A 72,089-nucleotide genomic window follows, 5' to 3' on the forward strand; every position below is an offset into this window, starting at 1 on the left:
AGAACTCAGGCTGGAAAAGCTGCCTCCCGACCCAGGGCTGTGTGCTGATACTTACTGTCTTACCTTGAGGAACATTGGCCAAGACTCTGCCTGGCAATTATTTAAATGTTTAGTAGGCTGGATTCAGCCTGCCCTACGCAGCTTTCTAGTTCACAAAAAGCTTTTGGACATGCCCACTCATTCAGATCTGACCCACTTAATTAAAAATTGACGTATGCTCCTATTTCAGTTTAAATGAAGCTACTTCAGGTGGCTGAACGCTGCTCCTGACTGACGGCCCTTTAACCAGAATGAGCCTGCTGTGAACTGCAGGGAGAGCGCTCACTGGCTTTAATCACCTTGGGTATCTGATTAGAAATCTCACCCTGCAGCAGGCTGATGCAATTGTGTGCAGATGAGCACTAGGAAAACCATCGTCACAGTGTGGAAGATGGATCCTAGTGGCCCCACCGCTCCCCTGCCCACTCCCAAGCCCCCGGGATGCCCGGTAGAGCCCTCCCGAGCCTCACCTTAGCAGTAAAAGAGGCCAGCAAGGAAGGAAGAGATGGAAACTACCTCGGCTTCTTTCACTTCAGCATCTGGGGAGTTGTGTTTCCATGGTGCTGTGAATATATTAGGTTAGTACAAAACAGTGTGATTCATAAAGATCAGGGCCAGATTGCCAGTGCTGTAACACACCGTAGCTCTGCTGAAGGCAAGCAAAGGGCAGGTGTGACATGCCAGGGGAGCTGGAGGGGACTCCTGGCCACCAGGTCAGTATGGCCAGCTCAGGCCCTGCCGTGAGAAGGCTCATCCTTATGGCTATTTCTTTTGTGCAAAAGAAAAGGAGGTGTTTTTTTTTGTTTGTTTCACCACTGCATTACCCAGTTCCACTAAGATGTTGTAGGGAGAATCCCTGGTCCTTGTCCAGTCCCCCTCTTCTCCACAACAGGGGGAACTTTTCCTCCACAAATACGTACCACAATCTCCCGTGGCTTCACATGGTGGCATTGCATCAGGCAAGCCAAGCACACAAGGAGTGCTCAAGTGCTCAACGTATTGACATAGATAAGTGGAGATTGGTGGAGTCGGATGTAGGAAAGCAAAGGCCAACCTGTTCTCTCGGGCTGCCCTTGCTGCCACCTGCACAAACACGGCAGAGCCCCAGGCTGCACCAGTGCTGAAAACCGGGCGGAGGGAAGCTGCTTCACATGATGCTGGCACGGGCTGCGGCAAGCTGCCCATCAGCACAGCCCAGGGCAGCGTGTCCACCGGCTGAGCCCCCACAGTGTCCTGATCCAGAACAGGCAGCACCAACCTCAGCTCCCTGCACACCCCTGCCCTCCCTGCCGGTCAGCTTCCCAGGGAAGGCTCCTGGTTTCAGACACCCTTGACTTGGTCTGCTCTGCCGGTCTGGTGGGATGGCGGGTTACAGCCCAGCTGTCCAAGTGAGGTTGGGCACACCTTGTGTCAAACAGCTAAGGTGGTATTTGGGTGAGGGCTGGGGTTCACTTGTGAAGTCTTTCACACCTGAGTTCCCCTTTTCACCAAGAAAATTAAGTGTGACAAAATCCAGACTGGAAACTCATGTTTCGAACACCACAGTTTGGAATTTTTTTTTGGTACGGATATATGGTGCCAAGTTAACACTTACAAAATTGATTTGCCTGATTTCTAGAGCGAGGCAGATTCATAGCTGCGATGAGATGGTATCAAAATCACACGTATGAAGGTTTCGGTACATCCAGAACAGAAGAACTGAAACCGTTTGTGCTTAAAATACGTTACATGTGTGCCTCGCTGCAAAACAGTTACTTAAAAGATGCTAAAGCAGTATTTGATGAACTGGGAAGTCAGAAAACCTGACTGCCAGTCTTGTTGCCCATGACCCATTTCCCCGGCTGCTCAGTGGGGCAGACAGACCCATTTCCCTCCCTCAGCGGGTGATGGGAGGTATAGCTTGTCCTTCAATGGTGCCCCATGCCATGCCTTGCACATGGACTGGACATTGCCTCACTTCAGTCTTCCTCCTAATGTCTGCTGCTGAGTTAATTCATCAAAGCTGGAGGTTAAATTTCTCCTCAGCTTTTGTCCTCATTGAATTCTTTGAATGTTTAGTACAAGCGCATCTTTACGTCACCCTGACTGAGGTTGGGTATTTCCTCCCAGGTGCTCCCGTTGCTGGTGATGGAAGTGAGCCAGGGAGGACAGGGAGTGGGAAAGGTCCCTGCAGAGCTGGGAGGACACCAGGGAGGATAGTATGCTGAAAAGAAGAAAAATCAGCAAAGACTGAGGGAGAGTGCAAGGGAAACAGGGTAAACTTAGGTTGAGATGACGTGGAGAAGGTGTTTGGCTGGGGATGATTTTATATGGTGCTTTCAGAAGGATGAGAAGACAACTTGGATTCAGACAGAGAAAGGCCAGTGGGGACAGACAGCTTGCCCAGTTCATTCAGAAATACAAAGGGAAGCGAGGACATACCTAGAGGGACAGGAGTAGGTAATAACAATTAATAGTAATTTCAGAGTGGACCGCTCAGACTTCAGCACCAGACGACGGCAACCACTTGCGATCTGTGCAGCAGGAGCTACCTGGTAAGAATCACAACTTCAAGAAATTGTATTTAAAAGCAAACTTTTTTGCCTCCTGCTTCCTTCTCACTCCCATGAAGCATGGGAAGTAGAAGCATGTTGCTGCTGGGACAATTGCCCACCGATATATATGCTTTATAATTCTCTTTATTAAAATCTTTCTTTTTAAGAAACACAAATTGAAACACTTTGCAATCAGTTACACAGATCAGTTAATATTGGTGACAGTTCCTACATAATTAAACAAGTACTAACAAATTCCAACTGTTTACAAGCCAAAACTTAAATTAACAAGATTATATAAGCTCAATAAATAGTACATCTGGTCCAGTTCAAGTATAATTCAACAAATCACAGCCTTAATCCTTAGAGAATAGAAAAACCCTGAATATAACCAGCCTAACACTAATTTAGTGTTAAAGCCTTTATGAAACTTTGTCTAATCTTATGGGGCAAATGTTTAATTTTTTGTTAACTTTTTACTTCAAAGAAGGTAAGTTGCAGATTGACATTAAAGACTCTTTGAGATCAATACAGATTTCACAAAGATGAAAAACACTGTCCCTATTCAAAAAGTGCAATCTTTGGTTGAGATGTGTTGAAATAGTTTGTATATATTAAGGAAGCTCCTTTTTAAATATCAGTATTTGTTTGGCTAGACCTGAGCCTGCTTTGTGCTATATATATATATGTATTAATAAACAGCGTGGATTATAGTGATGATTAATTATGCCAACTAAAAAAAAGTCAAGATTTAAAATATAATAAACCAAAAGAAACAACACATTTTTACATAAGCTGAGAAAGGTGAGCAGCTGCCTACAGTGGCCTTCTTCCTCAGCAGAATAGGTAGTAGAGAAGTTGAGGAGTTGAGGAGTGCCTGTCAGCATTGCATGATGGCCTGTTGGAGAGGGAAGGAGATTATCTCTGAGTTCTCAAAGTACATCAGGCCGAAAACTGATCATAGGGATCGTTAGGAGCTAGTTGAGATTTGACACTGCTTTTAAGTGCTTTCAAATGTCGAGCTTTACGGGGAGAAAGGACCTTCTCAGAAGGGGAATTGCCCGTTTGGCCATACCCAGGGTTTTGCAGATTGCTGTTGTGTTAGGACAGAGCCCAAAGAGACGGGGTGTCCAAACCACCTCTACAAATGTCTGGGTCTGATCACGTCTGTGGGACCGGGCGCTGCACCTGCATCACTCACCTGAGTCATCTACCTCCAAACGAGGAAACTACATAGGGCAGAGATGCCATCTGGAGCCTCCTCCTTCCTCAGTGGCAAGCAAGGGCCTGTACTCATGACCCAAACAAGGTATCTGGAACCAGGACAGTTCCTGGTGAGCCTCGGTCAAGAATCCAGTTTTTGGAGCCCTGGATGGAAACCAAAACTTAAGCGATCGGGGACTGAAGGATACCAAAGCCCACTCTCTCAAGAAGGGATTTTGCGTGTCTAGTGCAGCTGGTCAGGAAAAAGGAGGAGGTTAAATATGCAAGCTGTGTATAATGGAGTGAATGTGGTTCAGAATCAGAGGACGGGGAAAGCAGTTTGAATCATCTCCTGTAAATCCAAAAATAAGCCCCTGGGTAAGCACTCATTTTAATTATTCTTCTGCTGCCAGTCAAAATCTCATGGTTACCTACTGCTTTCCCTGCCTGCCTGTATCCACCTGTTGTCTGTTTTCAGAAAGTCTGATTTAAAGCTCTTTGGCCTGGGAAAGTCTTTGTTGTGGATTTGTGCTGTGCCTATAATAAAGGCAGTGGACCTGTAGCTTCTACTGCAATACAAATAAAGAATAATAACAGTGATACTTTTCTCATTTGAGGTTACCTGGGGATAAAGTTGCTGGAGGCACATGACTTTGATATACAGTCAGCTATGTCTCACATCCAATTAAGCCTAACCACATGGTCTAACAAGCTCCCATTAGGCCGGTGAGAGCCTCAGTTTGATAGTAGGGTTAGCTTCAAAGATTTGATGCTTGTGTTTGTAGTGATTTCCTTCCCTTGTGCTCAGATTGTGCTGAAGGGCATGAAGGGAACTTCATATTCAGATGATACATGACCATCTTGAGAGCTGTGCTTTAGAAGACAATTGCACAATCTTTATTGCCATTTTCGTAATCTTACAGCTTGTAATACAAGCTCTCGCCCTAACAGCCCTCTGCTCAAATTTCACTGCAATGTGGAAAACAAACAGTCAAAGAAAAAAAACCCAACCCTTGAAGGAAAAATACCTGGTTTGCAATATTATTATTTTTTTCCATAGGGAAAACCAAAAAAAAAGCTGTTTTAAATGACAGATGGACCCAAGTCTTAACATACTTCAAGTCTGGACAAAGGAGGATTTAGGCTGTAATGTTTTTCATTTCCCCTTGTCTTTTGGATAGGCCACGTCTGAATCTAGGATGCAAAGAATCCCTCAACTTGCAAGAAGCAGGAATTCCAAATATGAAATCTGAACCCACCTCTGGTAAAAACGAGTGGAAAGCACAGGCCATGAAATGGAACAGGGCTTCAGGCAAAAACACCAGGCACCTCTGAGACACACTGCCTGGCTATGGGGTACTTCAGAGAACAGGCATCGCTGCTGGCACAAGAAATAATGGAACAAATGCTTTGGTGGAAGCAGTTTTGGCAATTTAGCCACTTCGCAATATTTTGCGACATCCATGTCATTCTTAGGGACGGCTAGAACCTTCTGGGAAACTACTTCCTCTGCACAACACCTAAACAGGACATCCAGCACCAGTGAATTTTACATAACCTACCATGACGAATATTAGTCAGGCAAAGAATGGAAATACGTCTGCAAATCCCCATCTGCCTGGATTGCGTGGGTCATTTTATAAAAGCATAACTCCGGGATCAATTCTGGCAAAGGTTTGCGTACGTATTCACTTTACTACACAAAGCCCTATTGAAATGAACCAGAAACTTGTACAGTGCATTTCAAAGGGACTTTGCAAAATACTAAGCAACAACTGTGCAGAAACAATAGTTCATAATAATGCCAGAGCTGCTGGTGCATCCTGTGTTCTCAGTGCAGCACTCTGTGAGCCATCAGTTGTTGTATTCGCCTTAAAAAAATTCAGGGAAATAAAATACAAAAACAATATTAAAAGTCTGGCATATTTCCATGAAAACCAGGAAAATTCAATGTTGCCAAGCTGAGAAAAAGCAAGCTTGAAAGAAAACAAAAAGACCCCAAAAGCAAGGATCTTGAATAAAATGTCTAAAAGAGACATGGTCCGAACATGTGGCACTTTAAAAAGCCTCTCATGAGAGTTTCAAGTCTGTAAGACTCAAAGTTGGCACCCTTTAGAATTATCAAAAAGAAGAGTTTCAAACAACGGTACCTGGAGTACATCCTGACCACACCATGGGAAATGCTGCAAACCAAAGCAGGTTAGCTGTCAGCACGTGTATTCGAAATGCTCTCGCTGTGCTGGGTTCAGGCTGTAAGGTCCCTGGGACAGACTGTGGCTCCCTCTGCATTCATACAACACAGTCAGTGTACAGTCAGTGCTTAACAACACAAACATTTTATCACTTCACCAAGCTCTAAGACACATGGAGGTGGATGCTGATGGGGTTTATATTATGCCATCTACTGACTAGTTTTAGCACAATGGCTTTAGATGTCCTATGCAAATCCTACTTCTCACTGGGGCAATGAGTGAAATGGCTGAAGATATTTTAAGCAACATTTAAGCCTATTTATAGTCACATCTCCTTTCCTTCCAGCGTCCACTGGAGGATGCTGAGTGCTTCTAAATACTCCGCCTGACCTGATGTGTTACATCAGAATTAAAACTTTAAGAATCCCTGAGAATTCTGATTTAATCAAGGAAACCACTCCCAGCACGCAGAGTGTGAGAAAGAATTGCTCCACTTCTTACAGATATGCCAGCATTGCTTCACCGTGGGAAACAGTTTCAGGCATTTTGGTTTTTAATGGCACTCTGGGCATAGATGCATGGAACATGCTCTTTATTTCCCCTCCTCTGTGCAGTGCAAATTGACAGTTATATCATAGAAATAATAATAATAAAAAAGTATCAGCATTCACTCATTATAGCTCTTCCAGTTCATCTGCATCATAGTTTTTTCTTCGCAAAGTGAGGAACAATGCCACTGTCATCCTGAGGCAGATGGCTACCTTCTTCCTTCACTTTCAGGCTCTCTTCTGCAAGCTGGGATAGATACTTCTGCAATCACATCAAAAACAAAGCACCGTTACCAAAACTGAAAATATTCAACGTGGGATGCTTTATACCTTTTCATAGCTCTCACGCTCTCCCAGCATCTCAGAAGGGAAGAAAACACATAGAAGCCCCATTTTGATGAAAATTCAAGCCAGGAAATACAGCTGTGTCAGGCAAATTACCTTGAAACATGGAAAGCCTCAAAAGTTCAGTGATTGACTCCGTGCCACAAGGGGAACTGGTAACAGAACCCGGAGGATCATGACTCCCCATCGGTCTGTGTAACTAGACCTCACCTTTTCTCCTTGCAAACTCTCTACTCCCGTATGCTATAGAGCAGGAACTGACTCCATTGAGTCAACTGAATTATGCTAGTATGAGACTGGTGTGTCAGAAAATAGATGCAGTTTCTGATTCACAATTTAAAGCATATATATTACCTTTTCAGCATGTCCAGTTCAGAGATACACCTTTTGCACAAGAACATTTGTTTTAAGGGAATAATCAAACTCAGTAATAATTAACACAATTTAGCAGTCTGGCTAGAGTACTTAAATATATTGTGTTTCTCTACGATAAAGCTTTTCAGTGCTTTAAAGTACTCAGTGTGATTTAATAATACAGGCATGGCCAGTGAGGCTTTCAGCCTTTTGGCAGTGCTCTGAGTTGGCAGAGCTGCACACAAAATGGATGATGAACTGGTGTGGGTCTGAAAATGGTGCTCAAAGTGTTTATTCAAGGTCAACAGACCTAGAAATGGATGGAAAGAAGCTTCTTCAGCAGTGGCTAATGGAGAGACACACGAGAAATTCCCACATAATAATGCAGAGATGTTCTTATTAACGACTTATACACACACCACATGCAAGAATAACTGACCTGCACATTATTAGGATCATAAAACTCTTTTCTAGATGATTATTCATTCTGGTTTGTTTTGAAAAGACCATCTCACATCACTGCAAAATTTTATCTACTTGCAGGATTCCCCCAGAGTACAGTTTACTCTATGGCATCCATGGGAAAGAGATGAAATGAGAAATGGACGTAAAAAAACTAAGGGCTGTGTTAGGTCTGACAGGTTGTGTCACATAAATACAAGTTTTAAATGTAAAAGGTACATCTGAAAGGGACTCAGTAATGGTAATGAAGGGGCATACCTTTGACATAATGATGACTGCACCCTTGTTACTCTGAATATAGCGACTTGGCTGTGGAAATTACACAACTCTCAGTCTTGATCCCTGGGTACAAAATTCCATGTGGCAGAAAGCCAGAGTAAATGTTAGAATAGTATACAGAGATATAGGGTCCATAAAGGCTGGGATAAGTGATCTGCACAGCATAAACTGTAATAAACCACTAACGCTTGTCATTGCATCATAACCCATGCTTTCTTTTTGTTTTTTAAGGATTACCCACCAAAATAAGACTGAGGTTTATCCACCACCTTTAGCTGATGTTGTCAGCTGTCATGAGTACCGCAAACACCAGTTTTTACCAGTTTTGAAGTTCATAGACCAGGCACTCAGATTAATTTACAGCAAAATAACAATCAAGGAAAAAATTTTTTTTCATTTAAATACAACTTTTCATGAATACTGCATAAAGCCAGTGGGAAACAGGGTAAAATGCTGCACTGAGTTGCCAAGGTAGCTTACATCAGATGAATCTGACCGCTTTTTGTGGTAGTGGTGGGGAGGGATGGCCAAATGATGGATTTTTTGGACATAGAAAATGCAGTGATCTGTAAATATAAATATCACCTGGGAAAATAATTTATTAAGCTGAAGAGAATGGAAAATTACAAAAAGTCTGCAAGGTTGACAAAGAAACACTTAAATTTTTTTCAGTGATTTCTGTTCTTCAAGGGGCAGCATACCCAGATGAAATTGACTATTTTACTTCAAGACAAAACCCTCATCACCTGAGCAAGGCTTTTGGAAGAAAACTGGTAAACAAAATGTTTAGGTTTGTGTTCAAATCCAAACACTGAACATATATTTTGGATGTGGCTCCAAGGAGATCTTGTGAAAGACAACAAGTAGCAAATCAAGTATAAAATATTCCATGAGATCATTTGGGACAACGTCGCTGTCATTGGACAATGGTATTTGTCATGTAGGCAAGAGACAGAAAGACAGTCTGCAGCAGCAGTCCCATAGCTTCACATACAGTAAAAATTAGAGTCCATAGTTCTTATGTTGGCAGATACACTTATTAAATTGTGTCATCATAGGAGAAGACTGACACTGAGTGCATAAATAAGCATTATTGCAACTGAAAGGGTTCTAGTAATACAGAACAATTATTTAATATTTGTTGAGTTTCCACTTGAGTGGGCAAAAGTTGGATGAGACGTTTACTTCCTCCATTCAGTAAGATAAGAGGTACAGCTCGACAGAACAGTCTGTTTTCATTACCATATTTGACAGATTTAATTTTAACACCTTTTGTGGTCTTTGTTCTTTCATCTCAAGTCAGTGTTAGGTATCTACCACAGTGCTCATGGGAAATGTCTTAATGGAGAGAAAAAGAGGTTTTTCTTAACACTGACTCAGTTTTAGTTGGACCTTTTTTTCTATAACTTTAACAAAATAACTTAGAAAATGAAAAAAAAAAAAAGCCCTCTTCTTCTCCTGGGACCAGTTGTCAGGGGCAGGGGCTGGAGTTGCAATCTTTGCTTTAGCACGAGTTTCTCTGGGACAGCCTTGCATGGGATACACAGCCTGCACTGAGTGGTGCCACCTCTGGTTGGCGAATCCCTCTGGATTTTTTTGTATGAAGCAAAAAAAGGCATGCAAACTGGGCACCTGTTTTTCAAGCTTACACCTGGAGGATCCATTATTAGCAAGCATTGCAGCACTGCAGGCACAGGCTCTGAAAGCCAGAGGCCTTTCTGTGATTACAGCCACGTAACTTCAGGAAAGTCAAGAAGAAAATTCTCCCAGAGAAATGATCTGTCTCTTGAGTGTCGCTAGAAAAGTCAATGCCTACTAGCCACCTAGAGAAAGATAGCTATTACTTGAAGAGAAGCAGAGCTCCAGCATTTCCTATGGGCAGAGGGAAGGAACAGAGAAAGGAGGAGCAGCTTTGCTTTGCTCTTTCATGACTTTTGCTAAGAGTATGTGAATGCCAACAGAAGCGTCTTCTGCAGTGTACACACCCTGCACGCAGCCAGGGACTCAAGGAGATGAGAAGCAAGGCTACCTCAGCCCTCAGCACAGAGCAGTTAATGCTCACGCTGCCATGACTGATACTATCAACTGTGAATCTGAAAAGCAATAAAGGTAGGGTCTTTTGATTGAACTGCAAGCCCCATGGTCTCTCTGTGCTGTTATCAAATGCCGATATGCTCATGGTTTATTCTTGTGGAAACCATACAAGTAATTACATGCTTCTGCATATCCTTATAGAAATTATTCAGTAGTGGTGTTCTGCGTAGCACAGGGAGGTGATTTCAAAGGGTCACAGGAAATGCCTTGGAGAGCCTGTGCGTCACAAAGTACTGCGTGCTGAAACATGCTGCAGAAATTCACACCAATGCAAAAATAAATCTGGCAACATTATTGAACAACTGGCACGTTTAATGCTCTTGAAATTAAGAAATAAGAAAGGCTGCTGCTGGGCTCATTCCCAGTGACAGAAACGTCTGGAACCCTCAGGAACAGAGAATTAAAGATCTGAGTTGCATGCTGTGCTAGTGACGAGGACCAAATGATAAGAAGATCAAATTATCACCCAGCCCCATTTTATTTATGATCCAGAAGTTGATTTCAAGGATCTGGGAATGCGAAATTAGTGTGCTAACATTTGGAACTACTGAAATGTTTTGCTTATCTAAATTTCACTTCATCTCAATTCTGTCCACAGAATAAAACCTAATTTTTGCAGCATCGTCTGTCTTACAATCCACCCCATAAGCCAGTTGTTAGCTCATTTCAAGTGTGTCTTTACCTGAAGATTTTTGTAGTGAACAGTACTTCTGCAGTGACTTGTCTTTGCTGTCTCTTCATTTGTGTAGAAGAGTCCACAGAGCTTGCAGTAAAACCCAGTTCTAGGCACCACAAATTCCACACCTATTGAGAAATTCTGAATTACGTTAAAATGTCAGTTGAAAACCTTCACCTCCACAATAAACTTGTTTTCAAAGAAAAACGTTGCTGTTTAGTTAAATGACATAGATACGAAGGCTGAATCCTGGATTCACGTCTCCGATTTCTCTAATTTTGCAATACTGAGCTCCAGTTTTAAATCCTGTGTATTGCAAATACACTTTCCACTTCTCTTTTAGATATTATACATATTTAAAAATGTACCTTCTCATGCATAATATTGACAGGAAGGTTCACTGTGTAACCTCAAGGGCTAGAATAGCAGTAGTACTTATTAGCAGTAAATTCATGCTTAAGTTACACAGATTGCTCTTTAGGATGTACTTCTTCCAGGTGTTTTACTCATGATCAGTGTTTACATAGTAAAACTAATACTTTGCTTATATGGAAAGTACAATCAATACTTCTGTGACAAAGACTTTTAAATTACTAAGTATTTTTCATATATATTTCATATATAGTCCAAGGGAACTAATTTCATCTCATCAGAAACAGTAACAGCTATCTTTTGCCATTCATCTGGAATGAAATTAGCAATGATCTATAATCAAAAGCCCATTTCTTTCAACAGCTACCCTTCTGTCATATACCCTGTTCCTTCACTCTCCTCACATCTGTTCTGAAAAATAAATATAGCAAATAGCCTTAAAGTGACATCTTGTTGTAAGCTCTAGGTATTGCAGTGGGCGGCATCACAGGCCGAGAGCGGCCTGAGTGTCTGAACTTACCCAGAGGAATGCTGAGTTCAGTGAAAACGTCCTCTTGTTCCCATCCTGGCGGAGAGTGCCTTCTTTTAGACTCTACCTCCGGGTATTCCAGAGATCTCATTTCCAGGTACCTAGAATTTGCTTAACAAATGAATAAATGTATTGAATATAAACAGTTTCTTAGTTTAAAGAGACATTTGTAAACTTCTTTGGAACACCTTCTGGGTGGATCTATAAATAAAATAAAATCTGGAAAAAATGCTTTTTTATTCAAACCAGAGGCCTACTCAGTGCCACTCCAACAGCTATACCACGCTGTGCAGTCACCTCTATTTCTCCCAGTAGGCCATTTTTCTATTTCTAATTTCATGTTCATTATGTTTTTTCTTTTAAAATTTTAATCTCTAAATAGATCTATAACATTATACATGCCTGTGGCACAAGCATGGTCCGTCTGCAGCTCCATAGCCACATATGGTATTGCCTGACCAGTGATGGAGCTGGGCTAACACAGAGGCTGCTGAGAAAAGGGGGGCCAGCAGGACCTGCTGAGAGCAAATCCCCCAAATGCCTAAGGAACTGTGTGGGCAGAGCAAACCTTCCTCCGGTAGGACCCCTGCAGCACCATTGTCATCTTCCCGGAGCCACTCTTCTCCCACCCTCAGCTCTCCAAGGGATGGTTTCTGCTTTATGGCTCTTGGCCACTTGAAGATTTTCATTCCTGGCCAGTAGGGATGGGATTAATGGACATAGGCAGGAGATTCAAGGTATGGAAAACAGTGGATTGATTTGCTGAGGCAGAGAAAGCAAGTCAAAAGAACAGATGCTCTCCCTTTCCAACATGTGAATTGCTTTTATTTAAAAAAAGAGAAATTTGTTATCACAGAACAACAGAATTACAGATAAACCGGTCTGATTCCTATTCTTCAGTTCTTACATCAAAGAACTGGTTCCCTTATCCTGACAAAATTTCTATTGCATTGCAAATTTCACCTAGATAAGGGATATATTTCTCATAAAACAAATATATTTTTGCCCAAACCAAACCCTTCCTGCCTTTCAAGCCTGTAGTTCAAAGATCTGCAATTTCTGGCTATGAGAACAAAATTTTCTTCATTGTTTTAAATATGTTTATTACATGATTTAAAAGAAAATAATATGAAATCCTGACTGGTTAGCTTTCAAATTAACTTTAGGCCCATCCCAGGTTTCCAAATCTGCAGCAGAGATCCTAGAAAACCCACAAGCTTCAGTTAGCCCTTCTTAAGACACCCAGGGCCTTCGTGGCAACTTAAGTCCCACTTAAGTTGATTTCTGGGCTTCTGAGCTGGCACCTGCATTTACAGAGAGCCTAGAGCCTTGCACTGCAGATCCCAGACGTCAAGTCCACAGCAGAAACCTGGGAAGCACAAGTTCCCCTGGAGCTTCCAGGCTCCCTGCTGGCAAGTTGGAAGCTGAGGTGCTGAAAACACCAAAGTAACTATGCTCTCGGGATACCCAACTCTTTCGTCAGCTGGCTGCCTGTGAAGTGGGCAGCCCAGGGGAGCCAACCGTGCCATCCCCAGTCCCAGGGAGTTTGCATGGCAGTGTTATCTCCAAATATGCAAAGCCTGGGAAGGCGTCTCTTCATGCCAAACAGGTAAGTATTGAAAACTGAGCGAATTTGAAATCTGTCCTGGAGGAAGAAGTTAGTTCAAAATCAGACATTCACATTAAATGTTCCAGCATTTTCTGGTGGAAAATTGCACCCTCAAAAATCTTCCAGCAACTTCTGTTCACAAACCCTTCTCCATCACACAGGCTCCAGTAGCAACAAAAAAAGAGCATTCCTGGCCAACATGTTCTATATTGTTTTCCACTTCCCCTCATTATACACAGCCTATTCGCTCAAGTTTCATTTGAAAGTGCGACGAGGAACTGAACTCACTTTCAGACACACAGGAACTTTTTTTTCCTGACAGCTAAAATATTAATAGGCAGCTATGATTACATTTATTGGCATTATCTCACAGGATGTCCTACCAGTTATATTAAAGGCAGCATGCAGTAGATAACAGGAGATGATAAGGCAAGTCCTGACAAAAGACACATATTTGAGTGAGCAGGGACTGCGAAGTAACAATCTACGGATGATTTCCATGTTACTAACGCTTCCATACAGTGCGTAAGAATACCCACCTTGTCCAGGAGCCAGCCAGACATTACAGACACTTTTCTGTTGACCTTCAGAGACTGTCACTCATTTCATTGACAATTCAAAATAAATTTAGCAGGGCACTGAAAGAGTTCAGCTAGACTCATGTGAACCTTGACATGACAATTATAGCAGCTTATGCCTTTCAGAAAGCTTGCAAGTTGCTTATCATATTTCCTTTACACTATTCAGCTAAGAGCCTCTAATGGTTTAGCTTGGCGAAAGGCACTGGGGTTCTTTTACTGAGCTGCTCCAAGGACAAGTCTTGATACTATTAGCAACATTTATTCTTGTTAGCAATAAATTTCAGTCTACTGTCACAGAAAGCATGCAAGGCTCTCTACGGGCTGAAAAGAAAAAAAAACACAGTAGTTACCCTTGGCCTCTGGACACTCTTGGCTTCCGTGTCTTGTTTCTTCACTAGTGTTTTTAACAAGCATTTCCATAACTTCTCTGCTCTCAGCTCCTTGTGATCCCATCTGTTTGTAATCATCTATAAATGTATCAGGGAGGTGGAGAGTCTCTTCTTTCAGATGAACAGAAGGTATATGGTGATCTTCAGGCTCCAAACGAGCGTCAGAGCTCTTATCAATTTTTCTTTCCTTCTGCTGGGGATCAGACTCCTTAGCGGATTGGTCTTCTTGCAATTCCTCTGGCTTCTGCTCAGGGTCCAGATTTAGGCTTGATGCTTCAGTTACAGCATCATCATTATCATCATCCTCATCATCATCCTGACAGCAGCTAGAAGCTACGCTGCCCTTTGCTGATCTGAAGTTTGTTTCTAAAGCTTTATGGGCAAATTTGTCTTCACTTCTGGTTAAGTGGCTGTGATCGTTTTTCAGTTCTAACATGGCTGACATACAGGGACACATTTCTGAAGCAGTTTTATTTTTTTGATCAACTGGTACTATTTCTTCAAGCTCAGTTATATCAGGCTCCATAATTAAATCATCTTCTCCCACTTCATCTACTGTCACTAATTCCTCCATGTTAGCAGGATACCAGGTCTCACCTTCTATCTCACTTCCACTCTCCCAGTCTCGGTCCTGTCACAAAGATGTAAAACATTTGAGAGATCAGTTGATTATAGATCACCACTGTTCAAAAGTAGGCTTTGAACATCAGTAACCAGGAAGAACTGGTTCAAAGATCTGGCCATGCCTAACCCTTCTTGTATTTTAGTTTCAAAGAACGATATGCCCTGGTATTGTGATTTTAAACCTCATGCACAAGGACAAGCAATCTCTTTTTAATTATCACAGAAAATTTACTTTGTGGAGATCCTGTAACTGCCTTGGGGGTTACAGTCTCTCCAGTCTCTTTCTTCTTACTTTTTTGTAATCAGTAGACAAGGCACAACCTGTTATACTTTATTATGCAGCTGATGCTACTATGCGATCCCCAAGGAAATGAACATCTCCCCTTCCTCCATCTCCATCCCAGGGCAGCGAGAAATAGGCAGCACCATGAGAACATACTGAACCCCAGTCTAGCCACTGTGGCTTTCACTTTGCTCGACTAGGTCCTTTAAATTCCTACAGTGACTGAGAAAACGTGGCTACCTTCTGTAGTCATTTCCTTCCGCCAGCAAGAGCCCTCTGCTGGGGACTGTGTTGGCAGAGATTGGCCTAGACCTTAAGAAAAATCAGTTTTACAGTTATACTCCAAGGTACGTAATCTGAAATACCTCAAACATGCAGTTAGGATTTATAGGACTCAGACACTAATATGGGACTTCAGGAGTATTAGAATTATAAGGTATATGTTACTTTTAAGACACACTCGCAGCTTAGATTTCAACTCCCAGACTCGTCGTGTACACATAATCTATTAATAATCTGTATTCTCCTCCTGTTTGGCCATTCCCATACTTCCCCTCCTAGAATCCTAAAACAGCACGAAAACTCTGGGAGTTGACACTGTTCTTGCCAGGAGATCAGTTTTCTACAGCAACAGATATCAATAGCTTCCATATCTGACCATCAACCCATGACCCTAGAGATATGAAGCTGGAGGAATTCCAAGGACATTGCTCTACCCGACTGCGATGCTGCAGTAGGGGTGCTGTAAAGACATTATTTAATTAAAACCAGAAACAATCAGAAGAGGCTACTATCTATAGTCCATCTAAGGCCAATGTTCTGAAAAGTTTCCATCATTAGTCCCCTCCTTCACCACTAACTGACTGCAACTCCTATTTTTGGGCACGGTTCACAAAGTTACACAGTTCACTTGGGCATACGTTACTTACAGTTGCCAGTGCCAAGGTCTATGCATGTGAAGCAATGTACATGGGCAAAGAGCAACTAAAAAAAGAGTTCTGAAGACTTCAGGAAAAGTTATCCCTTAATGCAGAGGTCAAGATAAGGCAAGTTAATTTAGACAACCCCCTTTACACGTCTTTCCGTGGGGGTTTAATATTTCAGTTGGGAGAACGTGCTACCGAACCTGGGGTTTCACTCATTTTGTTGTGGAAGCTGCACCAACAATGTGACACTAACCTTCTCTTTTCTTGTGTTTTCCAGAATCTCTCCAGATTCTTTTCCTTGTTTATTAGCTGAAGGTGAGCTCTTCTCTGGAACTTGCTCCTCTTTTCCAAGCTAAAATAAATACAACATATACACGTATGGCAACACACAGTGGTGCTCTATTATGTTTCTATTCTGGGTTTAGGGAAGCAAAGTCACCACAAGGTCACATTCCTTATTTCTAAAGTTTATGCAAGTCAACTGGGCTGTGGGAAAAGACCCAAGAATTGGATTCTATTAGCAAAGCTACACAAATAAGAATTAAGGAAAAGAATTTGAAACAAAATTAGAGAGATGTAATTTACATCATAGAATTGGCTAGAAGACAGGTGGGGGAGAATGTGAATTCGTTAAAATTTCCAGCCTCCACTCCTCTGTTCTCTACCCACATCTGTTATGTTGGCTCAGACATGGTAAGGAGAGCAGCAGTGTTAAAACGCTGCAAAAGACCTCAACTGTTTTATTTATTGATGCAGGATCAGTTGAGAACACAACTGCTTGCACAGTTCATACTTTGGAAGAACAAAACCACATTACTACCTGGACCTTGGTAAAAGGGGGTGAAGCAAAAGCGTGAGCTCAAGACGTTCAAACCTATTTCTTCCTTTTAAGATAAATTATTAGCAGTAGTCCCTGGAAAGGTATGCCTTTAACAAAGCAACTTTAAAATAACTTGAAAAACATGCAGAGGAGTGTGCAACGCTGGTGATTTAGGATGCTGTCTGACATTTCACTCTGACATCTCCTCCCAAGGAACCATCCATCACAGTGAAATACCAGCCAAAGGAGAAAGATGACAAAAGGTGGTACAGACAGACATATCTATGGCATGAGGTAGTGGTGCTGCCTGTTACAGAGACTAGCTGAGTTACAAGATCTAGAGATTTCCACCAGCCTTGCCCCCACATAAGAACGAATGCCAAGGTCAACTAAAAACAACCGAAGATGGCCCTGGCAGCACAAAGTCACAAGCTAGAGATGGACCCCTGCTCAGCAAAGCAGCTCTGCAGCCTCCTGTGCCAGCATCCCCGGGGGTGGATGGCAGCAGTGTATCACCAAGGGGGGACTGGGGGAGGCACGGTGGCCAAGAGCCAGTAACAAGATCCTCGTAGGGTGGGGATATGAGCATGGCCTATACTGGGACTGGCTGAATGAGGCATCTTGAGCTGTTACCTCTCCACTTTTTCCCAGTGGAGAATCAAACCCACAATGCCAATTTACCGATCGGGACTATTTCTCCAGAGTTCACATAGTTTTACAGGTGAGCCAATTCAGTGTTTCTGCCATGGGAAGAGATTCCTGACAGCACATTAGAGGGAGTGGTGTGAATTATCCCTGCCACAGCTGAGGGCAGGGGCATATGATTAATAGAAATCAATTGCTCTCATGATTTGACCAAAAAGAAAATGTTCTTCATATAAAGTTCACCCCTCATTTTAGCAATATAACAACCAGTTCCCTGTATTCTCCTACAAATATTGCACATCCCTGTAAAATACTACTTAGTTCCCAGATAACTCAATCCACATCACAGGTAGTGGAAGGAGGTGATGGATGCAGAGACCGCAGCTATGGAGTATTCTGCACAGACTTAGAAGAAAGAGCAGCAGAGCAATTGCCTTTGCACACACAACCTGCATGCAAACATCGGCCTGTCACTTGGTTATGTTGGGAGTTGTCTGTCCCCTTTCCCTCAGTGATCACCCAGAAGTTCCATGCTTGACACAAAAAGACACTGTCCATGTACTCGACACCGCAACAATGTAATAGATCTGCAATATCTGGGCAAAGACACAGACACAATGACCTCCCAAGATTTCTTCCAGGACTATATGCCCCGATTTTATCATGGCAAAACATTGCATGTCACCAGCACCAAACCCACAACAACTGATCTAAAATATTTGAGAAAATATATTACTTCAGTATTTACCACCTTCTTACATACAGTTTGAGATCTCTATTTACCTCATTCTCGGGAGGTTTCGTTTCCTTCACATCACTGCCTTCAGCAGCAGCATCTTCCTCTTGGTCTTTTTCAGCTTTCTTCACTTTATTCTTCTCACTTTGTTTTTGTCTGGAGCCCTCAGATGCTTTGCTGTGCTTCTGTTCAGCTGTCTCCTCCCTGGCAGTGTCCTCACTGTAAGAATGCCGGCGTTCCCTTGACTTTGCCTCTTCCTTTCTCTTAGATCTCCCAGGTAAATCCTGCAGCTGCCTCTGAAACTTGTCAGATTTTGACTTAGAGGTTTTTCGGTAATAATCATCTTCCCTGCTCTTGTAGCCAGGTAAAGGATGAAGGGAGCCAGGGGAACCACTCCTTAAATATTTTTCTCTGTGCCCTCTGCCTCCTTCAATCCGTTCATCCAAATCAAACTTGTCCAGCTGTCGGGAATAATGTTTTCTCTCATGTACCCATGTGTCAGTCCTGTCCCTCTTCTCATCCCCATTCTCTCGCCATTCTCTACTGTCTCTTTCCTCTTCCCGTCGAGAATACGGGGATTGATCCCACGACTCTCTCCCATTTCCCCATTCGGTCCTACCAGTCCCCATCGGGCTGTGGGGTGAACTGCAGGAAGTAAAGCTGGGAGTGTGGGATCGGGGCGACAGGGAGCGGCTTATGGGGCTGCGAGAGCGGGGCCTCTCCGTGCCATACCTGCTGCAGAGAGAAAAGGCAGCTGTAACTGGCTGACCCACTGTGGTCTACCATGTTCTTGTACACTGGAAACACATGGGGACTACCCTGGTGCCTGCGAACTGAGGCCCCAGGCCTTTCACAGACACGCACTGCACAGCTGCAAACGTAGTGAACAGGAGAAAAGGCAGTGTCATATCCACAGAGCTTAACTAAATCCCCACAGATCTGTCAAGAATATATTCATTCATTTAGCATTAAAAGCTTGTAATACGTTAATACCTTTACAATGACACTAATGTCTGTACCCTTAATACTCACTCATCTAGGGTATCTGAGACAAAAGTGACAAAGGTCACCTGTTTAAAAAAGATGTTTTAGGACTATGATTCCTCTTCATTTCTGCTGGAAGGTCAGAGCAGAAGCCAGGCAGATCAGAAATGTACCCAAATACATTGTAATGTGAACTGGCTCCTTCCCTCTAGGTCTCGCAGCACTCCCAGCCTTTGCACTTTTCACTCAAGGGGGAGGAGAGGGGAACGGCTTCATTTGTGTGTTCTTCACATGCCAGGTATATTTTCTGAGTCATCATCATCAGTAGGAAAGACTTAATTTTTTTTCATAACACACACAGTTTTAAACTGATCTTGTTATATAGGCCCTGCACCTACTATTGAACCCACTTACATTTTTACAGCTATTTCAAGTGAAATCCAAATTAAGAAAGCAAATGAGGTAAGAGGGAAGCACACGGACAATGCTTTTTCTGCCTGTAGGGTTACAGACTTATCGAGGTCCCAATTCCAAACTATGGCAAAACTTTACCTGTCCGCTTCACGCAGCAGGTCCCTCTCCCTCTGCGAGTGGATGTCCTGGATGATGGCAGCCACATTCTTACCTGGTTTCTAAATAAGACAAAGACACTGTTTAGCATGCTGCAGTACTCCCCAAGCTAGTATAGGTGATTTGTCCTTCAAGAAACAGCATCCATGCATCATTTAATTATACTACTACTGAGAAATATTTGGTTTCAGTGTTGTGGTTACAGTCTTTTCTGCAGCTGGTATCTCAATAACACAATCAAAGCAGTAAAATGATGCAAATGGAAAATTTGCTCCATTACGTTGTAGCACTGTCTCCGTGTATTTGGCTGCTGTAACAGGCTTTGAAAACTAGCTTGTCCTTCCCTGATACACATCCACTACAGAGTATTTTCTAGGAACTGGATATAAGAGGAAACAAACCAGATATTTTTTCTAATATCTCAATTAAATATGTACAGCACTCTATCTCTGGCCCTCTAGGAATGAACTGCCTTCTATTCATCTCAGAGCTTAGCTCATTCTTGAGTATAGCTCTAAGAGACTATGTTTAGACACAAGAGCTTCTGAAAAGCTAAGTGCAAGAAAGATGCATACAGGAAGTGCTGATTACTTGAGATTCAAGATCATTTACAAAAGATGCACTACTCCAGGCTGGAGTGCACACAATTTGTCAAACGCTTGGAGCATGCACAGCTGAGCAGCATAATCATGCAGGAACTCAGAGCAGTGTGTAGTGGTAAATAGCTCATGCTATTCATGTTGCGCTTTTATTTGTTTGTTTGTTTGTTTTTAACAAAGAGAAAGGGCTTTGGCTCATGCAGAGAAAAATAATTCCATGACCTGAAAAACTGCCACTGGAAAGGCTGAAAATCTTCCTGAAGTCTAGGCAAACTCCCACACTCCCCTGGGTAATTCCTGTTCTGCCTCTATGTTAAGATGCACAGTCTCCGCCACCTTACATCCGAACCCCTCACCATACTACACTAAGAAAGACTGCCCTGGTTTATGGACTTTTGGCAACTCCCTTAAGTCTCGTTAAACTATTATACATGTACAGGAGAGAAAGAAACTTTTCCAAAGGTCAAACCAAACCATCTGAGTTACTTGTTTTTCCTCAAGGCTTGTAAAAGGCCCATTAACCTCTTAACTTGGAATATTCCAGAGTTATTTTATAAAATAATTTTGTGCTGTGTTAGATAATACAGTATGAAGCTTTTCAGCTTGGCATTGCCAGTTCCAGTCCAAATTGCCACGAAAAAAATTACTCTTTTAGCATTATACATAGCAGTACATAAGCTTCCATAAATATCCACACAAGAACACTGATTTTTGGACATCACTCAGGTGTTCACATGAGAAGTGTCACACACTGTAGAGAAAGTCCAAAGACTATTGCTTTTTTCTGACTCTATGTGAAAAATAAAAAAAAATCTTGCTTTTTAATTTAGGTCATTCACAAAAAAAGAAAGAAAGAAAAAGAAATCAGTGTGATGATTAGCCCTGCTATCACTGCTTGGTATAGAGGTTGCACTATGGCTCAAGAATACATGCAGTGAAAAGCATTGCTTCAGGCTTAATGCCTGACTAAAAGGATAGGACCGTCTTATTTTTGCTGACGTGTTGTATCTTACACATGCCTGTGTTTTAGACATTTGTTAGATCAAGCAATGTGGGGAGCCTGCTCAGAAAGGGATTTTTGAAATAATGGTATGAGAGGGCCAAAGAAAACAGGATCTTTTCCAAGAGCTAAAATTTAGAACAAGAACAAGCAGCTAACTATGAAAGATGGTTAACATACATTCATTAATTTATCTTTCTTAATATTAAAGCATGAGTTAGAAATCAGTCATCAGCAAAGATTTTTAGATGTATTCTGCAGGACATACCATGGAAACTCAGGAAATCTGATCAGGAATGACTGTCTTACCTTCAGCTGTAATTCCTTGTATCTTTTAGACATCCTAATAAGTAACTTGTCATCATTTATCATAGCAGGTTTTTCTTTGTAGTACTGCACCATGGCTTGTGCTGCTTCACTGTAAGCCATTTCCAGAAAGGCCTAGCACAAATGGGGAGAGCTTTAAAATCTACTACATAATTAAAAATACAAAGTATAAAAGAGAAAAGGCAGCACAATAATTTTTGTTTGGGTTCTTCTCATGCAAAAAGTCTTGCTAGTTCAGAACTGGGTAGCTTTCTAGCCCTGGAGATGAAATAGTAATACTCAGCCCATTGCTCAGCCTCCTTTGAACTGCAAATAATGGTTTCAACACAGCTATTAAAGCTGATATGCAACTTTAGAAGCCAGTTTATTTAAAAAATAAATGACTGGAATCTAATCTTTCTTGATATATGAAAATATCACCTTTCCCTCGCTTCCTCACTGGTGCTTCTACACCATGATCAGCTGCTGACAGGATGCAGAACTGCAGTGCCGCAGCATGCACTGCTCCAGGGATTGTCAGCTGTGTCTTGCAGAATTGCAAGAGATCCAGAGAAAAGCAGAACATCAGAGCACACGCAGGCAGAACAAAGCCAAAAAAGAATTTAAAGAACCTGAATGATGTTAACTAGCACTTTTATTTAAATGAAACTTGCATTTGATATGACTGCAGTTTAACTGGTCAAGGAATATACTCACAGCTGTGTAATGACTGCATTTTGAAACATTGCATCTCAAACATTGCTCACTGGCATGCATTCCACATCCATCTGCAATGTCTGCTGCAGGTATGTGAGAGAAGACTTTCTAGTCTTCCCAGCCCACCATCACTGGTAGACTTAAGCTACCTAAGGTAGACTTAATCTACCTTGAAGAAAAAGCTCTACTACAATACGGTGCAGATTAAAAGGGAGTGAGTGTGGCGTCAGTGCCCCCTGTAAGGACACAGCCTTCCTTTAGCATGAGTGCGCCAGATCACCCAGTGCAGCCATGGCCTGGGGGCTCTGCCACCAGCCTGTGACTGTAATTACACCACTGTGGGATCTGTAACACACTGTAACAACAGTTCAGCAAGAGGTGTAGGACAGCCGAACCAGGCTAGAGTGCAAGTCATTCTTCAATGCCCTGTTCAGTTCTACGAGTATGGGTAAGAAAGCAAGAAAACCCTCCCAAACAAAACAACAGAAGTCTGAAAGTAACCCTAACAAATGGCTGAGAGGTGGCAGCCAAGTTATTCACTTTTTTTTTAAATTATTATTATTGGTTTTAAAAATAAAATTTTACAACACTTCTTCATTGATATTTCAGGGTTTTTTTAACAAGAACTATGAGGCAGTGGTCATGTTTATGCCATCACCTCATTCTGCAAACACCAATTATTTTTTTTTTTTACTTTAAGAGCAAGCTTCATATATTTAAATTTCTATTACAAAAAAGAGATTTTCCGCAAACATTCTATCTTCACGCCACTATGTCTTTATGCCAATAGATGTTGATACCAGTGACCCCAAATGCACAGTACCTGATTAGTGGATTTCATGAGGATATAGTTTGTGACTTTCCCAAATGGGAGGCCCAGGTTAATGACATCATTCTCTGTGCAGCTTCCCTCGGGGAGGTTGCAGATGTGAACAACTCGTCCCAGTGTAGATTTCCTCTGGGGAAACTGGGGAAAAAAACAACTCAAAACAATGTTTTTATCTTAGATATTCCATCCACTAGATAAGACCTTACATTTCTGCAAAAAATGAAATGTTTTGTTCTGTGTACCTGTTATTCTTCTTTAAAACCTTGTATTTTAACATCCTGGTTTAGAAATATAAATGGGAAGGGAAATGTTTAACTGCAGCGCAGCTTGCAACGGAGTCTCCGTCCCTGGACATTACAAAGTGCAGATAGGATTTCTAGAAGAGATGCTCTCGCTCAAACAGGGTTAACAATATTGCTGCAAAAGCTAACTCGCCACCTCAAACATTATGGACTCCAGGGCTTCAGCTGCCTGGCACATCACAGCAGAGGGCTGGGCTGCCACGGGCACAGGCCACTGTGCTGTACTCAGCACCAGCGAGAGTTTGGAGGCCCCTCGGTGTTTAGAGATGGAGGGTGCCCCTGCTATGGGGAGGTCTCGGTACCCCCTGACAAGCTCCCTGCAGGGCTGGTACCCATCTGGCACGCCAGCATGACCCCTACGGCTCCTCTGCCAGGTGAAACAGCCTTCCCCACCCCATCTGCATCTGTCTGTCCCACTGGGGGCTCTGTGCCTTCCCCATGCATGAAGTTGTCATACACATTTGCTGAGTAAATGGCCCTTAGCAGATAATTTGCAAGCAATGCACAAAAAATTAGTATTTTCAAGTATTCCATAAATGGCCACTTATGTGGTGCTGGTGGTGCCTGGAAATTGAAACAGATGCTCACTGCAGTCCCTGCTGAATTTATGGACATTAGAAATCAGTTTAGGTGACTACAGAGGTGTTCAGGACAGCAGGGGCTGAATTTAAATCCCCCTTCTGCCCTGGTGGAACAGACTGGGCTGGGGGTAAAAGTGACCTCATTTAACTTGTGAAAGGACACAGAGCTGTACCTCAGGTTGGAAAAACTACTTTCCCCTCTCACTGCAACAACACGCAGTAGGAGGGACTTTTCCCTGGAGGCATGGTGACCACTGGACATGCAGAGAGGCAGGAATACTGAATTGGGCTGGCACAGGCACACAGCGCCAGTGCAGTAATTGCTTCCCAAGGGTGGTAGTCTATTTTGGAGTGCTGGGGCAGTTCCCAAAGAGACGCCCATCTCCCTGACATGGAAAGCAAGCTCCACACTCCTTGTGCAAAGAGGCATCAGGGTATACTCGGAGAGAAACATAATTTACCCCAGCTAATGACAGGCAAAACATCACTCACACAGGATTAAGTCTTCCCAGACTACTTCCCTGTTTATGACCTCTGCTGTTAGGATTTTACAGAAGAAGTAACTCTACCTTCAGTTAAAATTGTGCCATTCAAGGGAAGATGCAAATCACGTAATCTTGTGGGATCAAGTTCACCAGAGCCATCACAAATGTTTGGCTTGTCAGCAAGTTCACAAGTTACAGAGCTAATGTTATCTTATTTACACCTTCATCCCATTACCTTCCCTCCAGGCTTCACCACTTAACCATTGGTGTATTTTTGCTGCAGCAAGACTTTGTGTTATACAGTGGTCTACTATTTAGCTTGCATCTTACAGAGCCTGCCCAGGTGTATAAGGTAAGTCAAAGAAGTGCCAAAGTTCAGAAGTAAGATATTTTCCTTTGCAGCAAAATAACAAAGACCTGATCCTGAAAAAAAGATGAAGCAACTCTACTCCACTTGAATAGAAAAGGAAGCGATGGCTGCGTGCATCTGGCAAGGCAGCATGTAGCACACAACAGAAAAATACAACTACAGCTAGCAGGGGAAAAGGAAACCTTCCTGACAGCAAATGCAGTACCAGTGTAGGAACACCCCGGGTCACCCAGCACTATCTCTTTGTTTTGTTAGATCTGTTAAGAGATGGTATGTTAAGAGTCTATGTGACTAGAAAGACTTTGCTGTTCCACACGTAGGCTCCAGAGCCCGTGTTCAGACACACGCTCAGCAGTACATTAAATCAAATGACTGTAAGATGTTACCATGTCCCCACAATTGGCAATAGCTTAAATTAAAATGCTACGCCATAAATCTGCTGTAATTCACGATTACGAAGTGGTCCCATACTCATACCAGAAGTCAATGGGCTGCACCCAGCAATAATCTTGTCAGCTGATTGAAGTTAAATTGAATCCATTCATTAAATAGAGCTGTAAATCACAGCCAGAAAAGGAATATACACCTTCCATACCCACAGTCTGGAAGTTAGAGGAGCTGTTGTTTGTCAAGTGCTGAATGTAATTTTCATTAAGACTCTGAGTTAACTTTCTTTGCAACCGATGTCTACAGGGATTTACCAATGCAGTTGGACGACTACTACAAAAACAATTTGATACACAGTAGTGAAATGCACCTCATACCATTCGCCATGTTATTTCACCAATCCAATTGGGTTATTTTTTATTGCAGCTTTTTTTTTTTTTCTTGCTTTTCAAATTCCTTATCCTTTCCTTGAGCTTCACATGAATCTTTTCTAAAGATAATAAGAAACCGACAGTCCCATCCCTCCAGTGCTAATGGCTCTCCATGCCTGAGTGAAGACTTGTAGCACTGCATTTGCCTTTTGAAGAGGGACAGAGTTATTTGCAGATGGACAGCACAGAGCAAGCTCTTCCAGAAATCTGAACACTTTGTTTATGATTACATGCAGGGTCAAGTATAATCTCCCACTGCTCAGTTAAATGGCAGCAGCTTAGCTGAAAGTGAATACTACTGTGCAAAGGTGTAATAAATTATAAGCCACCTGGGTTGTGGATGAATGACAGCTGGCAAACTCAATCTTAACATCTCTAATATAGCTCCCTGTCCACCCGATGAGCTTCTGAAGAAAAAGGGGATTTACAGTGCCCAGGAAAATAAAAGTTATTGTTTCTTTTATCTCTCATAGTACCGCAGGTCATTCAGAAGGAGGACTTCTGCAGGCAGCTTAAATGATAAATAGTGACAGATTCTAAGGAGAAATGATACTGGCATTAGCAGTAATTTCATTTGTTGCGAGGTTGACAGACATGATGAAAAGGAACATTCCTCTGCACCCGCTGCTACTCCACCTCTGACCTTGGAGGCAGCCGTCATGAGCAGCTCTGCTCTTTACTCCCTGCCACACGCAGTGTCTGCAACAGGCAGAAGCTTAAACCCCTTCAAGTAACCTCTGTCACAGCAAAACTACACAGTAGAAAATTGGTTGGATTAAACAAATCTGGGTGATGTTTCGGTAAGCAATGCCTGATGCGAACTTGAGTGGCAAGGGGACGCAACTCAGCCTGGCTTTCCAGAGTGTTTGAGACCACATCAGGATATATACATAAAAGCTAACAAGGTGAAAACTTGAACCCCTGGATTACTGCTGCTATTCCGTGAACGCCCTAACATGAGTCCTTGATGTCTCCAGCTTTAATTGTAGCTTTCCGATATATGTTGAGCTTCACTTTAACCATAACAACTTTGTATTTCCATTATATATATGGAAATGTTTGTCTTTTTTTCCCCCTTGTTTCCCCCCCCCCCCCCCCCTAAAATCTTTCTGCTGTGTCAGTATAAGAACCACTTTTAACGTTATACTTTTTTTTCTGGCATTTGTTGATTATTGGGCTAGGAATTCAAGTGCGTATTAGAGCAATATAACTAGGGACCTGTATTAAACGCAGGGTGGGGGGCTAACAAACCTAAACCATGGAAGGCTGTACACCAAAGCAAACTTGCTGAAAGGTTACCAGTGGCAGCAGATGATATAAACAGTACACTAAAATAAACTAAGAAAAAGTTAGTCCAGTCTAATGAATTGATCACGGACTCCCAACTGAGTAAAAGTTAGCAAAGCTGCAGCCACTATCTTTGCCACTATTGCTACCTGGGAGAAGGACTCCAGCATGGGAGAGGCAGAGAGCAATTGCTACAAATAAATAACTGGAGAGATGGCAGGCTGCTTGCAGGGATTGATACTCAGGGTAAGTAAAAACTAATCCACGTCTTCATTCCAAACCGCAGCTGACCTTCCTGGGTCGAAAAGACTCAGAAAATGGGGGAAAAAAGTCAACGAGAGACATACAAAACCATTTACCACCCAACCCCCCATCTCTCTAACAAGCAAACAACTTTTACCATTGGAAAATAAAAACTAAAATCAAGTTCTGATTTGGCCAAAATCAAAAGCATAAAAGAGCTGCAGGGAAATTGAAGTACCAGACTGAATATTCAGATTATTGTCTAAAAGGAAGCCTTCACGGTTTTAATTCCAGTAAGCAGAAGTGGCTTCTACAAGAATCTCGACATGGAGATCAATTTGATTAGGTACTCACTCTTACCCCTGATGATGGAGAAGAAAATGTAGGACCTGGCTGGCCAAAGGATCTTGCTGATGTAGCGATAAAAGATGAGCCGACATTTGGTGGATAATCTAAATAATGGATTACACACATTTCATTAAAATCTCGACTCATATTAATTGTATTAGTGTGCTCAGTAAGCAATGCCCCATTTACATAATAATGAATTTCATAGTATCTACACCAAATTATACACTGTTTTGTTCTACTGTGAAAACAAGTCATTCTTTGAAAGAAAAATAAATTCATACTTTGAAAGGCACAATATTGGCTTTTAGCCTTTCTGTGCACAACTTTTAAAAAGTTTTCCTTGGAAACTAGTATCACATTTCATTTAAGATGCTCGCTTTTCCCCAGAGACGGACTTCCCTTTCAATTAAAAAAAATTGGTTTTCACTATTGCGTATACAACCATTCACCTTCGATACTAGACGGATTGAAAACTGCTGCATTATTTGGTGATAAATGCAATGTTCCATCTGCTGAGCTTAACACACACCGGATACCAGTGCTGGAAAAGAAAGACAAGAACTTCAGGAGCATGCATAATGTGCCATAAATATTAAAGCATAATTATTATACAGTAAATTCCTGGTGTAAAGACACTGAAGTAAGGGATGCTCTGTTAGAAATTCAGTTGGAAGAGTGTTTCTAAAATAATACTTACTTATCTGAAAAAGCCATACATTTTTGGATGTGAAGACTTCCTTTAACGTGCTGATCCCAGTCCTACGTTGAAACAAAGAGATGATGAGCATAGGGAAAATCCTGAGACAGATTTACAAGAGATTGCTTCTCCATTCAGTTTACCTTATTCTAAAACCAATACTGAGATGCTGAAGATCAAACTGCGATGCTGGAGCCAAGTGCACCTTCATCCAATGCATTTACTGATTGGTTACTTGTGGGTTAAATTATCAGTTACCTTACCAAAGGAGAGCTTCTCTGTATTAGTTTTTAAAACCAATATATTTCTATTAATTTAGTTACTTTGCTCTAGCTGAAGAGATCATCCTGCAAGGCACTGAGCACCCTCAACTCCTGCAATGTCCATGAAGAAGGTGCTCAGCACACAGGCAGCCAGGACAGTGCTTATTCATTTCAACAGATCAGCAAAATTTGACAAAGTACAGTTAGCTATTCACAGGTCTATGATCCAAATGAGGCAGTGTATTAAACAACAACAAAGATATCAACCAAAACTCACCGTAACGACATTTCCCCCACCTTTTAAAAAGTTCAATATAAAAAAGAAATGCATGCCTGGGACAGGGGCTACTTCAAACCAGCCCTGTAGGTGCAGTAACCCCAGCAAACCCTTTTGCAAGCAACTGCTCAAAGAGCAAAAGGGAAACACGAAAGAGCAAATATATTCAAATATCCCAAAGCCCCTGGGTGTGTAAGTATCAGGTACTATTTAATTTGCTGGCCATCTTCCTTCCTATATAAATGCTGTTGTAACATTTTTGTCGGGCCACCATCAGCGTGAAAACACATGCCCTTGTGGTTAGGTGCTGGTCCTGCGATACGATGGAAAAGGTGGTGAGGACTTGTTGAGCAAGGCTCACCAGGAGGCCAGAACAACCCAGGCAGAGCCCACAAACGGCTGTGGGGCTCAGAGAGCCACGTAAATTACGTGGCCTTCTCCAGACCTGACCTATATAACGTGACATAGCACACAGGTTCTCTGGGCAACCGGGAAGCTGCTTCTCAAGGGTGAGGTTGAATTTGGAGCTCCCTTGGCAGTATGAACAGAGAACCGGGAGTGTGGTCTGCACCACACGTGCTGAGCAGCTTCTTGCTTCCAGGCCAAAGTCACTGGGGCCCCTGAGTCCTAAATTTTCCTTAGAGCTACTAGAAGGATGAAGAGATCCGAACAGAAGAATTATTAAGATCATTTTATCAAAATGGTCTGTTTTGTTTAAGCAAGCTGCTTCCACAAGGCCGTTAGGGGGAAGCCTTTGGGATCAGAAATGCGAAGAGAAAGGGAGAGGAGGATGAAACCGCAGACGTGTGGTTACACCGCTTGAGAAGCGGGGGATCAGCTTCCAGCTCCTCCTCCCCTCACTTTGGGCCCATGAGATGAGCCACAACCCCACCCCGGACCCTGTGTTTCTCACGCTGTATACTGCCGCTTTTCACAGTGAGATGCGGAACAAAACCAGATCTTGAAAACCCAGTAACTGCCACAAAACAGATGTACAACGCCCTAAGAAAAACTATGGCCCTTTGTCTCTGCTTCTTTCGGGGCAACTCCGCAGCGATGGACGCTGGTGGCAAGGGGTGGCAGGAGCCGGCGGCCCGATCAACCACCAGGCAGTCCTTTCAAGGGTCCAAACCGAGCCCCAGGGGTGCCTCAAAACCACTCACCTTCAGATCGAAGATCTTCTTGTCGCACAGGGCGCAGACGTGGGGGAAGTGGAGGGGGGCCACGCCGCGGAGGTCGCCCAGCTGGTGTGGTGGCAGGGAGCGGGCGGGCAGGTCAGGCGCGCCGCCACTCCGCTCCTCCTTCTGCCTCATGCGAGGGCTGCCGAAGCTCTGCTTGCTGTGGTTGAGGCGGCCGAAGGCGGGGGGAGCGGCCGCGCTGAACTTTGTGTCAGGTGTCGGCTCTTCAGGGTTGTAGAGCTCGTTTCTTATTTCATACTGCTGCTGACTCGCTGACGGCCACAGGCTGTCGCCGGGCACAAGGTCAGGCTTGTTTTGGCTGGGGAAATTAGGGATATTTTCCCAACTGTTGCTTGTACCGCTGCCATGCAGGACGGGGACGGGATCTCCTTTCGGATGGGAGCCGGCATTCGGGTCGCTGGGGAAGGCCCGCGCCGCCCCGTGCTGGGCCGCCACCGCTGCCCCGTAGGCCTCCTTGGGGAAGGCGGCCGCTGCCTCGTGCTGCAGCTGGCTGGGAGCCCCGAAGTGACCCTCGAAGCACGGCCCCGCCGCCGAGGAGGCAGCGTGGGCCCCACTGGCAAGGAAGCTGTGCTGGCTGGGCTGGTCCCCCTCCGAGGCATATGCCTGAGGGGCGGCGTTGGCGGCGTTTTGCTTGTTGTACTCATAAAACCCCCCTGTGGCAGCGGCGGAAGTGGAGGCACCTGCCTTGTTGAGACCCACCACCATGGGTTGTTGGCTGGAGGTGGGAGCCATGACACCTCCAAAGGGACTCATGACGATGGCGTTGGGGGTCTGGGCCTGGACGGGCCCCAGGCTGCCCCCCGGCGTGGCTAAGGTGGGGCTCTGGGCGGGAAAGGCAATGCCGCCAGACGGGAACCTCGCGCCCGTGATGCCGGGCCCCTGTGTCGGCCCTGCAGTGTGACCCTGCGGGGCGTTCATCATGGTGGGGTGCCTGAGCTGGTTGAAGAGTGGCTGGGACATGGCCACTTTGGAGAGGACCTGGTTGAGGACAGTGGCAGCGGCCGGGTTGTTGGTGACGGCGGTCTGAGCCAACTTCAGCCTGTGGAGCGTGAGCTGTGCCTGGAGCTGCGCCAGCTGCAGGCTGGCCGGCGAGGGGAGCAGGGGGCTCGGGGCGCCGACGGAGAACGGACTCTTCTCCAGGAGCTTGGCAGCGCTGCAAAGGATCAGGATGTGGGTTAGCCGAATTCACCTGATGTCTACCTGCGACTAAAGCCTAGCATGGGCCACTTCTGGAGATACAGCTTATCTAAACCCAGGGAAAGCAAGGTGGTGATTGACAATGCAGCCGTAACCCATCATCTTCCCTTCCACATCTGCAGCCGCATCCCCTTCAATCAGGAAGCTACTAGGGAGACAACTATGCCAAAGGTCTCTCTTTAAAACCCGCATTGCATCCCTCACAAACCCTCTGGACCAGGCCTTCAGCTCATTTTAAGTACCCACAGGACTCATGCCTCTAATGCAGACCAGGAACAGAGGCAACACAAGCCCTCCCATGCCATCCCCAAATCTACGTTTTTTTCTCTTCTCTGCACTTCTTGCAACCTCCGGCGTCCCTGCTGAGACATCACTGCTCCTGACCATTACTCCCTTTCCCACAGAGGAGGGGGATGTGGAGAAAAGGACATCAAATGGGACTGTAAAGTCAGCCCCGTAGGTACTTCACACCCAGCACATCTGGCTGCATAAAGCACGATGAAATACACCACATGTATTTATTTTAATTGTTTACAGTTCTTATTTAATTAATCTGCATGGCATCCTGTGCTGTAACAAAGTATATCGTTCCCCTGTTGTGCAGACGCAAATATAGAAGAGAAAAAAAAACAAATGATTCCCCAGAAGCTGCAGCAACTATGAACAAACTGTCCTGAAGAGTTTTCCCAGTTCAGCTGGAACATAAGGCAAAATTTCTGCAGTGCCAGCTGGTGAAAATCAAGGTCTTTATACTTTCTAGAAATTAGAGGTATATTGAGTGTTCTCCTTCAAGTCTCGCATGTGGGATGAATAAATGATGACTAAATTGCCTGCTTGAATTCCAGAGCTGGGAAAATCAGAGATATTTTCAGGCATACGGTGGTGGTTCCTGGCTTTGGGAAGCACCTTTGGCACATGTCACCAGTTCACAGCACCACCACCAACCCTTCCTCCCCCCCACCCCGTCAAACCCTGCAAACATGAAACAGGAAAAAATAAATCAAAATGTGTAAGGTCTAGAAAAGTTAAAAGCGAGAGAAATGTTCTAATGGGAAGTATTAGGCAGTGCCAGCCTCCAGGCAGCTGCTCCCACCCTGCTTTTACTGCCTGCCCTGCATCCTTCCAGGATGCCTCCTGCATCATCTGTGGCAGAGCCAGCCTGGTCTGCATGTATGTACACCATCCCATGGCCACACTCCCTCCATATGTCATGCTGCCTACGCTTGGCAGCAGCCATTTTCATGCCCTCACCAGAAGAATGTTAGCCATCACTTTTTCCACCACCAGGAGCCTCTGCTCATAGACGGCACACTACTCAGCGCATTACAAATGGCTGTTCATTCTGAAAATGAGAGCAGAGAGCACTCGAATAACAGGGATGTGGTCCAAAGCTCAATTAATTTATATTGTAAAAATGTATTGAGTTTCAATTTAGGCCTTTCAAAGCAGCAGGAGCTATGCATCAACCACCACGCAACCCTCACTGTTAATAATTGGCCAATTTGCTAAACTGCATGGATGAAGTTGTAGTTAATGATAAATGTCTTGTCAGCATGCTACATTTGAAAACCACAAATTAGCAAAACATCTGCTTAAATCCAAAGTATGACTAAGAGAAAATGAATGGGTTTCATATTTAACGTTTAACTTCCACCAGCAACTGCAAGGCACATCTGTCTCCCAAAATACAAAACGCCGTTTGGATAAGTGCATCATTATGTAATGACGAGACTCCCTGCCAGCACAAGCTGACACCAGTGCACTACAGAGCTGAGGTGCCTTTTGTTTTCCCGTGTGGTTTCCATCGCTTACTCTCTGACTTGCACTTATAGCGCGGTTTGCTGTAAATTCGATTATGGATGAGAGTCGGGGCACAAGTACAGTCAAAACAACACGGAGGCTCACAGAAATCTCAGCCCATGAGATGCTGAGGATCCACAAAAGCTACCGAGGAGCCCTGTGGGGTGTGAGACGCTCAGCGAGCAGAGGGTCCCACACTGGCACGCACACTGTCGTCACGGCAGGGGGACATGGCATGACCATGTGCCCAGGCTGTACTGTGCCACCAGCATCTGGAGTGTCCTGGCTTGTGATCTGCTGCGTGGGACCTGCCACAGTCCTGACAATTGTTTCATTTTACAGCTGGTTATAGCTTTTGGACGCTAAGTAAGCTGTAAAACTCTTTTTAAAAGTTTTATAGAGCATGCAAATAAGAATTGCCCGGTGGTCTTAAAATAAAAAGAAAAGCCAGAAGCCAGCATATGATGTTTTCAGGCTCAGGAGTCGCAGATGACTCCTGTTCCCAGCAATATAATTCCACTGTGCTGCAAGCCTACACAGCAGCGCACACATCCCAACAGCTGCAGAAGCTTCCCAACTCTGGTGGCTACCTGCTGGATGTGGGCATGGGCTCCCTCTCTCCAGTGAAACCATCTCACTTGACACTGCCACAAGCCCTGAAGCTCCCTCGACTTCCTCGTATTTTGACCAGCTTTGGAGCACCATCTCTAAGAAAAACCCCAGCACCTAAGTAGTGCCCTGCCAGAGCACCCCCTGGCTGGGCATGCTCGGGGCGCTTGCTGCTCCCCAGCTCTGCAATCATCTCTGGGCTCTGCAGCTGGGCATGGGGAAGGGCAAGAGCAGGAGTGCCCTGCACAGCTGCATGGTGGGCTGCCTCGGGCCAGCTCAGGCCAATAGCTTTTGGGCTCTGCTGTGGAGCAGGGCAGTGCTCTGCTCCTTGTGCCTGCCAGCTTCATCCCCGGACTGCAAGCCAGCAGAGGGGGAAACTGGGGAGCTGCAGGGACCCGCCTTACCTGCAGAAAAACAAATGCCATAAGGAGAAGCTGCAGCCTTCCAGCCACAGGCAGAGGAACAGAATTTGTGAAGAGGGTTGCTCCCATGCACCAGTAGGTCTGGGAATGGCCACAGCTTCGAAATCCAGCTGTCTGTTATGAATTTCCAGATTTCAGGGTGTTTCAGGTTGCATGCTTTATCCTCCCACAGCAGAAACAGAATATTTTATCATCTAATCAAGGCAAGGGCATGTTCATGGGTCAGTGGGAAAAGCAGATACACAGATGGGAAGTTGAGAGAAGAGCTGTGTATAAAGCATCTTTTAGAGTGACACCCAAATTTGAGTATTTCTGTTCTGTCATGAAACACAGGACATAAGAGACACACAGGACTGGCATGCACAGATTTGAAATTTTCTTTCCCTTCTTCTGTTCTATAATCATAATATTTATGTACTTGACAACATAATTTTGCAAATAATCCTGCTACAGATTTACTAAACTATTGGAAACTGTAAACATGAAGTGAAGATTTCACTCATCTAAGGCATTTTGTGGGGGCTGTTCACCACTTCACCACTCCTACACACTCACCTCCTACCCCGGCTCGTCCTCAGGTTACAAAAGCGCAGCCCCCGCCTGCTCGTGGGGGGTCTCTGCTGCAAGATGATTCAAAGCAGCTGAATGAAGCTCTCATTCTCCATTGAGCGCCCAGGGAATTAGCCTGCGTCAGCCAAAGTTAGCTCTATCCCGCGCAAAACATTCCCGATTATAAGGTCAGCAATGTAAAAAGTAAACAGAAGTTGTCCTCTTCGTTTATTTATTTAACATTAGCTGTACAGCTGAGCTACACCAGAAGCCTCTTTGTACAACTAGGAAAGCCAGAAATGGTCTTTCTTTACTAAAATAATGGCAGGCAGGAGCACTGCCATACAGTTTCCACGAAGAAATCCATGAACCAGGCAAGTTTTTGCACAGCTCTGGGGGACAGGAGTTGAAGATGTGCATCAACTATTGCGACACTCACAATGAGACTGCAAACACTGACAAGGCCGTATTGCTATAAATCAATTCAGCCCATCTGCTACCCCTGTAATCCTTATTATGCTTTCAACATCCAAGAACAGCGAGCAACACGCAGTGTCGGAGGTAAAGTATCTAGATGGCTGGATTATTTGAGTAATCCTGTCTACAAGAGTGATGAAAAGGCTGAACACAGAACGTGTCTATTAGAACAGACTGACAACCTGGAGCTTGATTTTCAAATGACAAAATTAAGGATTTTAAACTGCTGCCCAGCACTTCTCAAAATTAAAACAATAAATATAAAAAAAGTGAACTAATAAAGTTATGATCTTAGCTACAGCTACTTATTTTGGAAGTATTTATACTCAGAAATATTTGAAATGCTGCATAGGGTGTGAATTTGAATACTTAAAAAAAAGTCTAATTCATAGCAGTGCAGAATTTGTTTTCCTGCATTTTCAATTGATCTTGCACATCTTTAAGATTTTTGCATTCCCTCCCCTATGATACAGTTGCCTTTACATATAATTACATCTACCTGTCAAAACCTTTGAAAGATAAATTTTTAATATTTTTTGTTTCAAAACGTGCACTTTTTTCCAAGCTGTCTGTATTACTGTCTTGATTTCAGAATTAAAATGGCCAAGGACATTAAGATACCCAAGTATTCTAAATGTACGACTACTCTGCATTAGCACAGTATTCGATTTGAGACCATATTTGCAACAGCATGCTGTCTTTTCATCCATTAAAGCTGTTTCTGAATCAATTTTTTCTAGCATTTAACAAACTTTAAATTTTTAATTCAGGACTCTTGGATACATCAAAGAGAACCATTTCCTAATTATCCAAGCACAAAATCAATTATATTCTGTTATGCAGAAGTGTAAACATCCTTTCCCTGTAACGTGTCATTTATTCAAAACACATGGGACTGCCTTCTCTAAACTCATCCAAAACAGCTGATGCTGTGCTAAAAAAGCGAATACCCCCCCCCCTTAAAAATAAACAAATCAATTGTTATATAGATGAAGTTGATAAGATATTAGGGGTAAATCTAGTCTTCAAAGTAAAATCCACCGTTTGACAGTACCTCAGCGAGATTACATGTTTGTATGTGAGGACAGAATTTGGCCTCTTGAATTTAAGGGAACTGCAAAGCCATATTTCAAACACTGCTAGAAGTAAAGACACAGTTCAACAATCTCAACAACATGTATTAATTATTATAATAATTAATTTTTATAATGATATTTTATGTTATGCTGTTTTGCTGATCCCATAATAATACAGGGGTTATGTTCACTTTTGACTGTTGAGTAAACTCAGCACTTATGTCAGTAGAGACCGGAGCGTTGGTTAAAAAACGGACACAGGAACTTTTTCCTATACTCTCGACTGCATCTGGCCAATGCTAAATGACTGTTTTCTTTCTCTTCAGCTCCACAAGAAGTATTCTCTTTGGGTTTTAGTGAAATCACTTTCTCGGACAGAAAAGCTTGGAGAGTCTGCTGAAAGGAGAAAGCCCCTCCACCTTTATAATTTAAGCTCTGAAATCATCTGCCGCTAAACTTTTTTTTTTTGCCAAATTCTGCTTAGAATTGATAAAAAAAAAAGAGATCAGGTTTCACAGTAAGTTCAGCTAATGATGGGGAGCACTAAAAACCTTAAGCTACTTTAATACATTTATAAGCTGCAAGTAAAACCCTTCTTATCCCAAATAACGATTTATAAAGCCCTCCATTATACTATTGAGGGAGTAAAATAAAACATCAGCCAATGTATACACGTGCTTTGCCAGGAGAGTTTTGCATGTGTTTGGCAGTGGTAAACTCTGTTATCTGGACAATTATCCAACCTAACAGTTAGCTGGAAGATGAAATGTAAAATGTTATCACAGAGCCACTAAACTCAAGGTTGACGAAGGTGACAGGAGGTAAGTGCCTGCCTCCTGCCGTGAGTCAGAGAAGTGCGGAGAAGTCAGGCAATTTCCACTGGGAAAGGGACAAAATAAAAGGGCAAACACAGTAGCTGTGTCTTGGATAACAGCTGTGACCACAGAAATAAAATTGGAAGTGATCTTAGGAGGATGGTTAGACCAGCTCCTGAGGTGGGATCAAGCTGAACTCAACCACTCCTGACACATTCATTTAATCTGCTCTTAGGAACCTTCTTTGGTGGAGATTTCACGACCTCCAGGGACAATTAATTGTTCAACTCCCCTTAGCCTTATCAAGCTACTCTTAAGCCTGTGGGGCTTCTCTTACCTTCCTGCAGCTGCTATCAAATCTTCTTTACTGCCATCCCAGCTCCTTTCTCTTTGTGTGTTGCATTTGTTCGTAATGCCCAGTACAATTGCTTTTCTTCATAACAGCAGAGCCCTGCGGTCCTCTGTTACACCCGGCCCCTTTCCTGAAGAGCTATTGCCCAGAGACATTGGTTGGGTGCGATCTCTGGGGCTCAGCTGGTCTGACTTCTCACGCAGGAAAGGCTAGCTCAGTCCTTTCTCCTTTTGGCTGGCCAAGGATTTATTGTACCACCAATTCATATTGTCCTCATCAATATTGCATCCAGGTTACATCAGGTCCAGTTCGTCAGGATTACTCTGGATTCCCGTGCTGCCTCCAGAGCACTTGTAAATCCTGTCCTCTTGGCACTAGCTGCAGATTTAACGGATGCTTTGTTCACCCAAGTCATCAATGAAAGCGTCAAATAGACTAAAGACTGTTCCAAAGAAGGGAATTGCAATGCACCGTTCCATTTTCTCTCCAAACACCAGTAATTCAAGGACATCTTATCACAGCTCTGCTTTGCGTGCTGAAGAGACCATACTCTTTGCTCCCAGACAGTCACTTTTGCTAAAAAAAAACCCTGTCCTATTTGCAATTGCAAGAATAAAAGGATGGATCATCTCTGGTGATCATTAAGATCATCATGGTGATCTTAGTAACAACTCTTGCTCTACAGTTTTGGGAGAGTTGTTTTGGTTTGGCGTTTAAAAGCAACTATCTGTTCTCGTTTCATTACAGCCACATTTCTTGATTCAGCTGCTTTCAAATGTTGAATCCAGTGCCACGGACAACAATCTGCACTTACAGTGCAAGAACAACAAAACTAGGTATCACTGAAGTCTGCGCTGGCCATCACACTTCCCCCCCCTGTTAGTCAGTACACATTTTACCCTGGAAATATGTTTCTTATATTGCGTGGAACTCCAGATTGTATACTGGCCTTATTTCTGCTTTCCCTCATGCAATGCATCTCTCCATATTTAATTAGGCAAAGTTCAACTCCTTTCAAGTAAGAGACGTAGTCTAGCGAAGGTACCACCTAAAACCAAGGTTATAGGTAACGATTTTCAGAAGTTGGAAAAGTTATAATTTTTTTCCATGACATTTACATGTTGTTTGGTTTTGATGATGTGCCACAGTACGTCAAGGATGTCTCTGAGGATCGGTGTGCACACGGAAACTGGTCTACATTTTAATTTTCAATAGGCAGCCGTACAGATTCCTTTCGCTATACTGCAACGATCTATCTGCAAGTGCTTCTCAAGGAAACATAATTATTTACTGAAGTTAAAGAAATGTATTTTTAAAGCTGTATTTTAAATGTATGCTAAAAACTGTCAGAAACAGCTATAGCCCCAGATCAGTGTCCTCCATAACATGTTGCAAAATCAAAAGTAGTAGAGGAATTGTGTCACAGTTTTATGGAGTTGTCGGGGCATGTCGCGACGGTCTGGCAGCGCCACGCTGCCCGCGCCTGCCTCCCCAGCACCATTCCTGCCCATCTCTTACCACCTCGGCTTCAAATACCCTTTACGCCACAAAGTCCCCAGGCCAGATTATCCCTGCCAACCAGCATCCCAGCAGGGCTCCTGTAAGAAAGGGTTTTGGGGCTTAGTCCCCAATAAGCTCACCGCCCCGACAGCCGTGGACCCCGTGCAGACAATGGTGCCACCATGCCCCAAGCTCCCTCCTGCTCCTGCCCCAGGCGGTGAAGGGTACAGCCCTGGGGGCTTGCCCGGAGGCTGAGAGACACAGCAAGCCTTTTAAGAAGGGAAGAGCAGTGGAAAAGGTGGGGTGGATGGTAATGTAAATCCATAGGGTGAGCAAAGAGGCCAGGACGGGGATTAGCGTGTGCAGGGCTAGGTAACCCAGGCGGGAACGGGGTGAGCGGTTCCCGCAAACGCACCCCTCTTTCGGGAACCGTGTCTGCCGCGCTGCCGCACGGCTTGGTGCTCCCCAGCCTTCCCCTGAAAGTAAAAGAAATCTGGGGAGGAATAATCTGGAAAGCTTATTATAACTTAAGGAAAAAAAGAAAATGCAGCCTTAAAAAAATAAAAAAGTCAGAAGCCCTTCAAAGGCTTTTTACACAAGCGCGTAGACAAATACCCAACTGAAAAATAATCCTTGGCATATAGTACTTACTAGAAAAGATATTACAGTGATATCTCACCGCACCTTCTGCTAATGTGTTTTCCGCATGGTATTGTTAACCACTGCAAAAATAATAAGTTTGAGCATATCAATATCTCACGCTGCCTGGAGGCACAGCCGTTTTCATTTGTGTGTTGAAAGTAGGAAGCGTAATGTGGTAGGCAGATAATTCCTCATTTGAATAAACCATTGCTATTTCATAGTAATATAAGACAATATAAAAGCCCTTTTACAAAGGTAATATCTTCAGTTTGTAGACAGGAAAATGACATATAACTGTGGAAAGGGCAAAGTACTAAAAAGGATTTTTATTTCTTAGTAGCTTCATTTGTGCTCAAAGAAAGGATTGCCATTTGTGAGAAAAAAACCCAAAAATATTAAACTCAACTTTTTTATCCATTCATTTTTAAATATTAGTCCCAATGAGATATTTGAAAAGTTTAATGAAAAAACGTATTAGTAAATTCAGTCTCTAGGAGAACCCTAATCAGCATTCATAATGGTAACGGCACAGGCTACAGAAATCGCGCGCAAACCTGAGTTCCTCTGTTTGTACCCTTAGGTCAGCCAAAACGCGACAGCTTGGGACTAAAAGTCACCCAGGAGCATCACAATAATTTCATAATTAATGTAGTATCACCACCTCTAAAAGCTGTTGAAATGCTACGTGTTACCAACCACCATAGCACAAGGGTGCACGAGGAGAAACGCTGGAATAGCTCCTATCTAAAGCGGCCAATATGATTTGCGTTCTCTTTACCGCTAATATTTAAAAGTAGGCAATTTAAAGGAATAAATTTAATTTTAAAAAAAGGGAAAGCTTAACTTATTTTTTAATCAGACTTCTGATTAGAAAACCAGAACCTCTGTGGATTTCCTGAGATATACATTACATAATTATATATTTAGGTCCATTTTTCACTTTTCCTTTTATGTATATTTTAAAAGCACATAAATGTTATAAATTCCTATTGTTTACGTACCCACATGCACTACTGGTATACGTAAATTATACATGAATCTTGTGAAGCCCAGATCTAATTCAGCTGTTACTGAAGTGTGCTGCAAAGCCTTTCCTGATTTCACTGTAGCAAGAGCAATGATCCTGTATCCCTTTTCAGTTATATTTAATTTAAACATAAAACATCAAAGAAAATTGCTCTCTTTTCATGATTTCTTTGAAATTAGCCTTTAATACTAGGCCACAATATTCATACTGTTACATGGAAGTAATACGCTGTATATTTTGGCCTAGAAGCTTTCATCATCTATTTTGCAATGATTGTTGCTCACTTTTTTCTTTAATGCACCCCAATTTCTATGCTAAAGAAATTTTAATGTGAATCTTGAAAGATATATAGGAGGTTTTATTTATTTTTCTTATATTAAAGAGCAACAGTTGGTATGAATCAGACCTGAGCATGTTCCTTCTGGCAGAAAACAGTCTGTGCCAGAACTGCTGGAACTCTTTGGCTTTGAGAAGTTTAATTTATTGTCTTGAATAATAAACTGCCATTCAATCAACCTTGTGAAACAAAACATAAAACAGGCCGGTGCTTAAATCTTGAACAGGAACCAAAAGAGTTTTCCACAAAGGAAACAAAATTGGGAGAGGCATTTTATATTAAATAACGTCCATTATTTTATTCTCCCTTTTTGTCTGCCTTCAGTATTAATTAGGAGTAACTGACAGTTAATGTGCTCCGAGCTCTGCACGGTAAAATTGATTAGTATACTAAGACGGAAAATAAGATGCAGTTTTTGATGAAAAATATCAGGTTTCAGAGCACTGCATGTGGCAGCTGTGAGGAAGGAAAAAGTGTGAAGGTATTAACCCGTCCGCGACACTCAGCTGGGCATTTGCCCACTCCGGCTGACAAAACTGCCAGTGCAGACGGCGGCCACCGCTTTTTGGTTAAGCAGTGCATTATTTCCCCTTCATTTTTGCTTGCTGGCTTTGTCCATTTTTACTACAATGCACATGCTCTGCTCAGTAGCTGTAGTCCGTATGACTAAGTAGCTTACACGACTAAGGAAAAATAGGTTGTAATTCATTACGCTGGCCGGCGTAGTAGATGTTACACCCTGTGTTACTGGTGTATCTTTTAATCTCAAAACACTCTGGGACGCCGATTCAGTTTTCTGCAAGAAAAGATGGCTAAAAAAGTTGTGACCGCTGTTGGGGTTTTTTCAAAAAATATAAATGATTTTCCTTAGAATTACATAATTTATTTCCCAGACTTTACTTCTGAAAATAAAAAGCTGTCTTGAAGTATAAAGTATCAGTTATTAAAAAACAAACAAACAGACAAAAGAACTCAAACCAAACCAAACCAAACTTAATAATGTTGCTCCGATTCTTTATTTATGTTTTTTTTATTCCAAGGAACTCTATTCATAGCCTAATGGAAGCATTTCCAAATTCGACCGTCTTTGAAATGTTTTGGTATTTTGACTTCTTTCACGTTTTGCAAATCATTCTCTGCCCACTGGTTGTAAATTACATTAATATAATTCTGCTTTGTGTCTACTCACACAGACTATGAGGCTTATTACAGAGTGGTTAACCATGGCAAATCAATAGGATACAATTTGGTATGGAATGTCTTTTAAAGTATAAAAGCCCTGGTATTACAAAATAGCTAAGCACTATAAGAAGCTAAGGCACAAACCAGATCGTATCGTTAATTTGAAATCCCAGTTAGCTGTTACCGCCAGAGCCGCGCACGCCTGCCCTTCCCCTTCGCTAGGGAAAGAGCTGTACTTTAAAATTAAATTTTAAAGATCGCTAAGATACTCCGCTTGGCGGATTAGTGACCCTCCTTGCTAGAGAGGGGGGAGACAGGCATTTCGGCGCGGCGGTGGGAGAACGCGGGTGACATGACGCGATCCTACCTTCTTGCAACATATAGGGCTGCCGGGAGCGGCGAGCTGGTGCGGAGGAAGCACGGCCAGGAGCCGATGTCAGTGTTGCGCACATGCCTCCCGGTAACATCCCACTGACATTCTACCTGCTCTCTGCGCCCCAACTATTTACAAGCTTCCTTCCAGAAAGTCACAACTTTAGGAATGAAAAAAAAAAAAAAACCCAACACAAAACACAAAACACCAACCCACCCCACCCCAAATGGAGGACTGGAAGGCGGATCACGTGGCCGCTGGGAGCCAGTCTTGTTGCATTACACGCCCCAAGTGTGGATGGCAAACAATATCGGTTGATGTTTATGCCATATGTTCTCAGTCTTTTCACGTACCAGCACCAAAACCGTGTTTCTGCACAGTGTAATGCCACAAGATCCTACTGGGGAGAGGGTCACAGTCTAATTAGGTGAACTGTGGAAAAAACACAGCACGCTAACGAAGACCAAGAGGGACTGACTTTTACAAAGCGAGCCCTTGCTCTGGAAGGCACAAGCATTACCCAGCTAAAGTTTTAACAATTTCTTAAAACGCACACTTAAATACATCATGTTTTAACCCCTGAGCAATTTGTGTTCAGGCTCGCTGCCTCCCAAGGACAGTTGAAGTTTTGAGGAAAGACACTTGTTATTTGTGCTAATGTTGCTGAAGTCAGCTATCTACCTGCTCAGAAACAGTCAACAGAAAGGAAATTCATCCTCCAGCGCTAATCCACTGCCCCCAATGTATACCAACACTGACTCGCGCCACAGACTCTGCTGGGACTCTAAAGCAAGGGCGAGAGGCAACGCAAAACCCGCACATCCTTAATGCGGTATTTGTCGAGTAACCTCAGCAGGTCTCTGCTCATTGCCGAGCCATCCTCGTTAAACCAAAGCTTTTCAAGACCAAGTTTTACACCTTCCTAAACCAAAATATTTTATACTTTACATCTGGATGTCAAAATTACTGATCTCTCCCATATGTCACATTACTCAAAAATTAACCTAGACACAAAAAATATTGTTTTCCTGTCCCTGCTTTTAACATACCACACTATAGAAGTCAATAAGAAATAAACAAGTTGTTTTCCTGTATCCAAAGATAAGCCAAACGTTCCCATTTTTGCCTAGGGTACATTAGTCCCTTCAGCCCATCAGCCCACTCTCCTTACAGCTGTTTAGCTGGTCACTCTACAAACCTCCTGGGCACAGCAGGAATGTGTTAAACTTTCTTTTTGCAATTAACAGCATTAGTCTGGAAACCTTTTGCAGTAGCAGTGGCATTGTATATGTGACATGATCCTTCTATGGAAGATGCTCTTTCCCAAATTACTTTGCGTTAAGGCAAACCACAAATTAAATTGGCCTGTGAACAAGCACCTCTTACCTTGAAAAAAAAAAAACAAACAACTGTGATTCTGCAATGCTTCAGACTCGCTCACAGTGGAGGGGTCTCCATCCACATTTTCTTATTTTCTTTCTTGCCTTTTTCTTTCTCCCCGTGCCACCTCAGAGCGCTCTCCCCACCTCTCCAAAGGAGAAAATGACTGTTCGAGTTTCTGGCTTTTCTCCAAATAAAAAAAGCCCTATCTTTAAGGTGGCAAAGACTGTGACTGAAAGGGGAAAGGCGCCTAACAGGTGGTCCAAGGGTGTTCCTTCACACATGCAACTCCCATCAGGAAACAGCGGAAAATTCTGGGGAAGGAGAAGGAATTAGTAAAACCTATGGGGCTTTTCTACAGCCTGTCGCATCTCCCCCCCGGCAGAGACGCCCTCACGCTCTCCTCTGCATCTGCATTACATTAAACAGGATGAAGAAACACAAACCGACTTTTCACTTGAATCTGAACTCTCCATTTCATGTCACCCTCAGGATGATCACGTGAAACACATATGGCGAGTTCAGCCTGGGAACTGCGTTGAGACCTTTCCGGCCAGGAGCAGAGCTAATCCCCACCACTGCCCGCATATGGCTTGTGACTGAACGCCGCAGGTTCCTCCCTGCCCGCAGCTGCTGGCCCAATCGGCGGCACGGGCAGCGCCGGCCAACTGGACGGTGTCAGCAGATGGACTTGCATTTTTTCCACCGAGTCGGAGCAGGCCGATGACGAAGGAAAGCGAGGCGAGCAACATGGGCGGTTTGATTTCAGAAAACGCTCTCTAGCACGCAGGCTGCACGCTCGCTGATCTCTGCGGAGAGGGAAAAGATTCACTCTCTCAGCTCTACGGTTTTCCCTAACCTGCATTTTCATCTGTCATCAGATACTCGTGTTTCCCTTCACACCCAGGGAAAGAACTTGCCCCAAAACGACAGCGTTCCAGGCACTCTGGCAAATCTCATCCCTGTGGCATGTCCTCGCCTCATCTATGTGCTGAGCCGGGGAAGGAAAAAGAAGAAAAAAAAGAAAGGAACCAGCAGCTAGTCCTCCTCTACCTCCCCCCCGAAAAGACCTCCTATTCAGAATAAACCACTCAACATTCACTATAATGCACCTTTCCAGTCTTTTTTGCTACCTTAATTAAAAGTGATCAAAAAGAAATAATACTTTTGAAAGTGAATCCACTTCAGAGAGAGAGAGTGAAGCCCCTCAACTGGTTAAATTTGAGCTGGGAGCCTCTTCGTTGTTTTCAGATCAGAACGATGTGCTGGTCTCAATACCCACTTTGGAGGCACATGCAAGGGCTCCCAACCGCCTGACGCCCTCTGGTAAGGCAATATGATGCTTCCAGGGGCTGGTGAGACTAGAAAGGCTCACTGGCAGCCTTTGGGTATTAGCGGGGGTAAGGAAAAAAAAATAATAAAATCATTCAGACCACTTGTATCACCAAAAAAACAAAAAAGCAAAGATGAAGAAATGCAGCTGAGAACAAATTTCAACTGAGCAGCTGGCACACGTGCAGAGAAATCATTGGGTCAAAGGCAATAATATATCTGATGAGGAGCAGTAAGTCCTGTGGTGCAGCTTTTCAGGAAATTTTGCTCTCTAACACTCTACTTGGGGATTGTTTTGGCATGACTCTTTAATTCAGAGGTCAATCTTTTAATATAAATTGCCTAGCATAATTGCTGGACTCTGATATCTCTTAAGGCATTTAAAAATCTCTTTTCATTACAGCAAGCACAAAAAATTTCAGATTCTGCCCCTATCTCTGGAGCTTCTGGATCATAGAATTACTGTTACAAAAAACCTCAGTACGTCATCTGGAAAACATCCTGAAAAGTCAGATGCATCAATGCAAGCCAAGCAGGGATGTGACGGATCAATTTGAATATTTAAATAGCAGAATTAAAAAATAAAAAAATGATCTGAGATCTCCAGATATGGGAGCATCCCCCCCAGGAAGAAGATTATTGAATAAATGACACATCCTGATATCTGGATGGAACATGAACCTGAAAATCTCCTGGCAAAAACCACCATCTACAGGGTGGGGGTTGGAAAAAGTTTATATCCATATTCCACAAAAATGAACTTTTATAGTCATGCTTTCTATAATGCCCTAAGAAATTAGACACTGGCAGACAGACAGAATTGTGGTTGGATCTCCTGTAAGAATTTCGGTATTTCTAAAACAATCAAAAAAGTTCTTTTAAAGAAGTTTGCTATATTCATCTCAATTTTTATAATGACATATGCAGTAAAACAGAGAAGTGTTTCCTTCCTCAAGGAAGAAGAGATAAAGAAGCTGTCTTCACAGTTCATGCAGAAAACCTGTATTTTTCCTGCATGTGCATTTTTCCTGCTTTTACTCGCAGCCAATCACTCCTCCTGATTTCTCAACCTGCTCCGTATAGTAGTATTCAAACAAATGATTAAAAAATATCCAGCTACAACATTTTGCCACCAGCATTACAGCCTGATTTGGCTGGGACAGCAAACCAGCTTTTTTATTGGGACTGGAATCAGACAACTTCATCTACAGAGGAAAAGTGAACGTCTTACATGTCTATATCTCAACTAATAAATTAAAGACCAGAAATACTCCACAAACTGTGATTACAAAATTTTTGGGTGCCTGGACATCAACATTTTTGGAGAACCCCTAGCAAACCCATTCGAAGTTCGTAAATACTTTCTAACATGACATCAAGAAACAGTGACAAACCTTGCCATAGTCTTCTGGGATTATGGGTGCAACTGCTGTTAGATATTAAAACAGGCCCATATCAGCATTTCTAACTTATTTTTATAGTTGCTCAAATGTCTGCAGAGACTAAGGCTTCAGAGATTGGCAGCATCAACTCTAACCGCTCGTGTAAACTATCCAGACTACAGTGTAGTGCTGCTGCCAGGGTGAGGGTTGCTCCTGCTCCCTGGCATCCAACCTGCTGGGATGAGCTGTAAAACCCAGTTTTGGGAGGGTCAAAGCACCCTCTGAGTGTCACAGGATGAGATATCTGTGTTACTCCTAAGGTCAGACTCGATTGTTTAATGGTCCTTTCCAGTCAAGAAAACCTCTACCCAGCTGAGATGACAAGCAAACACAAACCTCCGAAAGCCCAGGAGGAAGTGTACAGGATTTGCTCGTGTGTCCACCATCCACGCTTGTTCTGTAGCTGGTTCAACTACTGCGCTAATCAAATACTTTAACATAAGTAGTTTAGCTCCATAGAAAATATGATTTAGCAGAGAAAATAGTTAGATTTTAAACAGGACCAGTACATCCCCGGTCGCCCATGTGTGCTGGCCTTCTGCACTACAGCCAGCTAGTCCCCATCTACAGGCAGACAACAGTTACCTGCTTTAATGATGTATTTCCTATTTTCTGACATTCCTACTGGGTTTTGTATTGCAGTCCACAGTGAATGCAGTTGTTCATTATCACACAGAGAAACAATCTGGCGGATGGGACAGCAGCTGAGACTAATGTAAGTGTTAAGCACAATTATAAAGAGATCTTGAGCAGTTTCCACAGGTGCCTTGTTTTTGAGTTACCTAAAATCCTCCAGAACAACAGATCAGTCTTGAAGTCTCTCTCTCTCATCAGATTTAGTAAGCCTTCAGTTGGGTCTTCCGTCTGTGATCTGGCCTGTGGTCTGTGTGTCAGTAATACCTTCAGATGCTTTCATCACCTGATTTGTCTACTGAGGGCAAAGCCTCCGTTCATCACTGGAGTTTGAAAGAGAATAATACACACAATCAGCCCTGCTGCCCACTCCAGCATTAGCATATGGATAACTTAAAGAGGGCTAGCTAGATGTCATTGATGAAAACTCAATAATGAAGCATTTAGTTGTGTTTTGTCCCATTTGGCCATACATCTGGAAAAGAAGGACAGGTCAGCTAGGCTTTCACCAATGGTGTTTACTGCAAGACTTCTTGTCCTACTCAGCTATTTTCACCTAATGCAATGCACAGATTTTGTACAAATTAAAAGTAATGGCAGAGCTGCCATTAATTTGCAGCACATGAAAGATTCATTGATTTTCTCCTCTAGGAATGAGTGTGGCTCAATACATGGGGCTACCACAGCCCACCTCTTCGGTAGCTTTGTCAGGAGCATGCAGGGGTACACAAAAAAACTCTTTCCCTGTCTTGAATATCAGTCTTGGGGGGTGTGATGGAGACAGCCAGTCCCAAGTGCCATCTGCCACGCTACATGTGAGCATCACACTCTGCTGCCCATTTGCATGCCTGGCTGGATTAGCCGATGTCAACAAGATGGTTACACCCTTCCCTATATGGGCACATGCGGGGCATCCAACTCCATATGCACCACGGGGGAGGGACTGGGGGGACGGGACAGACAAAGCACACCCTCGAGGCCTTGGGAAGCAACGCCAATCAATTTCTGACTCTTGAAACAGGATCAGAGTCCCTGGGAACAGGGCCAGCACCTTCCCCTGGAGCAGAGTCAGACACGCTGAGCAGATTTTGTCCTGAATAAAAGTCTCCCGACAGCAAGGCGTAAGACAGCCCAACGCTTCAGTGCTGCCAGCCTTTTTTGGTTCCTCATCTCTCATTCTCTCTAGGATTTGCACAGCTGGCGTGGTAAGCACAGTGGCACTTGAACATCCGAAAGCCATGCTGAGGAGGAAAGGCTTAACGATCCACTTTGGAGCATCTCCAGGTTCTGTATGTGGGGCATTTACCACCAGTGCCATGAAGGCAGGAGACAGTAGGAAACAAATCCGGACTGTATTGGGCACGTCCCCTGTCCACCACATGCTATGTTTGCTTTGGAGAAGGCAGCTGACCCACAGCATGAGCGAGGATGTGCCAATGGCCCTCTTGGCCTTCTGATCTCCAAGTAGGGAAAGAGGACAAGCAACACCAGGTCTATAAACAAATCATGCAGTGGAGAGGGTAGAAGTGTTTAAAATGAAGCTAAAGTCAGCGTCAAAGCTGCCCTAAGGTCTGGGGGGCTGAGCAGAAAATGAAAACATCAAGCAGAACGCAAGCAGACTGGTTAATTAGAATATATGTTCTTCCATCTGATATATACACCTTAAGAAATGAAAGATTCTAAAGTATTTTCACATAAAGCATCTGAATGTAAATGTGAAATGCGGCATGAAAATCACAGGAATAAGCCTGAGATTTAAACATCAATACTAACATATAGGATGAGCCATTTTAATAACATCTCCAGTCTGCTGCTCCCCAGGAAAACATGCTGACACGGGCTGGGAAATCTGAGGAGCAGCTCATGTGACGCAGAGTTCTGACATTCCCCCAGACGTGACTAAGCTTAAACAAGTCGCATTATCTGGTGCATTTGAAAGCAAGATGTGAACAACATGATCGTGGGGCTTTTTTTGGTACCACACAAAATGTTCCTGTTTGGATGGGGTTTGTGAAGTGAAGGATATTACGAACAAATTAAAATTTGCCTGCGGCTTTCATAGTCTTGCCAGCTTGAACTTAGAAGAAAGTGCTGAGAGTTAACAACCTGAACATAAAGAACAGTAGTTCTGTGAAAATGCCTATAATTGAGCTGACACCATATAGCATCACAAAAATAACTACGATTCCTATTACAGAAAACACAACTTTATCTAGAAATAGAGCCTAAAGTGGGCACTCTTACTCAGTTTTGCAAGTTTTACATCATCACAAATACACTGATGTTTAAAGTCTGCTGCTTCCAAATGTAGAATTAAATATTGGGTCACCACATATACTATTTTCCAGTTGTGAAGCTGAACACATAAGTGATTTTTGTACTAACTGCGAAGTGAATAAAAGGAAAGTGAAAATAAATGTATGATGTGAAGCCCAGATGCTGTTACCCTGATGTGTGTGCACAGCTCAGGAACATCAAACTCAAAACAGCACCTAAGCCCCTGTGCAAGCATACCTTAAAGGCACACAGTGCACCACCCAGCGCTCCTGCATGGCATTTTCTCTTATCCTTACCATGTGGTTAATTTTGTTCTACATTCATAAGGACTTAAAAAAAAAAAAAAAGAAAATATTTTGAGATTACAAATTAAGGCTTCTGCTTTTTAAGAAGGTAGAGCAAGAAGGTCACCATCCTGGTTAAAAACAGAAGGCTAAGTCTGAGCTCAGGGTGTCAGAATAATTCCTTTAACAACAATAAAGCAATGACACCAGCTGACTCTATATTGCCAAGTCCTTCAAAAAAACTCACCTGTCTTGGTAGCAATTGCAGAGGTAATAACTACCTTCCTAAATCTGATCTAATCAGAAAGTTAATTATTTTCTTATTGGTGGGGCTTTTGTTTGGGATTTTTGGCTTGGGTTTTTTTTTTTTTTTTTGACATTTCACTGCATTTAGACTATAAAATCAGAGGGAGCCCCCTCACTTTCTGGTTGAATTTACGCACAGAAAAGAACTTCAGGTTCAAAAGCTTTACCTGCAACTACAAACCTGTTGCAATGTATCTTTTCATTAGTTATAACTGTTTTTTAAAAGATTTTCAAAACATATGTGGTGTGGAGTTAAACACAGCCTCTTCAAATACAAACCAATGCATTTTTTCCATCTAAAGAAACTTGTAATTTCTAATCTTTCCTACCTAGACTTTGGCATTTAGCACAGCAACTAATTGAGATGCTCGCTGGCTGATACTGCCACCCAATGGCTTTTTAGTCATTAACAGCTTTAAAACAAAACAAAAAAGAAACAACAACAACAACAACAAAAACCACAACAAAACAAAACAAACAAAAAAAAACAAAACAAACAAAAAAAGCAGATGCAATGTGGAACCAGTTCTGCTTCTGCTACGGGAACAGAAAGTGCCTGGGTAGGACACTTCCACTAAAGAGATCCTATGAAAAATCACTATATAAAATACAGGTTAAAAATAGTCATTTGAGGAAAGTGGAACTGGAGAACCGGACCAAGTTCTCAGAATTTCAGCTGAATATTCTTATTATCATCTCCAGCAATAAATACGGATGAGCGATTCAGCTCCTGTGGACACCAGCTCTGGCACCCAGTACTCAGCCAGGCACATCCGAAGATGTTCCCCCACCACAGAAGAAGGGATAAACAGCCGCTTTCCCTTTCACCCCAGTCCCTCACCAGTAACAGGAGTTGTCTCCGGGCAATTTTTTCCCCAGACATTTAAGAACCAACCCATATTTTCAGATGGAGGAATTCAGCGCTCAGTTTACGCAGTAAGAAAATACTTATTCCCAGGTGCTGTGACAGGTGCTGGGTATCGGACAGGGGAAGCTGTGTGGATAGTACCCCCCAAAAAACTCTGCAGGCAGTTGTAAACCTGGCTACACGTTAGCCCTACCTGACTTAGAGCAGATACCATCTGGCCCTTCAGAGTTTTTAATTCAGGGGAGGGAGAAGTTATCTTGTGATCTCTGAATATGTATCTGTGTAGAGAAGGCAAAAGGGCCTTCCAGAAGAGAAGCAAAAGGAATTAAAAGGCCAAGAGTGAGGAGAAATAGAAAACTCTGGCTCCACTCCTGCAGTCAAGTCCACAAGAGATTTCTTTGCCCACGGGTGGAGGAGACCTCACAGTGGAAAAAGCATTATAAAGCTTCCTGCGAGGAAGGAGCCGGGAATTTGCCATCACCAACCTGGCGTGTGCCTTGAGCTTGCCTTTGTGTAACAAGGGGGTTTCCCTTCTTGTTTCCCTCTTCAATCCCAAGCAGTCCTAAAAACGTCTCCCCATCTTAGGTCATGACAGCCTGACCGCATTTGTCAGCACTATTTCCCTCGCAGCCAGGGAGAGACGTACGGCTGCACTATGGCTCTCGCCAGGACAAATTTCAGACAAACACCAGCCTTGAACTGCTCCTGACTCACAGCCAAACACCAACACCCATCAGCAACACGGGACAAAACCCAGTGAGTTATGGTGAAACCCATAGGGAGCAGGGCTCCAACGAGAAAAACAAGTGATTATGGTTTTCTCCGAAAGGCCACAAAGGGCTACATGCAGCAGAAGTATGATTCTGTATTATTATACATGCTACAAGGTCCCAATGATTTCGCTTTAATGGAATAATTTAATTCACAAAGTCCTCCCCAGTAACCAATTCTTTTTGTCATTTTGTTGTTAACAAACCTGATCCTGCTTTATTTTCTCACTCTACAAAGGGTTATGATGACAAACATTTTCATGTGCGGTTGCTGTGTCAGAAACAATAGTAAAATAATCCCTGTCAATATAGCAGAAAATTATTTTCCACGTGCAAATTATAAGTAGTAAAAAACTTTTCCTCTTGGGGAAAAAAAAAATCTTAAGTATTTTATTTTGTACTCGCAGCAGTTTAAGTCATCCTCAAGGAAAACACTGAGATAACAAAGGGGCTACAAGTGGTCTTACTGCTGTGCAAGGCATCCTCCTCCCCAAATAGGTGGTCGGTGAGGGAAGGTGGAACAACCACTAGATGGGGATGTCCGGCTTCAGAATATAACACACCCAAGAGGCTCCTCAGTCACCCTCTGCGATAAAGCTTTTTCAGAATATCAAGAAAAACAAGGAAAGAGGGAAAAGAGGGGAAAGCCCATGCCTTCTCCTTGTCTTTCTCTGGATTGAGTGGAAGACCAATGAAATTATTCATATTGCGCAAGGGACAGATAAACAGTATGAAAGAAAACAGGTAGAAAACATTATCAGGTCAATTCGCATATTCCCAAACTGACCTGAAAACAGTTTCAACAAATATCCAGACAAGACCAAATGGCTGGTGCATCTCCCCTGACCTCCTGGCAGGTTCTCATACTTCTGACCATCTCTGTTCTCTGACAAGGTATCTTTTCTGGCTTCACCTGCTCTTGGTCCTCCTCGCATCTGCTTGTCCTCTTTTCCACCCGGCTTAATTTTATGGGTCCTCTCCTCTCCCTTCCAGAATCTGGTGTTCAAATTTTGCAGCTGCTCTATCCATGTCTTTATCCTTTCAGGTTGCAGCTAGAACTTCAACATGTATCTCCTGTCTCAATTAATGGGACAACAGCCCATTCATAACATTTGCATGGCCCCCACACCTCCAACCTATGACAGAGCTTCTGGACGTATCTTCCTCCTCTTCAAATGGTTCTGTAGGTTCTGGGGCATGAAGGCTATGTTCTTAGTCTTCACCTTCAAGCTCTTCACAGCACTGGCCACGCTCTTTTCCGTCCCACTTTATCAGCTTTGAATCTCACTTGTTCACTTGTCCCTCTTCCTCCTCATGAGTGCAGTGCCCTCCGCATTGAAATCTAAGGCCCCTTTTCCCTCCATCTTCAAATTCCCTCTTCTATAGTTGTCTTCTCCCCAGTGCCTAGAAGCAAGTGGCCAAATAATCACCTACAAGTAGAGCAGTGGGGAACTACTCAGAGATACTTAAAACGTTTCATACGTCATTTAAAAATTCTAGTGTATGTCAAGAGAAGGGTGCCCAAAGTCAGACTCCTTCTGCGTGCTCACCTTTACATATTGTTGGCCTTAGCTTGTAATTGCCAGAGAATCTGGTTACACCTTGCTGTAGCTGCAGACAATCTCATGCAGGAACGATACATATCTGAACGTAATTACTTTCTTTGAAAAAGCACATGAGACGTTCACAACAGCTTTTCGTACACTTAAGAACAAGCCCACAGAAGACACCTGGTACAGACAGATTTGGGGGTATTTCAAATAAACTGGATCTTCCTTTTTTCCAGCAGAAAACTATTTACTCAAGTAAAAACTTTGTAACCAATATTTGTACGCACTAAAAAAAGACATCAAATCTTTTAAAATTTCCCTTGATTGTTTTTCTTTGTCCCAAGGTAAAAGATTACAAACAAAACACCACTGTTTATTGCTTTAAAAGTAGCTGGGCATCTCCTTTGAAAACAGTCATGCAAGAGTAAAAAATGGTAAAAAACTAAGAAAAATGGTTATAAAAAAACTTTCCCTCAACTTAATGTGCAAAATCTTGGCTTTATTTCTAAAGCTGCATTTCAGAGATAACACATACTTGGTCAGGTTTTCAAACTGTGAGAAAACAAACAAAAAAAAGAAATAGTTAATGTCCAATATGTTTTGTCATGGCTTTCAACTTACTGGGAAGTAAATACAGAAAGCACTGCAGGCTGTATTCTTGATCAACCATTCATCTCAGCCAAAGGAAAAATATTGATCTCAGCAGAACAGACTCAGCCTCCACTAGGAATTTGCTGTAACATATCTGAGATCTGAGAAGATGCTGTTAATGTTCACATGGGAGCCTCACTCCATTTGCAATAGAAGAGTTAGTCCAAGATTTACAGATCAACTTGTCTCCCCAGTGCCAGAATAAAATTTTTCAATAAAATTAAAAATATATTTACATAAAGAAAGACCTCCTTTTAATCCTCTTCTCAAGCACAAAATAAACTGCAAGACAAGGTCACTGTATAAACTGACCAAGGGCCAGTTGGGGTGCCCTAAATTGCTCCCCCAGCTTGTTTTCAACTACAGGCACTGGCCGCAATTCTAAAACTTCCATACCTTTGCACTCTAAACGTTCAGATGGGCTCATTACAGAATCTCACACACTGTGCATCTGACTGTAAAGGGGCGTTTTGCCATTTGCAAGGCACAGCGTTGCCCCACGCTCTGATCCTGCTCAGTGCTCTGGGCAGCCAATTACGCTGTGGAATTCCCTCCCATCAGGCATGAAGAAAATAATTCAGCGCATTATGCTTGAGCATACCAGTATCTGGGTGGGCACTCCGATTTATTAAAAGAATAACTATATGTGAGCATCAGAAAAGACTTTAACTACAGCTCCATGAAAGATCCTGTGCAGAGATCTCTTGAGGAGCTGTGGACAATACTCCCAAAAGGAAACCCGAGACCATCCTCGGAATTACAACATCATCCACTACAGCAAGGAAGCATAAAACAGCTCATTAGCAGCCCTATCGAGTGACAGACCTAAAGCCAGCTCCAAAGTTGCCCACACCTGTCTGCCTATAGTGCCTGCCAAAAAGCCAGATTCCACTGGGGGAAGAATCCTTGTCCCTCTTCTACATCTGGATCTTGCAACCCCAATATGCTCTGGGGAACCGCAGGTTTTAGAGCAGCAGGGTGTACAGCTAGGGAGAAAAGACGGGCAGATGCTGTAAGATCCCTCCTCCCAAGTGAATGAATTCCATACTACTGTGTTTCCAATGTGAAAACCCAAAATGCCATTAGAAATATCCATCAATTTGAAGTGCCACTATTTTAAGTAGCACAATTTTAAGTAGTCCAGCAAAAATTATACAGTACTGACAATGCATAAGCCCTACTATTATCTTAGGAACTCATTTACAATAGGCACCCACAGATGTTCCTTTGACAGACTAGGAGCAAACTGTATTAATAACATAATAGTTACTGTATAGTTTTGCACTGAACTCCAATACTGCAGTGAAAAGCCTCAAGGATGATAAAGCTGAGCAGAACTCTTAAAAGCAAGCCAGAAAATCTATTTTTCCACACCATCCTTCACGACGATCTAAATACTTCATTAGTCTCCCAGGATCTGTTTTCTAGCAACAGTGGGATTATTTTTTTTAACATGCTTTATATACAGGCCTCAGGAGCAATCTATCAAGAAATATGATAATGAATTAGGAGAAATTAAGCTAACAACAGATACACACACACAAGTATCCATCAGTGTTTCAGTGACCGATTTTTCCCACATCATACAACACTCTAGAAGATGGGAACAGCCTCAGTTAGAAAACCAGACATTTTTATTCTTGTGGAAATCTTCTCTAATTGTAGCAAGCTGCTAGATAAATGATGATAAACAGATGATTACACAACATGGGAGAAAGGGTAAGAGGAAAGAGATGCATTTTTTTTTTCAGACAATTTAATAAGAAATTTCACCTCCGTAATGGTGTCTTGGAAGTGTGAAAAAGGACTCCTCTCTAATGCCGGCATTGTTTGTTTTCCTTCCTGATATAATTAGCATTATTACTATCAGAATTTACCGCACCTTTACAGTAAAAGACATAAAACTAGATGCAATAGAGCTATAGCAGTACACAGTTGTAATAAGATCAGCACCACAGATACTATACAGCAGAAGAATGTTAAACAGCAGAAAATTAAAACTCCTCAGTCTGCCAAAATGCTGCAAGGCACCACACCGAGTCATTTGCAAGCCTACGTTTAAGAATTTTTCAGAAGAAATTACAATCTTGCAAGAAGCAAAAGGTAGAAGAACCCTTCCTGAGTCTTCCCTAAATGATTCTTGCCCTTTCACTGCAAGACTATAAACCTACGGGTTTTTTTTTTATATATATTAAACTAGGTTTTAAGTTTTGATCCCAAATAACATTGCACCTAAATAGGTGAAGACATGTGAAAAGAAGACTGTGGGGCTCTGTGCTTGGGAGAGAAAAGGATTTCACAACAACCTGAGTTCCTTGATCATTTCACTGCAACTTCCCCATTGCCTAGAACAGCCTTAAAGCCAATTAATTCTAGGCTTAATTAATTCTTAAAAGAAACGTATGGTTTTGATGTAAAGAAAAAAACATTTCATCCCTCTCTCAGATTACAAAGACCTGTCTAGCAAAAGTCTGAAGCACAATAAAGATCCCCAAAGGAATTCCTGAGTGGCAGCACCCGCATCCCAACACCCGCTTGCTCCCCTCCGCCGGCCGGCCCTGCAGCGAGCTGCTACGGATACAGCAGTTGGCGCAGGCACCCGAACCGGCCGCTGCATCTTCCAAATTTTGGAACAAGCCTGCATTGGACAGAAGGCAGGGCAGAGCCTGAAGCAGGTTCAAGGAGGCAGGCAGCTGGCCTGGGGAAGGCACAGGAATTCAGTAATCTGTGTTCCTGGCCCGCGCGAAGGGATCTGTGGCCCCAGTTGCAGGATGCAAGCGCTCAGAAGCCCGTTCAGTTATGTACTAAGTAGAGATTTATGTTGCAGTAACCAGTCACATATCATGGCAAAACTTGTGTGAGAGAAGTTCAAAAGGCTCCTCGTTACACGTAGGAGGGCAGTAACTAACAAGAATCTACTTTCTAGGTTTCCCCTCCCCGCCATGGCATTGAGACACTTTCTAACTATTTCCCGCTCAGTGTTTTTGCCTTTTACCTTAACAAACATGCAGAAATTTTAAGGAATCCATACCTCTGGGAAAGAGTCTATTTTGTAACCAATCTGCTAAGCGATACCATCCGCAGTAGGTTTTTTAAGATGAATCACCTACCTTATGAAGATAATAAAAGTCAGCTCCATTACAAACAGCTGCAGGTTCTTCTAGCCCCCGGAGGAGGACATCTTTAAAGAAACCCCTGGCATCTGTAGCTGTAACCCCGTGTGGGAGAGCCCAGGGTTGTGCCTGGCCGCTCGGTCACGCACACAGTCCGAAAATTAATGCACCAGCTTCTGCCCTGTGCCATCGCCCTGCCATCGCTGAAGCAGGACTTCAAACCCCACTGTCTGTTTGGGATAATAACTTCAATCCTAACCCATACCCCCCTTCAAAACAACATACACTAACCCGATTTATTATTTTTTTTTTTAATGGGTTATGCATAACTAGTGTTCAGCTGCACGGTAGATGGCAGTAAATCTTCACTTGTCCCATTAGAGACCCTCCGGCCTCCCTCCAGAACTGAAGGAATTTGTGAACGCATTTATGGCATTTTTCAACATACTGTAGGAGTAAAATGCTGCTCAGCTACACTCAGCTTCAGCTTTCTCATCAACCTTTTCCCTAGGTGCGCACATATATATAATTATATTATTTCACACGGGGTTTATTGTCAGAGCTCTAAAGCAATGGGATGTACACTCAGTTTAGCACCATCAGATGAAGACTGGCTTATTTCAGTGTAATATAATCCAAAAACGTATGAAACGTAAAACAGAGGATTCTTAATCACAGCTGTAAATGTGTTGACACACACAGGGTGAGGAAGGGAAAAAACATACTTGGTGTTGCTGACAGTATGTCAAATAGCATTACCAGAAAGACAAGCAAGCTGCAGCATGTGATTTGGATGACACTTTGGGACACAGAATTTTATCTCGATTTAGATTTTCTGCCACAGAAAGGCATCCTCTTCCTGCCAAACCTTTGCAAAGCTCTGAATCTCACTTACGTTCTCAAACGCTCATCATTCAACCTCTTCTACCAAAGATGCTGTTTCAAACTTTAAAAACGCTCCATGTCCCAGTTCTCAAAAGGTACATTTTGCAAAATCATTTTACACATACGGACGTCAGATCCTAGTAATTTACAGGACACATGAAGCCATAAAAATTGAGCTAAGAAAATGGCTTTCATAGAGGGTTTGACCCAGAACACCGATGGGTAGAAGTATTTCCACTGACCTGCCTGGTCCTCTGATCAGGCCCAAAATGAACAAAGGTTTGCTAGACCAGGTTTTTGATCAAGTTTTCTGTTGGTTAAGTGGCCATAATTCCAGTGAAATTGTACCATTCATGCCAGTGAGGAAGGCAGCCCTTTAAGTGCCGTCTCTTCACACGCTATCCAGAGTATGAATGAAGCCCATCTCCAAACATACTGTTATGCCTTGTTGTGTTTCAGACACTTTCATAAAGAGCAATGAGAAACCACAAAACAACCTCTCTTTATATTGGATGATACTAATTAAACCAGATTAATATTGTACTAACTTGTAACAGCACACAGAAATCTGTTTTATATCACATCTTTCCGATGTACTGCATTCCAAAATAATTTTGGTGCCAGCTCTCACATTCCCAGAAGTGCCTTAAAAACCACCTTGCAACCATCTGTAGAAGTCTCATAACTTGCATCCAGCACTTGAGCACTGGCCCTCTGGGAAATTTGGGATAGCATTCATGATCAGTACCCAGGCATCTGCACGGGGCAGCGCGCAAGTGTGAAATCATCGGGACTCAAAACCCCTCCAGAAATGTCTTCTGACCACACTTGATTTAGATGAAAGTCAGTCAAATCGCTACTGCAGTGCTGTTTCTCCTGAGCCGCAGTTGGATTCCTTGCAAAAAGCAAGTTGACTGCAGCATTGCAATTGCTTCTGCATCGCTCCAGGGTGTTGGGGCAGCAGGGACAGAGATTTATGCCGGGACGCGCAAACAATACTGCCCTTGTGCCCTCTCTGATCCAGCGTGGGACTTGCAGGCAGCGAGTGAAAGTGCTTACTAACAATACAACTTCTCTTCAACTGAATAATGTTGTAGATTCGTTTCTCTTGTAATTCTGAAGTACTCCGTACACATATTTGACCTTTTCTACTTTTTAAAAAGACCATCAGGGAAGCCTAGCAGCCCTTTACTGCAGAAACAGAAGGGAAAGAAAAAGCTGCCTATGAATACTAGACTGCCACGCAGATGAGCTGGATACAATGCAGGATCTGGTTCAATTTGATTTGCTTGAGCCCAGGAAAAAAAAGTTAAGAGGAAATTATTAAGTGACAGGGAAAAACTGTACATTTTCACAACCCAGCTGATACCAGCCAGGGCAACAACCGCTGGAGTTCTCTTAACAAGAAGATTCTATCTCTGGAGCAGTGAAAGGGCTGAGCCCACTTAAAGTTGATATCAGTAGTATGCGTGCAGAGAAAGTGAAATGTAGAAATGTTCTATACAGACACCGTTTTAAATACTGGAAGTTATTTTAAGGTGGGTTTTTTTCTTAATACTTTTCAACATACACAAAAATGAGCAACTGAAATTAGGAGAAATACCTCTTAGAAATCATAGAAATGGTATAGAAATGAAAAGCTCCTGTGATGAAATAAGCACATATACATGGATGTCTTTATGTAAATATAAACAACTACAGATATTGAGAGCAGCCCTGAGGAGGACTTGGTGCTGTTGGTTGATGAGAAGCTCAACATGAGCCAGCAATGTGCGATCGCAGCCCAGAAGGCCAACGGTATCCTGGGCTGCATCAAAAGAAGTGTGGCCAGCAGGTCAAAGGAGATGATTCTGCCCCTCTACTCCACTCTCATGAGACCCCACCTGGAGTACTGCATCCAGCTCTGGAGGCCCCAACATAAGAAGGACATGGACCTGCTGGAGCGTGTCCAGAGGAGAGCCACGAGGATTATCCGAGGGCTGGAGCACCTCTCCTATGAGGAAAGGCTGAGAGAGTTGGGGCTGTTTAGCCTGGAGAAGAGAAGGCTCCGGGGAGATCTTATTACGGCCGTCCAGTACCTAAAGGGGGCCTACAGGAGAGCTGGGGAAGGACTTTTTACTCGGGCATGTAGTGATAGGACGAGGGGGAATGGCTTTAAACTGGAAGAGGGCAGGTTTAGATTAAACATTAGGAAGAAATTTTTCACTCTGAGGGTGGTAAGGCACTGGAACAGGTTGCCCAGGGAGGTTGTTGAGGCCCCATCCCTGGAGGTGTTCAAGGCCAGGCTGGACGTGGCCTTGAGCAACCTGGTCTAGTGGGAGTTGTCCCTGCCTATGGCAGGGTGGTTGGAACTTGATGATCTTCAAGGTCCTTTCCAACCTAAACCATTCTGATTCTATGATTCTATGATCCTAATAGGCCCACAAACTTAAGATTTCATTGTCAAATCTTTATAAAATCCCCTCAGAAGACATTCCAGTATCTTTGATGGGGCATTACTACCCATAATTAGAGCTAAAAACTTGCCAAAAAACAAAGCCGTAATACATTTTAATTAAAAAAAAAATTTAATTGTGTGGTTATTTGCTTACCCGCTAATTCTTCCAAGCCACTGAAGCATGTGTTTAATGTTCAATGGGCTACTGACGGCTTTAAGCCAGTGGAATAACTCAGATAACCCCTTCTGTTGCTTTCAATATAAGCAATACTGAAATTCTTTGGTGGATTTAGGCCCTGGTCACTACAAGTCAATGAAGCTCTGTAGTACGGTATTATATTTACACACTTACTCCAGAGCAGCATTTGCTCCACCCTTACTGTAGGATAATGTGTTCAGGAAAAGAAAGCAAAAATCCTAGCAGTGACATGTACACACTCTCGCTTTAGAGGAGCTAATCTTTCAGTATGAGCAAAATGAGCTAGATAAGCATCTCTTCACACTCCATTAAGTTATAAGCGTCCTCCATACCAAAGACAACATATGACAGCTGAGTCATATACAGTATTTATGTGATGTCCACTTGTCCAATACAAATGCCCTTACAGAACCTAAAGATGTCTATAGTTTCCTCTCGGGCTGAACAAGTCTCCAATACTTCAACAGTGAACACACAAGATCCAGACAGACTCACAGACTTGTGACCTTTGTAATTACACCCCATCGTGGGCAGCTCACTAGAGTATGGACAACCCTATTTATGGCAACAACAAATCACTGCAAGTTAGCCCCTGTCGGAGAGCCTGGAGACTGGCATACCTGAACCGTCAAATATCTCAGAATTCCTCACCCGGTGCTTATTTTGCTCTAGCGAGACAGATAAATCAGGGTCATCCCCAACCTGTCTTGGTTTTAGTTCTAACACGGGTATGGGCAACACAAAAGGATACGATGCCACAGCATGAGGAGCCAGTACTTAGTGCAGACTACTAGTGATCAAGCTGTTCCCATGACTCTAAAAGGAACAGAAACAGGATTTCAGTGAAAATCTTTGCTTATGAGCCAGAAATCAAAGTAGAGGAGGAAGCAAAGCAGTTGGGTATGACGAGTGATTTATACCACTTTTTACCACTTCTCCCTTTCTAATCCTTTCACTGCCTCCCTGCTGGATAAATGTAATTCAAGTTTCCTGTCTCTACCTGGAAACTGCTTATTCAAGCTTTTCGTCCTTTTGCAAGCTTTGGTTCAATCCCGACCTTCTGCCGCATCTGCGTTTTTCACTCCTTCTCTCATAAAATCACAGTCTTGCAAAGCTCAAGGCTGGACGCCACTGGGTCACCCTGCACCACCCTGTATGCCACAGCCTGGGATGCTTCACCCAGCTATCCCGGTAATGCGCGTTTGCCTGAAAGGCAGAGTTCCTGCAAAACACCACAGTCTTGATCTCAGTTAGTCAAAAGTGGGAGAATTGGTTGGATTTGTCTCCTTTTGATATGTTGCAGTGACTGATTACCCTTACTATAAAATGGAATATCCATTTCTGAACTTACTACTTTGGATTTGGCATTAAAATGTGTTGTATTAACAAGGACCCAGCTTCTTACACAAACTGAGGTTACAGTCCTATTGCTATTTGAAACTGCAGTAATCTTTATGCCTTGAGTGCACAGCATCTAGGTTTACTCCAAAATGTTGGTGAAAATGCTGAATAAGGCTGTTTCTAAGTTTCTATCACATCACACTGAAGAGATCCCTATTTGAAGGAAATTCACTACTGCCAATGGTTCTCAGGCATTTCTTTAAGTTTTGGGGTTTTTAATCCAGTTAGAAGTTGCTGTACTGATAATGTGGGTGTTTCCTAAAAATTAAAAGACTGGGAAGTATGAAGTAAAATACCTTGCAAACATGAAATCTTATTATCTATTTATCCACCTTTATGAAACAAACCCCAAAATCTTAAAGAAAACATATTCAGAAAACTCCTTATAACAAAAGATTATGCTGACTGAAATCATTATAGCTCTACCCTCTAAGCTTTTGTTGTTTTAGTCTTTGTCAATTGTATTCACCTTAAAAATTCCTGTAATATTGCCCCTTACTTGTATCAGACTAACCACATTACAGCTACACAGACCACCCCAGCCATCATTTTTCAATGGTTAGCCCTTCTTCACCAGTCTGGAGTGAATCCCATATTCCACTATTTTTTAAACTCTCAGGACAAAAATCTCAGGGAACTTCTGGCTCCAACTCTTCAGATTCTTCAGCGCAACTAACCAGACGGGTTAATGTTTAGTGCAGGTCTACTAGGATAAACATTACCATATCCTCATTAAATACTGACTTCAAAGTACTGTATCAGCCTCATTCAATACAACTAGGTAATCCTGCTTCTTTCCAAATAGAAAATTAAGTATTTATTAGAAAGTGAGGTATTATAATTGAACAGTTCTGCCTTTTTTTGCATCAACTCCAGCCCCTTTAAAGTCTTTCTCTGGTATGGGGTCTCTCTCCTTTCCAGTGTCATTCTCCTGAAACACGTACATGCTTCCATCAATCACAGAATTTATTCTTTTGTTTTTAACTTCCCAGCCAGAATGCTCCTGTTGTTTTTTCAGTTATTGAGTGGGAGGAGTGCAGTGGATATTTGCAAGCGCTTCTTAACAAAATCCCAATTTAATTTACACACTTCTAATTTTTTTCTTCTCAGTCAACTTAACTCTAAGATTTTCCCCAGAGTGATGAAATTCAACCTTTCTGAAACCCCAAATCAGCGTTTTACCCGTACAAACCAGCATATGCCTCTTTGACTGGAAGTAGGTCATGTTCACTGGTCCCTAGGCAACCACCAAATCTCACTCCCTTGATCAATTCATCTGCATCCCTGTTTGTGACGTCTGAAATGGACTCAGCTGGTAGTGTGTGCTGTGTTTTTTGTATTAAAAGATTATTATCTGGTTTTAGCAATGGTAAGTGCGCTACTATTGGCTGCATTGGATCTCCGGTATATTGAATAGCCCATTTTTAAATATTCCATATCCGTTTTCCTTCTCCTCCCACACATTGCCGTACAATGGATTAGTTCCCACCGGTCTCTGGTTTTATTTAATGGATTCTTTTCCAGAACTTGGTTATCAAATTAATCCTTACGCCATCAAAACTCAGTGGATATGAGCTACTCATCAATTCTTTAATACTGTAACATACAGCATCATTTCTTTTTTTTTTATGCTTGTCCTTTCTAAGAGTATGGATGACCACATGAGCTATGGGTAAGTTACCCACAGCAAACAGCATTGCACCAGACACACATAAACAGGCAGTGCAATTCAAAGTATGAGAAGTGACTGGGCACCATATGGCAAGGCAAGGACCAGAAAGCATGATGACAGAGCCCTAGCTTAGGCAGATGTCAATTTGCTTCCATCAGGGCTGGGTGAGCTTCCTTGCAAGAGTTGCATCTAGTGCTCAAAAGCCACTGTTCAGTTGAGATAACCTGACTTGGCACTGGTTCAATCATCAGAGTATCCCATGAGTTTTATGACCCTAGTCACGCAAATAGTTCCCCAAGGTCTCAGCAATACACATATCTTAAAATCACTGAGAATATCCGTTGGCTCCTGCTGGTCTTCCACAGCCCATCCATGCTACGTGAGTGATTTCCCTCTCACACATTTTGCAATAGGGGATCAGTTTGTTCACAGCAAGCTGAGCTCAGTTTGTATGTTTGACTTCGTGAAAGCACACAATCTTGTGAATTAAATGGTAATTCAGGCAGGCTTTGCTTTCTGGTTTCTAGGTACAGGCTGCTGCATGCAGAGAGCTCTGCAGCTCCCTGCAACGTGGCCCAAAGTTGTGCTTGGGCTCTTCTATCAGGATGAATTTTGTTGGCTTATAAGGAAACTGTTTATAAGCTGCTACATATTTTTCCTCCTGTCTCCTGACAATTACCTTTCGGTTATAGATCAGAACTAAGAAAATCAACAGGATATTTTTCTTAGCTACACCTAGAGACATCTTGTGCAGATAAGAGTAGAAAGCTAAGAAGGTCCAATCTGTAAACCTAAAATTAGATGATGATGGAGAGACTAAAGCTGGCTACCAGAACCAAGGGATGGATAATAATGTGTAAAGGTAAATAACTCAATTGTATCATACTGTCACATACTTAGAGTGACTGCATCTGTATGATAAAAAAAGGAGGCAAATATAAAGAAATTAAACATACATTTTCCTATTGACATGGTCCATATTTTGATTTAAAATTGGTGGAAAGGAAAAATCAAACAAAATATGTGATGTGTAAAGGCAAATGAGAATAATGTATTTTTTTAAAATGTTCTTGCAGGTGAGAGATGGGTATGAAACAAAATTTTTTCTTTTCTTGGCTGAAAAAAAAGTGTCATTTCTGGTTATCTCTCTTAAAAGACACAGATGTATAAGGTAAACTGTCTTCATATTGATTAAAACTGGCATTCAAGTCCCAGTGCCTCAGAAGAGACAACCACAATACACCACCAAAGACGACCGCTGACTAACCCTGGCTGCCGCCTGCCCCAGCCCAGCCCGCGGGAGGAGGTAACACTCATCCCAGACAAGCAGCGTCAAGTGACAGCAATTTTTTCTGACACGTACCCAGCAAACGTATCAACCACAGAAGTGAAGCAGATGTAGATTAGATCTTCACTGGGGAAAGGAGAAGAAGTAGATCTAGACTTTTCTCCTCACCTCAATGCGATTGCTGCACCGACTGTGGCTTGTCTTAGTATCAGCGTCTTACATTAGCTCTCCAGAGCAGCAAGCCGAGAAGCCTAACAATAAAAGGCATTTAGGGAAAGCTGTTTTCATTCCTCCCTGTCCCACCGGTTCCAGGGACCAGGGGTTTGGGGCCTTGACTTCGCTGTGTGACTGGTGTTCACATAGCTGCAGCCTTAAAACCTGCTGGGCATGACCGCCTGCAGACACAGCAGATTTCCATCTGTCTTCATCATCAAGCTGTGGCTGTCAATCCCACCAGCTTCACGGGAAACCCTGGTGTTACCAATCAGCTTAGCCTACTGTGCACACGCCACACAGCTATAAACCATAAAATTATTGTTTTTACAAGGGCAGTGGATTTAAAATTGCCCGACCCCGCCAATTCAAGAAATGCAAGGCCATTGGACAAAGAGAAATACATATGGAAACAGATAAAATGACGTGTGCCAGTGTCTCGGGATGTAACCGAACCCTGAATGTACAACATATACATAAGCACAAAACAGAAAAGGTATTTTGTATTTCTTACAGTCTGATATTTACAAGCACTGTCCTTAGAGGAGCAGTTCACCACATGATCACTGAAGCCAGCGACGGCAGCAGCATCGTCTATGGGTACAGAGACAACAGGTGGGAGAAGCAGACGAGACAAGTTTTCTTTTAGGTGTATGAAGTTTGTATTTCATTCATGCTATTTGTGAAATGGAATACCATCGGCAAGTAGTCATGAGGCCGCAAGTTAGGAAATTACATCATATATTTGGCAAAAACTGCAGGATATAAATAACCTGGAACATCAAACCTTTCACAGAAACAGATGCAAAAAGGGATTCACTTGCCCCTGGGCAATTCACAGTGTGTAACATTTACGTGTGGATGGGCAAGCTGTTTTTAGCTTCCCAGGAGTCAAGGCAGACTTAGCAGAACTGGATTGCACATTCCCACAAGAAGGGCAGCAGGTGATTGGTACAAGCTGCAGAACATAGCAAAGAAGTTAATTTGGTACACTGAAAGAGCGTAAATCCAAGAAAGAATGTAAGGAACCTCCTTCTTTCTCCTCACTCCACTATTCAAAGTAGTTACAGGAAAAGAAATTATTCTGAGTGCTATAATTTAGTATAAGTAACCCTTATCAAAAATTCTCCGTAGCCAGCCTTTCAACTGAAAGAGTATACCTCCCTTCTTCCCTTTGGGTTATTTTAGACCCTTTTGTGAGCAGTTCAGCACCTAGAGCCTGACCCTGCAGAGATAAAAGCTCAGGAATAATTTTATTCCCACAACCTGCCTTACAGGTCCTTGTTGGAGCAGATGTGCGTACGTGCTTTCAGAACAGGGCACAGTGAAGTGTCTGTAACCCAAATCAAATTAAATTAAATTAAATTAACTCTACACAAACTAACATTGATTCTGTCTTCCGCTTTTGCAATACAATGACTTAGCTCTGCGGATAAAGGCACGCATTGATTACTGAGATCCACAGGGCATTGGACCACACACCTGACAACAACTACTGGCATCCTATACCGTCCACAGCACGGATGCACTTCTCTTGGGCACTGGAGCGTGCACAGCGTCAATCTCGCAGCTAGAGAGTCTTCAGAATAAGGACTTGTGAGTAGATGAACCTGTGTGTTAGGCCAAACACTTCGGTAAATTTTAATTCATAATAAAGAATGCAAATGAAACAAAAGCACCGATTGAAAATACTCTCAGCACTTCCCCAACGCTGAGTTTTAGAATCTGTCCTCCTTCCTTCCCACTCCCACCATGGGATGAGCAACAGCCTCAGTGCTGTTGCTGAAGAAAGATGCAACTGAATCCCACCCCTTCCGCAAACATCCTTGCTTGCATGGAGGTGGTCCTTGCCAGTAAAATAATAAAACAGGCTTAGCAGCCTCGGCAAAATGTAGGGGGTTTGGTAGGGACTATGCAAACATACACAGAACTAACTTCTTGCTGTCCTGCTCCTCTCTGTCTTGCAAAGTCGTAAGATGTCAAGTAATCACTTCAGTCTGAGTTTCCCACATTGAAGATTTGTATTGCTGGTCTTGCCTCCCCCAAATTAACCCTTGGTGTTTCAATCGTCTGCAAAGTCTTTTCTTTATTCAAGAACTTCAAGGTGCTTTAGTAATTTTGCTTAATTATGTTTTACAGTTTGGGATTGTCAACTATAGAGCGTAATGTACTGTTTACAGGTGAGCAAAGAGAGGGAAAGCACAGAAATCGAGTGAATCCACCATAAGCAGGACTGGCATTTCTTAAACAAATCGAGTTAGCATGCATGCTTAACTAGCAGGAGGTGTACCCACACGACTTCAGTAAGCCTTCCACAAGTTGAATAAACAGTGCTCTGAAGCAATGGTGTTCATTGCTCATTCAAGCTTATCTAGATACGGCTTGAAACAATGCAGAAGGCAGATAACTGCAACTTTGAGAAACTTCCCAGGAAATGAGGACCACTTGCCTTTTCCAAGGCTTGTTGCGTTTCTTTGTCTTGCAGCTACAATTAATAACCATATACAGAAGTTCTAAGATTTCGAATAGTTAATTGGAATCATGATCACCTAAAAATAATTATCCTGCTGCATAAAAATAACCTAAACACTGAGAAACAATTTAAAGCAAATGGCAGTCTTGCTGACTGAGATTTTACAGATGTTACAGAGAAATCACTTCCTTGCTTCTAGCACTGCCATAATTCTAAGATGCAAATATAAACAAATCTCTGTAGTGTTAGCCATCAGCCTTCACACACAGCTGCTGTAATCGCTCCTTTCCTAGACTCTTCTTATTTTCCATAATGATTTTACCTATTTTGATCTTTCCCTCTTAGTCATTCTCTCTTGCGGTGCAGACAGGAAAACACAAATGTCATTTAAGTACAGAAATCCTTAAAGTAGATTTCACTGGGGTTAGGGGCTATTTTTAGCCCAGCTAGCAGAGATATGCACTGAAGTGTTTACTAGCTTGAACATAGGTCATAAAGTCTGCATTTGTCATTACCAAAGACCACCTGCAGTTTAGATAATTTATTATCAGTGACAAATGTTTATTACTCTCCAACAGGCAAATAAATTTAACCCTTCTCTATCAGTCATAAAGCTCCTGAGCGAACACTACTGCGGTGACCTTTGTGGTGTCTCTCAAGTATGTCTTTTAAGCCTCGTGCCTACAGAGACATACAGGGGAATTGCTGACCTCAGATTTACAAGCTTTCCATGCTGCTCAGGTCTTCAAGTGGGAAGTGCCAATTAGACACACACAGCCAAAACCCCCCAGGAAACCTCCCAGAGACAGCAGATAAGTTATCCGGAAAACAAAACAAGCCCATCTACGGAAGGTAGCGGAAAGAAGTCAAGAACCCAGATCTGAGAACTGGATACGGTACTGCATATCCACCCCCTTCACGTGTTATCAACTCAGTACTATTTAACCTCAAATTAATCCTGTAAATCCCTGTGAAAGATTCAGATATGAAATGCAAAGCCATTTATTTTGCACAGTATTTTCAAATATCTCCTCTACTGCCTTTATTAGCTATTACATTTGTATTAGTTTCCTGTTGCCTGTCGTCATCTCGCTCTGTTTCTACTGCAAACTCATGAAGAACGCGCTAAAGAAGAATCCTGGCGTACCTCTCCCTTGCTGGCTGCTTTGGGTAGGAGGCTGAGGGAAGCTGTATAGGGCAACAAGATCTTAATTCAACAGGTTTGGGCAAACACAAGTGATTTACAGGATTGGGGCTAAATTGCTCTGTGGTGGGTCTTTTCTATTAAACAGTGACTGCATTTTAGCCCAGAAAAGCTGCTCTATGCTTCAATCTAGTAATAATACAAAGGATGGAGGAAGGAATTGCATGTGTTTTCAAATCAAGGTCATTCTCCCTGGGAACACTGCATTATTATATTTGCCCACCACACTACAAATACGATAAGCATAGATTTGTAGTCACCCTTAGTTTCCTGTATAGCCAATAGATAAAGTTTATGGTCAACAAATACACATGAAAGATGTAATTTGGATTTTGGATTTTCTAGATTGGGAATAATGTAACATTTCTCTATGACTAATTACCACAAGAAGTAAAACCAAGTTCGGTGTTTTCTTCATAAGCCTCATGAACAGAATTTGAGTTTCTGAAGACAAAACTGTTAGATTCCTGTTTTTCTTCTCTTCATAATGAACTCATCTTAAATAAAGCTAGATCACCTTGCGTCTAAACCAGGTACACAGCCTCACCTGGAATCCGTTCTCTAAGCACAGAAAACAAATCTGAAAGCCGACTTCCAAAACGGAACGATCACCTTGTTCCCCACGAGCTCCAATTCACCATATAAATTATTCTTGATGAATTCTCATTTGTTATTCGGGTGGACACAATTCTTCAGCAATTAATGTCCAGAGAACCCAAGCTTAGTCTGTATCACTTGTTATGCTTAGACGAATACTAATGTAAATAATTTTACACAGTGAATTAATACCTACTATGTAAAAAATTACCATGATCTCCTCAATTTCATTCCTTAGGATACTCTGGGCAATTAAAAACAACTATCCTGATGTTATTCCAAAAACTTACTGAAGCCAAGAGAAAGATTTCTATTTATTTCCCTGGAAAATAATCAAGCCTTTTAATCACACACTCATGCCTTTAAAAGTGTTGTCTGTGACCTCCGAGCCCTTAATTCATTTGCAATCAAAATATCGCGTGCAAAATTACTGGGCATGACAACGCTGGCAGGTCTGTTGGGGTTTCCCGCCAGACTACTGTAGTCTTCAGTCTCTACGGGTTCGGTTTCTGGTTCTCTACCACCAAGCAGCAAATGTGGCAGTCCCTGCAAGACCTGGCTGCAGGTAGGGCTACTGGGGCTGGTCTGCTGACCCCTCAGCAAAGGGCTGGGCAACGCCTGACCGAGTCTGGCATTGGTGGAGAGCACTGGCTCAGCTCCTGGCTCTGCGGCTGGAGGCTGGATGCCCTGGGAACCCAGGCACGTGCGGCTGAAGCCATCGGGAACTGCAGCTTCTCTGCAGAGAGCTCCTCCACCCTCAGCCTCCTGAGAAAAAGGCCCAAAGCAACTCGAAGATCTCAGCTGCCCTGCAGCGATGGATGCAGAGGCAGTGCCTCTTTCAAGAAGGAAGCTCCCCCTTGCATCGTTCGAGAGGAAAAAATGACCAGTCAGAAACTTTATATCTGAAACGCTGGCAAGCAAAAAGCCCATTAGCTCAGATGGCACAGTATAGGCTGTGCTTATTCATAACGGGACACTGCTTAAAAAAGCAAGCTGACACATTCTGCACTGGCTTGATCTTCCAAATGATTCCATGTTCTGTGCCAAATCCGGCATATTATAATAATCTTGTCTTGGAATGGAACGTGGGAGAAATTATTTATTACATATATTCACATACGGATGTAACTCTCAAAATAATCTGATGCTTGCACATATTAGTAGCTGAGACAATAAATACATTAACAGCTTACTGTCTCCCTCTTCTATAAAGATTATAGTTCTCTACTCCTTGGCAAGCACTTTGGATTGTGCAACAACATAATTATTATGCATCATTCTCACGTACTTTTGTGCTATGGAGGTCTTGTGCCAGGTCTTAAGTTTGTTAAAAAAAATATCTTTTAAGTTAATTAAGTTTTGGGCCGTTGCATTCAATTGCTTATTGATACAGTTAATTATCATCAAAATCCATGCTCCTGTCAACCCGGCCAGAACTGAAGGAAACTTTGAAAAATAAGATGTGTTCATAATTCTAGAATTAACTTACACTATTGAGCCACACGGAGCCCAAACATCAGCCTGGCTGCACAAGTGATTTAGAAAAATACACATAATTGAAATTAAGGATGCCAGATTTACTGCTGGGATATGCTGCTGCATTTTGCTGATCTCCATAGCATAAGTTAAGAGCGAAGGTCACTTTGCATTCCAGCATGCTTGAACAACTGGCTGAAGAGCAATGCCACGGGCTCTGGAGAGCTTCTGAGCACTGACAGAGCACAGGAGGGGTGAACAAGGGCAAGATGTCACTGATGCCTTGAGGTACATCTTTACAAAAAGGCAGAAGTAACTCATAAGAAAGAGATTGAGTGCTACCACGCTTTCAGAGATCAGATTCATCAAGGAGAAAAAAAAAAAAGGGCACTTTGTGCTAATTTTGTTAGAACTTACTGATCGGTGCAACTACTACTTAATCAGCATAATGAATTTAATTCAATACAATGAACATTCACTTACTGATGAACAAACCTTCTGTTGTATTTGTCAAGAGTGGTCAGTTCTTCAGAGGAAGGTTAAAAGCTTTACAGCCCTATGATGAACATGCTAAAACACATCAACAAGACAAACAGTAAAGAACTGAAATTGGCTGGTTAAAAATGATGCTCAACTGGCTGCTGCACGTCTCCTTGGACTACCCAGCTCTCACGATGTCTGAGAGACTAAAAGCCCTTTTGGCAGTATGATCTTTGCATGGGTAGGGTAATCTGTATCTCCTGTACATCAGATTCCCGCCTCTCTTGTCCACCAAACTCATTTTCAAGCTCTCAGTTTTGCTCTGGTAAAGGTGAAGGGGGTTGCGCGCTATGCAGGTGAACATGTAGAGATCCTGCTGCTTTTGCGGTGCGATCAGAACAATAGTGCTATTCCCACATGTTCATATTAAAAAAAAAAAAAAAAAAAGCAGTAAAATCTGCTGAAATAAAGGTTCTATGGTGGAGGGATGCTGTATTTTGGGAAATGCGAGAGCATAAGAGCCCCAAACTCAGAAGGTTAATCCTCTCAGGCGATGACGCCCCAGATTTCAGCACAGCCCAAGAAAAGCTACTGTTCAGCAAACTGAACACCCCGTGGAATGGAGCTCTCCAGCTCAAGTGCAGCAGAGCCAGGGCTCTGAGAGAATATACAGGGATTAAGC

The 72,089-nt window shown here is 42.8% G+C and overlaps 1 protein-coding gene across 1 annotated transcript; it reads right to left on the reverse strand.

Moving 5' to 3' along the window:
* Positions 1-2,565: 2,565 nt before the first annotated feature.
* RBM20 (RNA binding motif protein 20) lies at positions 2,566-44,608 on the reverse strand (the record flags this gene model as incomplete). Its single annotated transcript, XM_082486405.1, has 15 exons — positions 2,566-6,778; positions 10,733-10,854; positions 11,619-11,738; positions 14,168-14,837; positions 16,293-16,391; positions 18,288-18,975; positions 19,777-19,856; positions 21,703-21,834; positions 23,240-23,383; positions 27,692-27,783; positions 28,132-28,223; positions 28,380-28,441; positions 30,083-31,271; positions 42,471-42,604; positions 44,402-44,608. The coding sequence occupies 15 exons, from the start codon at positions 44,606-44,608 to the stop codon at positions 6,668-6,670; spliced, it is 3,942 nt and encodes a 1,313-aa protein (XP_082342531.1). The 3' UTR covers positions 2,566-6,667.
* Positions 44,609-72,089: the final 27,481 nt, after the last annotated feature.

This window comes from Vanellus vanellus, assembly GCF_965231255.1.
Source record: "Vanellus vanellus genome assembly, chromosome: 7".
Taxonomy (NCBI): Eukaryota; Metazoa; Chordata; class Aves; order Charadriiformes; family Charadriidae; genus Vanellus; species Vanellus vanellus.